Here is a 70,640-nt window from a genome sequence, read left to right as displayed (position 1 = left end):
GTTTATTTTCACTTCTTTTCAGCTTTTCTTTGATGGCAAGGAAGAGCTCCAAAATTAGAATGAAGGGAAAAACCTGTTAAGATTCCAAGGTAGTGTATAGAACTCCTCACTCTAGGTGTCGTGACTAAAATATCTGAACCTCTCCCACCAGTGCCAGCCACTCTCTCGGCGGGTTGTGCTGTGCGCCAGACTGTGAGTGCAGTCCAAGAAACAAGCAACTAAAATTGCCACTGTTGCTGGAGAGGAGAAGATCACTTGCATTATGTCGTTGAACTGAAGAAATCAGAACAACTTCATCAAAATACAAATCTCTTAATAAATTTATTGAACAACGATTATGCTATAAGATCAGATGCAATTCAAACATTCGTAACCAGGTGGCACCAGTGTGGACAGGGCCACGACCAGAAACCAAAAGGTATTCCTTGAAGTACTGTGGCACAGGAAGGCCCAAGAAGAGAGAAAAGCCAAGGATGAACTTTGTTCTGAAGCTATTGAGTTGCAGAACTGGAGAAATCCCAGACCAGCAGAAGCTGCTTCTCCCACAAAAATATCAGAGTCAAAAGTCGATTAAAATGGTTTCCTTGAAGGGAAGTTGACAGTAGAACAATGGAGCATAACTAAGAGATATTACAAAACAAATTGATCCCTGTTGATCTTCATATACCATGTTCAAAAACTAGTATAGAACACATAGATTCTTGTTTGATCTTTATTTTCCATGTGAAACTTCTTAATAAGTCAACCCTTCCTCTTTGCACTACGAAGATACCACCCTATTTTGGCTCCAACCAGTGAGTTATTATGTGAGCTTGAAAAAAAGTGACAGCATGTATCAATCTTCCTAACCAACAGACAGAGAGATGAAAAATCTCATAGAAACTAAATTCATTTTCTCCTGTCGCTCACTATTTCATTTACCACAGCAATTCCTATCTGTTCAGTTTATGAAGTTGAGTCTTGAATTAGGAATGCCATATGGTTTCTACAAAAACAACTACAGAATAGAGGTATACACTGACTAGTAAGAACAGAGGGCCTAACTACCTATTGTGGTGACTCTGGACTTTTCTCTAGCATCTTCTTGTAGGATACGTTTGGGAACGCGGCTGCGACTGTGTTCCCAAAAAATTTGATTTTTTTTTTTGCTAAAATTTAATATGATTTGTGCGTTTTGGATCGTTTTGATGTGCTGATATAAAAAATGATTTTTAAAAAATGAAAAAACATCATTGGCATGCATTTTGACACGAAAAGTTATTTGAAAAGCAACCGCAACCACACTGCCAAACACGCTCATAATCAGCTGGCAGTAACATGTGTTAGTAACGTTAATTCACATACAAAACTTTAACTGAGTTATGTGACTTCCAGTAGTCTTTAGTGTTTTAATCTTCATCGTTAACATTTCTATTGTAGAATCAGGCAAACTGTCCCACTGAACATCATTTTGCTCTTGGTAAAATTGATTGATAATTTAGATCCAGCCATAAAAAACATAGAAAAGTAATACATACCCGCATAGGCAAAGAGGACACAGTAAAGAGCTGCCACAATTGGCAATGGTATGGGAAGCAAGAACAGTCCCGAATTTTCCTGTTAAAGATAAGTTGCAACAGTGTAAAAACAATTACTGGGTAAACAATGCAATGATGGTGCCAGATTTCTATTCGCAAAATTGATAAAGACTTCAAGTTGAAATGATAGGAAAAAGATAAGGAGCCTTTTTAAAAGGACAGTGGTCAATAATCATGACAGGACAAAAAGAGAATCTAAAACATTGATTGCCATGAGAAATGAAATTCAATTCATTCATAAAAAGAAAATAAAAAATTGCAATGTGGAATACTGCACTTAGCACAGAAAAGAAAAGCATGAAGCCCGCTGATATTTGAACAACTCTCCAACTTCCAACTCGTGTTAATCCCAAAAGACCTGCATTTTCACTGTAAGCATAACAGAGAAAAATTAGATCACTGAATTAGTTGGAGAGAATACTAGCATTAGGACTCCATCAATTCATCACACCCAACAACAACGATATTTTACGTCTATGCATAAATAGAGCATCTTAAACAAGCAACATAATAGTTTGCAAATCAACATATGTATTGTAAAATCAAGATCCTTAGCTCTAATTTATCCAACCAATGTCAGCTTTCCTTAAATTTTTTCTTTGATAGTACCAAACAACAAATTTTACAACAGCAACCATAGAATTCTACCATATGGGTCGTATACCTGAAAGTAGGTTAAGCATTTTGCTTATAGATTATGAATGTGGTAAACTATAGTCAAATGAAGGTCAGATTATCATCACATTCTCATTGAACAATCCACCCTTCAACAAAAGCAAAAAAAAAAACAACAAAAAGTTTATATTTTTTTACACTGAAGTAGTGGATCCATTTCCGAGGTATGAGTTAAGTTAGAAAAGAGTTTTGTGTCCAGAAACAACAAATAGAACGCAAAAGGTCTGAAAAAATATATAATGAGACACCAATTGGTTATGTCCTACCAGCCATCCAATACCACGGCTAAGTACAGAAGGAGGCAGAGGAGTGGCACTCCCATATCTTGATACCTCAATAATTGTACCAGTAGACTGCAGAAAAGTAAAATAACATTAACAGCATTGATTGAATAAGTGGAGTGCTTGTTAGGGAACTTTCAACAAAAAGAATTATAAAAGAACAGGAGATGGGGACTCAGAATTCAAGCAATTCATGATAGGGTTCAACTATTCATCCACATAAATTCTCGCAAAAGAAAGTTTATTAAACCATCTTCTATCTGACAATATTCATACACCAAGCATTAAAGTTATTTAAAGAACAAGCATCCACAAATATGATTTAGAACTGGCAAAATCCTCACTGTCAGTGAACTTAAATTAGGCAAACCATTGTATTTGGCATCTATAAAAGGAGTTCAGATGGGAATTACCTTGATAAATTGTACCTCAACTATAGCAACAAAACAAGCAGCCATCATCGCAAGAACATCACCAGCGTCAAAAGTGGGACGTCCCCATTGAAATGGATATGGAACCTTTATCCTGAATATTAAGAATTCATCCTGTGAATTTATATGTTATGGTAAAAAATGAATTAAATGATTCAAGGTTTCTATAGTAGATCAAAGCTCACCAAGGAGCAGCACTAATGAGCCCAGCACGATCAACACGAGAGCTAAGTTGGGTGTCTGGATGCTTATTATTATATGCACCAGCCACAGTCAAAACTGCTAGCATATGCCCATACAACTGCAATGGCAAACAGAACTGCAAACCGACTGCATATGGTGCTCCTTGATTTCATCATGTGAGGACCAAACTGCAATATGTTTATAGTGTAAGAAAAGAAAAAAGAAACTCAATGATATTAGGTAAAATTATTCGAAAACTTGAAAAACCAAAAGTAGAAAAGAATAATAATAAAGAAAAGGTAACTCTCTCTAACTTGTATCCAGTTCGAGCACATAATTGGGAGGGAAAAAGGTCCTTGCATTCTCAAATTTAACATACTAGTTCAGGATATCCAAGGTACACCATCTAAAGAAGAGCAAATAGTGAGGACACAAGGCCATTGCCTAGGAACCGGAAACCAACCCTGCTCCTTTATTTACCTACTAAAACACTTGGCTACTGAATTATTTTTGGAGTCCACCCTCAATTTCTGTTAATAAGCCAATTGTACTAGATGAAGAAACCAAATTTATTGAAAGAAACGATGCCTCTTGCTAATGATCTCTTCTGTCAACTAGGAATATGAACATAAATATCAATTAAGTTCCTAGAGAGGCTCTGATCTTACAAGCACGTTTTCAATTAAAAAAAACAGTGAAATCTTTTAATCAACGATACAAGAAAACAATTGAGGATGTTGATCACCTGAGATATGAAGACCACAAAAAGGAGTGCCAGGATTCCAATTTCAACACATTTTGCCAGCTACAAGCATCAACAAAGAGCATATTAAACAAAACTTGATACCCAAATGGAAGAAAAAGCAGCACTAACACATGTAGTTTCATTGACAGCTGTTCCATCTATAACATCACTAGCTTAATAGATCAAGCCTACTAGGCTGCGCAAAGCTTAAACGGCCATCTATTCAAACTAAATTATCTTGAGGCAACCGACTAAAGACATGGAACACCAGTTTTTCTATGGACCTGCTAAACTCTCTCCAGTTGGCAATTGTAGGAACAGAAGCAAGAATGGTCAGGAAAGCTATTGGGAAATGCACAAAGGAAGAAAGACGTTTAAAACATGAATAAGGAAGATGTTATCCAAAAATAACGGGTAATTTTAAGCATTTCCTTGCATATTCTCCAAGAAACAAACACGGGCATAAAATTTGAGAATGGCATTTACAAAGTGAGGGAGGGAACTAAACTTAACCTGACGTGGAGTAAGAAATATGACATTAGTGCTATTGTTAGTAGATAAAGAAATGGTTATTGTGGGGATGCTAAAAGCATAGGATCCTCCAATGACCACAGGAAGCCGAGTGCCGAACCATGTCTGCAATAGAGAGTGTTTATACCCGCAACAAAGAGCAGCGTGTTAATCATCTCAGCCTTCTCCACCTACAAAAATAGAAATATCCAGCTAGAAGGAAATTATAGAAACACAAACTTGAAATCAAAATCAAAATCTGTTAATCACATATATGGTTTTTACATTGAAACGGCTAATCAAAAGAACGAATATGGAAGGAATGATCACAGTAGTCCCGAGCATCACTAGGTAATGCTGAAAACCTAGTAGTATTGCTTCAGCTGAATTCAATCGAACAAGTTTTTAGAAAAATTGATTTACTGCACTAAAATTATACCATAATCACAATCAGGTACTGAACTTTAAATAAATGTAAGTATTAAATCTTAATTTTGTCAGGTGGGGGGGGTCATCAACGGTGAAGTCAAGAGAATGTGGTAATCAAGAGCAAAAACAAGCATGAAAACGAAGAGTAGTCGAAGGAAGAAAAGGAAGGAGAAGCGAACAGAGTTTCCATAATGTAATGCATTCAAACTTAAAAACAAAGCAAAGGAGTAATTATTACGCCAAGAAGGAGAGCTGGAGACACAGAAATCAACGCCAGGGAGCTGGTCTTTGACAGGAAATGGTGCGAACACACCTACTTTAGCAGCGCCTCCAACTGCCATTGTTTCTTTCTCTGTTTTCCTTTATGTTAAATGGCAGAAACAAGCAGCAGGGAAGAGAATTGCAGGCAGTATTAGAGGAGGCAGTTAGGCAGTCATTGATCTGACTAAATGCATTAACTCTTTTTTTTTCTTACATATATCCTTTCTTTTGTTTCTAGGATTTTTGCTTGTTGGAATTTGAGAGATTTTATTCTTGTATGAAAGGAAAGCTATCAACTGCAGCAGATTGACAGTGACTGGCATCTACTGTCTGCCTGTTAAGAAAATGACAGTTTTACCTCTTGTGGGGTAGAAATGAATATACTGTTTATGGTTTGTTAATGGCGGATGGGTGGCCAAATTAATCGAGAGTTTTTATACCCGGTTGGGTAGTTGTTCGGGTCGTCCGGTTAATCTAATTTTTTTATAAATTGAAACAATATTATTTTAATTAAAAAAATAAATAATTAACTGGTTGTAACTAGGTTTTTGATCGGGTTTTATTGGATCAATCAGTCGAGTTAACCAAGTCAACCAGCCATATCACTCAGGTTTTTAACTTTCTTTATTTTTTTAAACTCAACTCAGTTTCTGCTCCGGATTCTGGATTAAACCACTTTGGGTGGGTCAGATTTTAAAACTATGATTAAACCAAGTATGGGTTTTTGTACACTTGTTTTTTTTATTTTCAAGACTTAAGATTTATTCTAGATTAAAAATATATTAAAATAATATTTTTTTTATTTTTTTAAATTTAATTTTAATATTAATAAATTAAAATAATTAAAATATATTAATTATTTTATAAAATAAATTTATTTTTATTTTAAATTAATATTTTTAAATTATTTAGATATGTTAATATTAAAAATAATTTTTAAAAAATAAAAAAATATATTATTTTAATATATTTTTAATTAAAAATATTTTGAAAAATAACTTATGACTCCAAACATCCCCTAAATTAAAAAAAAAATCATTATAAATTTGTTCGTTGACAAATACGCATACAAAAGCTTGCCAATGTAATGATTTATTATAAGAAACTCTAAAATTATTGGGATTTCTACTATAGTACATGTACATGTATTGTGAATTAAGAAACAATTAATTGTTGACTTGCATAGTGACTTTTCACGACTTTTAATTGTTGCTTTGCTTTTCCTTTAAGTTATTTATTATATATTATATTATATATATACACACACTATATTAAAACGCAAGGGAAAAATATTATGTATTTATTATGTACACAGACTTATTTATTATGGATGATACTGTAGACTTATTGTACTGTAGATGATTGTTGGGTATTGTTGATTTCAGGACCTAGCAGGACCCAGTAGCAATGGGCCTAGAGCTGCGAACAGGACCCACCATCAGTAGCCGGTAGCATTGGTTGGGTCTGTTTCATTTGAAATCCAGGACTACAATTGGGCTGGAAGAAACCAGTCGACCCACCGGGTCAACCTGGAACTCGGGCGACCCGGTAAAAACCTGGTAGAGTCCTTTTTTTTCAAAAAAAAAATTCTTCTATCTAAAGACCCCTCTTTTTTCATATTTTTCAACTAAAAGAGTGTTTTCTTTTTTTCAATGTGAGATTTGAAGTCCTTTAGTATATATGCTTTATGTTCACAAGAAAAAAAAAGTTTTTTTTTTCAATGTGTGATAAAAAAACCTTTTGAGGTAATCTTTTAAACTTAATTGTTTACAACATGTATAACCTATATATACATGAATTATTTTTTATTTTTTTCATATAAAATATGAAAACCTCAAAAAAAAATTTCAATTTTTCTGATTTGACACGAGTCAACCCATATAACCCAAGCCTGACCCTTTAGCCAGGTTAACCCTCATGTCGGGTTTGATAACTATGGTTGTCATGAAAATATATTTTTTGATTTGTTATATTTTTTAAACTATCAAAATGCGTTGAAAAAATCTACATAAATAACTTTTTATAAAAAATAAAAATATTTGACCCGCAGCGGAGCGCGGGCCCCATAGCTAGTCTCCTTCAAAATCCATCTCATGTTTAAATAGATGAGAAATGTGTGACTTAATGTTGTAGCAAGGTTCTTCCCTTTATAACTTATGGTGCCTAATATTGGGTTGCTATTAGTATTAATTAACAAAATCTTTATTGCATTACAAATTACAAAATCACAACATAAAACTAAAAGTCGTAAGTAAAAGATTGTGACTTCTGAGTGAATACATTGTGGACTCTAGCAGTCTTTCTCAGCAAGAAATTGAACTATCATGCATGTCAGACTTAATGCTATTAGGGTAATTACCCCGCAGACATTTATTTTATGGGCTATAAATACATTATGAGAGCTTCATGAGAAGTGCTCACGATATTAAATCCTCTACTACCATGATATTTTATAAGATACTGACTTTATCATTTGAGGATCTAAAAGTTCCCTCATTTGGGATTGTTTTTCTTACAGGTATTCAAGACCATCTTAATAGATTTGGAGTTCTTTAGATTGGGAAGAAATCCAAATACTTAATGTATAAATTAACACCTATCTCAAACACCAAATAACCTTTTATTTTTATGTTACTGAATTTTTAAACATCATCAGTGGTGTCATCTGTGAGAAACTCTACAAAAAGTCATAGATACAGTTTTCTTTAATTATAATTATTAATGGTAGAAAATTAGGACATTCCAGGAATAAGACGAGTTACCGATCTTCCTGCTACAATAGATATCTCAACTATCATACAAGTGATCCTTCAACAACTGGGGGAACAAAAATAACTCATTACCCAAGCAGTCCTAGCAAACCAACAAGTGAGAGAGAATCTACCACCACAACTTGCAGCTCCTCCTCAATAAATTGCCGCATCTCAATGCTCACCTCCACGATAAGAAGCCTCACCTAGTGTTTGTAGACGACTATTTTATCTAGAGGAGCGTGGGCAAAATGAATTTTTTAAAAAAATATTGTTCTAATACATTTTCAAGCAAAAAAAAATTTTAAAAACAAAAAACTGTTGCATTGACCTATTCGTTGTCCTAAAAAAGGATCGAATATGTTGACGTATGATTATTTTGAGGGGATTGGTCTGATTGTGAAAAGTAAAGCAATAAATATATTTAAGGAGGTCCTCGAATATTGTACTTTTACATATTCTTTTGGATAAGTGAGCATTCATGAAAAACTCACACATGATTTCACCACCTAAATGCCATAAACACTTGTAAACAAACATTATTTACAGAGATATATAACTAGTTTTCATATGCCATTGTTTTTAGAACATGGACTTGTTCATCACAAACGTCTCACTTTATGTCTAGATTTAACATATTGAAAATGAAATGTCATGGTGCAATATTGCATTCCAATCCTAGCAAGCTCTATATGTCTTCCTACAAACGACCAGTTTGATAGCCAATTTGTTAAGAGATTATCAAATACTCTCGTTGCATGCTTCTTTATTGTACATTTATGTTTAGATTTTTCATGCTTCAAGAGTCACGATTGTAGGTTTTTTTTCCTCTTTTTTTTCCCTTATATGTTAGAACGCCATTGGGTTTTAAGTTTCAAAATATACCATTAATTCTTCTCATCCCTTGAGCAAACAAGATTCAATTCCCAAGTTATTGGGTATTACCATGATTTTTCTTGGTATTGTTTATAATATGGATACAGATTAGCTGTTGTGATGCAATTCTATATTATACACACACAAGAGCCTGATTTAAGCCCACGAGTGCATGAATTAAAGAAACTAGGCCTAACTAAGCCCATCTAGCCCATGAAACCATAGACTCAGGAATAACTTGGGTCTCAAGTAGTTAACACCTAATAGAATAATAAAATTGTCACTATAGAAAGTGATGGTTAACGCCTTTGCCACAATCACTTTGGTTAATTGTATTTTGAGGCTGTTTTCACAGAAGTGTTTTGGTAATTTAACATAGTTTTAAAAAATTTAACTATGTAAAAAAATATTTAAGAATCTAATGTAATTAAAAGACTCAAGCTTTGTTATTTATAACTTAGTAAAACTATTATGTCAACTTTCCTGCTTGGTAATGGTGAAATAGAGCAATCAGCAATCGAGGGTAACACAATCACCTCATAGTTCATTTTACAAAAAATAAAAAACTGTAAACTATGCCAAATTTTTTTTTTCCAAAAATTATGAACCCCACCTTCATTCACCTTACTGTTAGATCAAACATGTACATGTTAATGTGAAGAGGATTGTTTCAAATGAAGTTTCTGTCATTTTAGATATTTTTTACATTGTGTTATTTTATTATTATTATTATTAATTTTGTTAAAAAACAAAAAAAAAACTTTTTTTTACGATGTTTTGGATCATTTTAGCTTTGGTAGTCGTGTATAAGCCATAATTTCCAGGAACATCAAATAAAAGTATCCAGTTAAGATTCAAAATGATGTTGTCTTTTAACATCCAGTTAGTGACAACGATTCAGCTGGATGCCCTCTTCTCCATAAATGTGGTTGGGTGTTGCTCAACGTTATATATATAAAAACCATTATGATGAATCAATATATTTTTAAATTTTATTTTTTAGTCTAAGTTTATTTTTATAAGGGTCAAAGGTAGAGTAATAACCCGATATACATGGACTTGACAAGATGTTAGACTCAGATAATATAGATTAGGCTTACTTCTAGGCCCAACATTCTTGCGTTCTGCTAAGTACTAAGGCTAGATAGACTTGAGCCTGACAAGTTGTCAAACCTAACATCATTGGGTTCAGCTATGCGCTGAGCCCAAATACATATGGGTATGGCGAGCTGTCAGATCCAACATCCTCAAGTTCAGCTATGCTCTGAGCCCAAACAGATATGGGTTTAGCAAGTTACCAGTCTTAACATCTTTTGGTAAACACGCTGAGCCCGAGTATATATAGGTTCGACGAGCTTCCAAACCCAACATCATTAGGTTTAGGTACGCGCTAAGCCCAAGTGGACATGGATATGACAAGTTGTTAAACCCAATGTCCTTGAGTTCAGCTATGCATTGAGCCCAAATGGATATGAGTCTAGCAAGCTGTCAGACCCATTGCCCGTGGGCTTTATATCATGCCAAGTCCAAATACATATGATTTTTAATTCTTATAATTTTTAACATAAAATGTTAATGTTAAGAATACTAATATCTCTACATCTCTAGGTATATAAAAGTTTTTTAAGAGCCTCTCATGTTTCTGTAAACATTAATATTATGTAAGAGATATTTGTTCCTTATTAATGTTATGTAAATAATATTTATCCCTCATTAATGATATCAAGAGAAAATAACTCTCTGGTCCCTTAATTTCATCAATATGACAAGGTTCAAGGGTTATAAATACCCTTTAGACCACCTAGGTAAAAGGTCCATAATCTCTTTATTCTTAATATTTTTAGCATATATATTTTCAGAGTTTATCTCTAAAATATCATTGCATGTTCTCTTTATAAAGATACTTATTTAAGCATTTGAGAGTCCCTAAATCTACCAAAAAAGACCTTTTTCAAGAATCAACCATTAGTCACCTTGGCTTACTAGGTAACAGTTACTAGCCATTTTAGCTAAGAAGAATGAATCAAATTATTAGAACCAAAAGATTAACTGATTTCTAACACATAAGCCTCATTCCTAACCTACTTAGATATTTTGAAACATCATCATTATCATCGTTTGTGGGAAAATGATAAAAAAAAATCATTAATTATTCTTCCAGAACTAGTTTATTGATATCCCTAATCATTATCAATGACAGATAATCAAAACACTAATATAACAGGACGTGTGACAAACCTCCATGTTATAATGGACATATCTACCCAACCTAACTTCTAACAACTCATCAAGTAAGTGCAACTCCTCAATGAGGTAGTACTTGACACTCTCAAGGGCAAAATCAAGCCCAACAAGCCTGGTATAACAACCTAGATCCTGGCTCTATCATGGATTTTAGCGATCTTTATGCTAAAATTATATCATGTTTTAGCACCAGTATATTAGTCAATAGAAGCTCCATAAATTGTTTTGGCATTACTCAATTAAAAAGAGAATGTTGTACTTTCTTGTGCTCTTTTTTATTGTACCGATGAAGTTACTTTAGTATAAAAGACTGCTTTAATGATTAAAAATGTTTCAAAACAGCTTGGAAGACATGATTTACTATGAATATTAGATGTTCATTATTTGGGAGAGAATCCAAAAGCTATGCAATAATTTGATCACTTTAAAGTCAGAATATAATTTCTTCTACTTGTCCATCTACAAGATATGGACGAGAAGAGTCTCTCTTGCGCTTGACACTCTGATTATTTAAAAATATACCACAGTTAATAACTAAGAATGTAAGTTTATATATATATATATATATATATATATATATATATATATATATATATATATATATATATATATATATATATATATATGAATGACTAATTCAAAATGGCTATGTTTTTATTTTTTCCATGTGATGCCTAAAGACCTCTCAACAACTTATCTTGGAAATGATTAATTAAGGATCTTAGTGTGATAGCATATTTCATTAAGGAAATAATTGACTCGGTCTCTCTATAATGATTGTATAATTCTCTAAGAGATTGTTGTGATCTCCTTAATACAATAACATAACTCAACTTTGAATAGATTGATCAAATATCTCTATGGTGAAATTGCATATTTCTTTAAGAAATGGATTAACTTGGTCTCCTTAGTGAGATTGCATAATTCCCCAAAGGATTGACATGGTCTTCTTAGTGTGATAGCATAACTCACATTAGAAGGTATTGATCAAGGATCTCTCTAGTGTAATTGTATATTTCTTCAAGGAAGGAATTAACCCTATCTCCGTAGTGCGATTGCATATTTATCTAGGGAAGGGATTGACTCAATCTCTTTAGTAAGATTACATAATATTCCAATGGATTGACATGGTCTTTCTAATAAGATAGCACAACTCCTTTTGAAAAGGATTGATAAATAATCTCCCTAGTACGATTGCACATTTATCCAAAGAAGGGATTGTCTCGATATCCCTAATGCGATTGCATAATTCTCCAAGAGATTGACTTAGTCTTCCTAGTATGATTGCATAACTCTCAAAGGGATGGGTCTAGGGCCTCTTTAATTTAACAACATCAACCTCTAGGTGATGCCCTCACTAATTTTCTAAGTGATGTCTAAGGGTTTATCACCAATTCACCAAGGATAAGTTCACATACAGCTAGAAGAAAAGAGTAGGAACTTTTGAATAAGAATATACTTGCAACCTAGATTTTCTATTGGTTCCAGGTAAGGGGCAAGTTCTACTAAGGTTAGGCAAAGTTCAAATATTGCAACATTTTAAAAATCTTTCTAAGTATGGGTGTTGGAACTATATAGACTACCTAAATGATTTTCTCCTGGATATTTTCTAAGTATGGGCATTCGACTCATACAAACTGCCTAAAGGATTTTCTCCTAAATTTTTTTAATATGTTTAAGTGTTGGACCCACAGACTATACAAATCTAACAAAATATTTCTTATTGAACATGAAAATGAAAAAAAATACCAAGTTTATAAAATGTAATGATTCATTATAAAGTGACAAACCTCATAAGATCGGGGTTATTTACAAAGCTAAGTGGAGTTAAGGGGGCTAAAGTTTAAATATTAAGGTCATACTTTTCAGTAAGGTATTTTTCATGTTGGGTAGCTGCAGCCCAAATAGGGAAAACTTCAATGAAGGACATAAGGATGGGATGTAAAGCAACATTGAAGTTCACTTGCATTTCTCTAAACATATTAAAGAAATACAAGTTGGATATGACAAGAAATATCGTGTCCCTAACTATCCAAGTTAGAGTCGTAGACCCTTCAAAAAACTTATAGAACTCCTCAAAAGAGTTCATCAGAGCCTCTAAAAGCGTACGAGAGCTCTAGGCTTCTTTCTTAACGGCAAAGAGCTTAACCTTCAGAGCATATTGGGATACCTTCATCTCAATTATCCCCTACTCCAAGGAGTCCATTTCATTATAGGCTAGACAAAACTCTTTTTTAATGGATCCCATATGAAGGACCTAATCTCTCGATTTCATCCTTCAACGTTGTATAAACTATATTGAGGTTCCTTCTTTAAAAGGTAATATGGTATGCTCTATACTCAGCAATGCCCTTCTTTACTTGGTTCCTCCTAGTTATTCAACACCTCTTAAAATGAGCGCACATCATCAAAATCTACCAAGAACAAATAATTATTAAAAATAATAGTGATAAGCTAAAATAGTTAGGTCAGACAAGAGAGTTTCCTACATTGAAGGCCATTTATCCAGTGAAAGTTAGATGGTAGTTGTAGCTCTCATTAGACATCATCAAGATGTATGAAGGTATGGTTTGGACCTTTTAGAGGTGTTTCACCATATTTAGGCCATTTTCTCTAAAGCTAGACCTCCCACTTAGAATAGCCTCCATGGACTATTTTTCCTCTTTGATCAAAGTAGGGAAAGCATAAAGGGCTTGACCAAAAATAAGGTTGGCAAAAGTATCCTCAAACCCAAATTATCTAACTCCTTGAAAAACATCATGGGTAGAAGTCTTAAAAATTAAAGAGGCCTTTACAACTAAAATCGAGGGTGAAGGCATTGGTTGTGCCACATAAAAGGTCTTTATAGTTAAGGTTACAATGTTAAACTCCACAGGGGTGAAGACCATTTTTCTTTTAAAACAGGTAGCAACACCCACAATCACTTTAATAGGGGTCAACTCCAGCTAACCCTCAACCAGAGGAGTGGTGGCTCCCCTCATTTCCACGAGAGTAGTGGCTCCAGCCATTGCTTTCTCATGAATAGTTTTCTTAGGAAAAGAAAGCTCATTTATGTATGAGATCATTTTTCATCTCTACTTCAGTCTTAGATCCACTTAATTTAAGAGATGAAGATCCTCTTCTTGATATAAACAAACTCTTATTCGCAGACTTTACTGAAAATTTTCATTTTCCTTTGGTTATTAACCCTACATAAAACCAAGGTCAGAAATGAATATTTTGAGCACAAAAGCAAGAGATAAAGAAGCTGCATACTTTGCAACAAGGCATGGTAATTCCCTTTGGTCATCTTCTTAATGTCGTGCTCGGTTGAAGTCGAAGCTAACACAATACTTGTTTTTATCATCATTCGAGCTCAAACAGGGCCTATTGTTTACCTCATAGGGGGTACTCTCAAATAGTGGGCTCAATCCTAGATTTCTTGCATCTTATCTCTAGGGCTGACGTCCCATTATATATCACTGTCATCCACGTCCATTTCCACTTCTTGACAACTTCAGGCTTGCTTTGCAAGGTCCCTTTAATGGATCTAGCGAGTTTGTTGGCAAAGGTAAAAAAACTAGCACATATCATTGTCGCTATCAGTACCGATAACCAAGTGGTAACAAATTCTAAAGATATTTATGGCAGGCTTGATTCCAACGAGCATGAGAAACTTGTCAAAAGCAAATAAAATTATCTATTTGTTAAGATACAACTGACCTAGACCCAATATATAATACCAAAAACCTTCTCTCACAAACCCTAGAGAGGAAAGTTATACCCCAACTTGTACATATATATTGGGGTAATAATTTCAAAGTGGCCCTAGATGGAGGCCAAGTTCATTTGGATAATTCTTTCATCTCTGAAAGGCAATTTAACCATGTAATCTCTTGGCTATTGATCATTTATAAAGGCTACCTCATCTATGTTTATGGTGCTAGGTGCATCATTTTTAGGGCTTGAGACAACTTCTTTCTTCCCAAGTGTCCCCTAAAAGTAACAAGGGAAGGACTTCTTCGATGTTAAGAACTACTTTCCCCCCTTTTCAGAGGTGGACATTGAAGTTTCACCCCTTTTAGTTTTGGAGCCCAGTCTAATAAACCCTTGTCCCTTATTGCTTCCTTTAATTTCTAGTTGGAACCTGAACTCATCACTAGAGGAAGCAACATCCAAACTTTTAGGGTCAGATATAACTCTTTTAGAGTTGATTTTTCTGATAAAAAAGGAAAAATAGAGAAATTTTAGGGGTTGGGAATACCTAGAATGACAATTTTTTCTTAACAAACAAAGCAAGTTTTGCTTAAGGCTTTTTCAACAATTTGTTTTTACAGAGAAATTACAAAGAGTGAAAGTAAAAGAAAAATGGAAGCGAGAGTGGCCAGGGTTGTTATAACCTAATTTTGGTCTATTGGCTTTTAATTTAATTTTACGAAGATTAAAATTTAAAATTAAAAGATCAGGGATTTATTTCGATGAAAAGTGTGATTTGTCAACTTGTGGAAAAACTAGGGACTGCAATGTGTTTTTGTCATTTTCTCCTTATCATTAAGATAATGGTAGTTATCCCTTTTGGAATTTGATTCTTAATCAAATTCAAATTTTAAAGAAAAGAATGAATTTGTTTAAAACTTAATTTTTCATATGCAGTGGGATTCCTGTACTATAAATATAGGGGGGACATTACAAAAAACCGAGAGGAGGACATTACAAAGAAGCAGAATAAAGCACATTACGCGGAAAAAACCTAGAACATCATTGTGTGCAGCCACCCCATAAAAAAAATCAAAAGAAAAAAAGCTTGGTGTTTCCTTCCAGTCGTCCCCCCACCCCCATCCTTCAGGATCGGGTCACACGCATGTTTTTTTTTCTTTTGGTTGCCATAAGACACCCTTGTTTTCTCCTCCCCCATAAAATGCGCAGTTGACAAAACTCAACCAATAAAAGCACCGTCCCTATCTTTAAATAATTCACGCATACATGCAACAATAACAATGTAATTAATTTATCAAAATAGGGAAAGAATAAGAACTTACCCGGGCATGACTATTGCTGGAGGTGACGCTGAGGGAGACGGTCGGGTGTTGCTCACAATTGTCAATCCAACCTGTTGTTCAAGATGGAGACGGGGTGCTGGCGTAAAGAAGATCTTCCAAACGTTGCTTCAATAGAGGCTGGAAGAATATTCGGTTGTCGTGCTGCTGTTGCTGCTATTTGATGCTCTGGGAGGAAGGATATGACTACTGTTACTGTTGTATTACAATATTGGTGTTACTTGAAGTGTTAGACCGAAGAGAAGAGGTTGTTGCTGTAGCTGAGTTCTGAGGAAAACTCTTCACTATTTCGAAGCTGCTTGTGGTTGTAGCCATAAGGTCTTCAAGTGCTGCTTCTCCATTGTTGTTGGTAGTCGGCTGAAGGAGAATGAGAGCTGTTGATAAGGGAAGGAGATAATGTGTGGTTGGTCTGAGGGATCGGCCACAGAAAAGGAAGTGAGGGGAAATTTGTGTGTGTGTTTCTTTAGATTTCCCCACGGTTGAGAGTTGATGGGGGGAGACTTAGTCACTAGTTTCCTTTGTTGGTGGCCGGTAACTAAGAGAGAAAAAAATGGGTGGGGGGAGGCTTGGTCATTAGTTTCCTTTGCTAGTGCCCGATGACTAGAAGAGAAAAAGATGAGCTTTAATTTTTTTTTGTTTTTTCCCGATGATAAGGGGTTGTAGCTTTGAGGAGGGGGAGATTTGGTGCTCGCTGGTTGTGGTGATTTCCAGCCAAGAAAAAAACGGTGAAGATGAGGGAGAGTGGCAGCACCATAAAAAAAATTAGGTTTTTGTTTTTTTATATATATTTATGTGCTCTCTTAGGTTTTTTTAGTAATGGCCTCTCCAAAATCTTTGATTTGTCCTTTTTTTTTATGCACTGAGATATATATTTATAATACAAAAGCCTCATAACATATGAAAAATAAAATTTCAAACAAACTCATTCCTTTCTTGAAATTTGAATTTGATTAAGACTCAAATTTGAAAAAGTATAACTATCATTATCTTAATCTTAATATAAGAAGAGAATGACAAAAACACAATGTAGTCCGTAGTTTTTCACAAGTTGACAAATCATACCTTTAATTAAAATCAATCCCTGATATTTTAATTTCAAATTTTAACCCCTTTAAAATTAAATTAAAAGCAAATGGGTCAATTTTGGGTTATAACAAAGGTTATAAAGGCAATAATTCCTCATCATCATTGTTGGATGAATAACTTTTCATGACACCACAAAATCTTTAGAAATCTACTCAATTACTGCATTAAATGCACATTGTTCTATTTTGTTTCCCAGAGATTCTTTTTCAATAAAGACAAGTCATTTGGCTATGAGAATCCCAACAATCCTACTTGGGATAACCTATCTCATGGAAGAGATAAAAAGTCAAATTAAAGATGACAACCTTTCAAATCTTTACATATTCAATACATAAAGAATTGGGGAGCTATTGATGGATCAATATATTTTTAAAATTTATTTTTTAGTTGAAGTTCATTTTTAAAATGGTCAAAGACAGGGTGATAATCTAAGTACACATATTGGTCTAGCGAGCTGTTAGGCCCAACATCCTTGAGCTCAACTATGCACTAAGTCCAGGTACATATGGGTCGAGTAAGCTGCTAGACCCACCATTCTTGAATTCAGCTATACATTAAGCCTAAGTAAGTATTGACCAGACGATCATTATAGGTCCCATATGGGGCAATGATGCTTCATTTGTGTTATTCTTATGAATTTTAACATAAAATATTAATGTTAAAAATACTCATATCTCTACATGCATAGGGTGTATAAAAGTCTTCTAAGGGCTTGCTATATTTTCATAAACGTTAATTTTGCATAAGGAATATCTATTTCTTATTAATGTTGTGTAAGAAATATTTATACCTTATTAATGCTATAAGGAGGAAATGACACTTTGACCCCTCCATTCTATCAACATGACAAGATTTAAGGATTCTAAATACTCCTGAATCATCTAGGTAAAGAGTTTATAATTTTTTTATTCTCATTATTTTTAGAATATAAATTTTTCAAAGTTTATTTATCAAAAAGAACTTTTTATAGTTATGAACTATTAGTCATTTTAATTTACTAAATACCAGGTACTACTCACCTCGACTAAAAATTTAAATTAAATTATTATAATTAAAAAATTTACTAATTATCTAACTCGTAAATATTGTTTCTAAACTACTTAGATATTTTATACGTCATGATTAATATTTATGTGATAGCCAACTATTAGTTTTAGAAGCATAGTTTTTAAACCTGACCCGGTCTCATGATCGGGTCACGGGTCAGATGGGTTGACCCGGATTAACCCGGGTCAACCCAAAAAAATCCCAATAAAGTAACCCTTCTCCTTAGTCTCTTCGCTTCCAAGGTTGCCTATTGGAAACCATCCCTAAGATCTATAAGCTATAGGAGCCAGAAGGAAGAGATGATACGCTGGATCAAGGTCAGCCCTTGAAATTCCTAAATGTGTACAGGTTCCTTTATTGAATGGAAAAGGTGGAATTTTGATGAAGGATAAGCCCACTATGAGTAAAGATTATTTGGTAAAGAAAGAGATGTAAGCCAAAATGATCCTTGGCTCGCCTGGTTTTCATGTTTTTAACTGTGAATGGAGATCAGTATACATGTCAACACATGAAAACCCAGGCGAGCCAAGGACGAGTTGGGCTGCAGTGTACGCAACCGAGTTAACAACCAGGGTGACTCAAAGACTCACCCCACATGGAATTGCTGATTTTAGCCCTGCAATCTCTCCTTCTTGCATTTACACAGTTGTCGCTTCTTATGGAGAGAGATGATGGAGCAGTGAAGTGGAGGAACTCAGCACAGACATCTATATATTTTTTACTCGTGATGGGACTAACCGAGTTAAGGTGGTTGAACACGGAGGTTGACTGAGCTGGGTCGACGAGTCCACCTTGTACTTCCACAGAAAAAGCGTAGAAGATAACTGGATAAGTGTTTATAAGGCGACTTTACCAAATCATGGACCGATCTCGATTGAGTCAGTGATCGTCGAGCGAGTTACACCACCTGATCTTCACGCGTTCACCCCAGCTACTTCTCCAGGTAACAAGAAGTTTATAGCAGTAGCCACGAGAAGATGAAAAGCAAGACAGTTGCCAAACAAAATAAGGCTGGGTCTCAGCCGGGTTTACCCGGGTCGGCCGGGTTTCGGGTCAACCTGCTGAGCCGATCAGGTTTCACTGAGCCAAATCCCCGACTGCTTTTTATTTAGACCCGGCCTGGCTCCAGGCCCGGGTCAGCCGGGTTCTAGATCGACTTGTTGGGCCGGGCCGGGTTTCAAAACTATGTTTAGAAGCAATAATAGATTTGGTTGGAAGTCATTGACCGAAGAAGCTACAGAATGTTTTGATAAAAAACATAGAAAAACTCTCTTCTATTCAGCAAGGATATTTCAGTCATTTAAAAAATCTTCCAACCGGTTTAGGGTTCGTTAGATGATAGCATCGATTCGTGGTCATTAATTCTCTACTATTTCAATACCGTCGCTCTGTTTTCGGAATCCGATTTCAATTCTCATTTCTGTGATGCTGTTAAGCGGCGATTTTCAATAAGAATTGAGAATCTGTGTTCCTTTTCGGGTTTCTTTTGGAGAATTATATTTTTGCTAGACTTCAATGATTTCTGTTGGTAATTTTGGTGAGCAAGTGAAATTGAATAAAAATTGAGCTAGAAAAACTTGGTTTGTATGTGAATTATGGAAATTCGATATTTTTTGTATATATAATTTTTTCTGATCAGATCAATAGCATGCTTGTTCAATTAGTTAAGATATGCATGGAAATTCCATTTCGTATGCTTTGAGCTAAAAAAATGTTAGGAGTAGCTGTACATGTCATGGACGAGGATTGTTTGATTTCTAGAATCAATTTTATTTTTTTGCGGGTTTTGATTGTGTTGTCTGTTGATGGTTTAATTTGTCTCTCCTGATTTTTTTTATTTTGCATTTGCTTATATGACGTACTGGTAATTGATAGGTGTGTCTGAGGAGTTTATTTGTTGGTACGCTTGATGGGTGCACCGAAACAGAAATGGACAGCAGAAGAAGAAGCAGCGCTAAAAGCTGGAGTTATTAAGCATGGAGCTGGAAAATGGCGCACGATTCTTAAAGATCCAGAATTTAGTGGCGTCTTGTATCTGCGTTCGAATGTGGATCTTAAGGTTAGCTTGCTTAAGCATATCTTTTAAAGGAGGGCGTTCATGTTTGTAGAATTTGCTGTAAGCTTTAGATGTTCCGCTATTTGATTGATCAATTTAGTGAATTTGTGGGATCAGAAGTTTGTCTTATGTTTTTATGATGCAATTCAGGGTGATAGATTTGTTTGGTGTTTTGTGTGGGTAGGACAAATGGAGAAACATAAGTGTAATGGTAAATGGCTATGGATCAAGAGAGAAGCCTAAGTTAGCACCTAAGATGGTGCACCATGTCCTAAGACAGGATGAGAACCCTATGGCTGTTGGTCAAACCGATGAAGATATTTCAGATGCCAAGCCTTTTGCAGTTAGCAGTGGTGCATTGCTGGTTGCTAATCCAAAGAGAACTACTGTAAGGTTGGACATTTTTTTATCAGCAAAAAAAGAAAAAGAAAAAAAGAAGAAACCAAGCACTTATCACTGAATTCGTACTTTCTCTTGTATTCGTTGGCCACCCATTAGCTATCATTCTTGTGTCACATTTTATTAGCTTCTTTTAACTGTTTGTTTAGTGTGTTTGAGACTTCAGATTTTTTTTCCTGTTATAATTTCATTATCTGACCTTGAAGAATTTTTAGTGCATGTGGCCATTGTTGGTTATATGAAGCACAATCAGTAACTGTTAGATATTATTCACCTTTTTTATGACTTTTGATAAACAGTAGCCATTGTTGCAGGCTGGATAATCTTATAATGGAGGCAATAACTAGCTTGAAGGAGCCTGGGGGCTCACATAAGACAGCAATTGCTTCATACATTGAGGTACTCTTCCATTTGTAAATGCTGCTGTAGTAGATCCAACTTAAAAGTAGCATGAGCCTTTATTAATGCAACTGCTAATTTAAGAATTAGACACAAAATCTGCAAATTTAAGTTTTAAAAGAGGCAATACAAAAATGGCAATACCACTATTGCTTCAACAATTTAGACAGAAGGTTGAGGTGCTTTTTTCTTTTTTATTATTATTGTTCAATCATTTCAGAGTTGGATTTTGTTCAAATTTGATTGATCCACATGACTTGATGGTTTTCAGACAATTCTCTGTTATTTATCTCATACAGAGATAAACAATTATTGGTTATTTTAAGAAGGTTCTATCATATAGCTTGTCTGAAGCCAAACAATACCAAGGGTCCTACTTTAACTTTTCTGCTTCAAGGAATATATATATATCACTGTTTTATAATAATTTTAGAGCAATTTACACCAGATTGCCCTTGCCCGACTTGATAATGCAATAAAAATAAATGTAAAACCTACTGCCCTTTTATATTGCAATTACTCACTCATCACGACTAATAATATGGTGAGCCAACAAATTCCAGCCAGGATGATATCCAGGACAGGTGCTAATAACAATTTGTTGGGCAATGTAATATTTTTGTTGACATTTTCTGCTGTTGTCATTCCCTTTTTTTGGCCATATCATGTTGAAGGTATCATTCTGCAGCAAATATTGTGTCTTTTATATAATTTCACGTTAAGAAGTTTATTTTTTAATTAGCTTACCTTCCTGTATTATTTTTTAGGAACAATATTGGCCACCAAATGACTTTAAGAGGATATTATCAGCGAAATTGAAGTATTTGGCAGCTAATGGTAAACTGATTAAGGTAATTATGTTCCAAGATTGTGGTGTAATGGTAACTTATTCGACACTAGTAATTGCTATGCTTGCAATTAAATGGCGTAGAATATTAAATGCTGTTAATTCAAATGTCTCCTGTATAATTTTATTTGTTACAAGTAAAGCTATTTTTGGATCAGAATTGAACATTTAGTGATGCATTTAGACACATGGATTATGACCGACTATTATTGATAACCAGCTGGACACATTAGATGATGTTAAAGATCTAGAGGTTTGCTTTTGTTAGTTGCTAGTTATTTTTTATGCTCAGTAATTTCCTGAAGTTTGGGGGTATAAGGAAGTCAGTGAGAGGATCTGTATCATCCACAACATTATATATTGTCTTTCTTCAATTATGTTTTCATCTCCCATTAAAATTCAAGTCCGAAAAAAGATTTTAAGCTGAGTTGAATGTCTAGTTTGTGTAAATCCTGCTTCAGCTAGAAAAATAAATACTCTGTCACCATGTTGGTATACTTTCTCGTTAATTGTACTTTGATTGTCTTAATGTTGGATCTCACCCAGCTGCTTTGTATTTTTGCAGGTTAAACGGAAGTATAGAATTGCACCTACTTCAGTGTTTGCAGAGAGAAGAAGGGTTCCTCCCTTACTATTGGAAGGAAGACAGAGGATCTCTCCTAAAATTGAAAGGGATGGTTTCAATATGTTTACAATGTCTCAGATTGATTTGGATCTGGGCAGGATGAGGACTATGACTGCAGAACAGGCTGCTGAGGTAGCAGCTCGAGCAGTTGCGGAGGCAGAAGCTGCCATAGCAGTAGCTGAAGAGGCAACAAGGGAGGCCGAGACAGCAGAAGCTGACGCAGAGGCAGCACAAGCATTTGCTGAAACAGCTAGGAAGACACTGAAAGGGAGGACCACCCCCAAGATGGTAGACTTTATCACTGCATCTTTTCTGAATGATTTGTTTTGAAATGTTTGAGAAGCCAGCCCTTTATAAGTGGTTCTGTAACAAAATAATTAGCTGATTTGCTTTTGAAATTTAAAGTAAAAAAAAAAATCACACGTATTAGTCACTTCCAGAATTGTTTTTAGAATTGCTTATTACTTGACTGGCTGGTTTGCATGGATCTACTCTGGGCAATCTTTCAGTGTAATGATGCATTATTAATTCCCCGTGCTTCTTTTGCAGCTAAATGCTTCAGTGCATCTTTAAGAATTTACCCCTTTTTTTTTTTTTTGATATTCTGAATGAAGTTGCTCTGCAAATATGTGCAGACGATTCGATCTTGATGGAAATCTTTGAAAAGGTCAACGGAGAGCTTGATGGACACTGAGATCCACACTAGTCTGCTGACACTGTTTTCTGTAAATATTTAAAGGCCGATTTGGAGGATCTATGCTGCTTTGACCTGTACTGGATCCTGGTAGTTTGTTAGATTGCAAAGGCAGCTCACTCTGGGGAAAATTTTGAATCAGAATTTGTCAATTTCATTTCCTCAGTTTCTACTTTTTTGTCAATATCTACTACCAGTAGGATTGTTGAAAAATACATAACAGGAGCATTTACAGTGTATGAAAATGAGGCAGTGGGATTTGGACCAGGAGAGATTGTTTTTTTACTTTAGTCCTCTCCATGCTTGTATTAAATTGATCAATGATGTGAGTAAATAATGTAGATGTTTTTGGCCATTGTGTTCGAATTATTTCACTCATCATTTTACACATTAGCCATTTCTTGTCATGTGCTTCTTATCTTGCTGCTTCAATTGTCCCAGTGCAAAATAATTAAGAAAACAAAAAACTAAAAGAGGTGGAGAAATCACTACGCCTCAGGGGGTGTGAACTAATCAGTTATTATTATTTTATTATAGTCTAGGATGTCTTTCTCTTTTTAATTGTATAGTATAATGACCGAGATGTTCTTGAAATTAAAAAAAAAATTGCTTTGATACTGGGGTGATTTTGTTTTTTTGTTTAGAAAAACTCATTAAATTTACTTTGCTGCCAAATATATGTTAACTAGGATACGAGGGCTCATTCATCTTTTGCAAAATGAATAGTAAATTTACTCAGTTACTTTTTTAATCAAAAAAATTTAAACTAGGATTTAAAAGCTTGTTCATCCTTTTATTTTGGTTTTTTTTAGCAATGGAATCACGACAAGGATAATTTGGTATTTTTCAAAAAATATTTAAAGAAGAAAGTTTGTTGGTGCATTTTGTTCACGCGCCATTGTGTTAAGCCTGGAAACTGCCCATCCAAGATGACGTTAGAAAGATCAATATGTCCTTTTCCAAATGAGATGGTGCATGTGGTGATTTAATAGGCGGTTCGACTCTGGTAACGTTTTCCTTCTTTCCTCTTTTTTTCCTCTCTTTACCTTGAAAAACATGTCTATTGTCCTCTTATTTTGTCTTGCTACCATGTTGTCCTCTTATTTTATCTTGCTATTTGACTCAGTCCTTTTACTTTTGATTATATGATTTCTGTCTTACTTTATTTTGTGAACTTTAAATTTTTTTTATTTCATCTTTAATTGAAATGTTATTTTTCCTTTTATTTTGTTTTGGTTTCATGTTTCATCCTCTTTCTTTTGATTTTAGATTTTTGTTTGATTTCTTTTGTCAAATGTTTGATTTTTTTTCATTTTTACCCTTGAATCAATTAATGTTATTTTCCTATTTATTTTTTTGTGTAGCATTTGATCCTCATTTTTTTTCAATCCCATCCTCTAATATTGAAATATTAGTTTTTCTCTTATTTTGTTTTGATTTTCAGATTTGCTTCTCTTTTTATCATGGTCCCAAACAGAGACAAGAAGTTTTGTTTTCATGAGTAATGGCCTCGTAATTAACTGGAGGCATTTAATAGATGATTCAGTAAGACCATTCTAAGTGTCGCAGCGTGCACGGCGGATTTGCCTCTCGAGTGATGGTGAAAAGAGGTTTTGGATTTAATCATAAAATTATGATTATAAGATTCATGAGTCACCATCTAGTATTATGATTACTAGAAAATCTATGATCTGCGAGAATCCGGGTAAGGGACTGGTTGTGTAAGAGGAAGACACATCACTCTAGTGCACCCTATCTAAAGTAAGTTGCATTGTTGTTGGATTGTTATTATAAGTCGCATTTTTGTCATTCAATCTTGTCTAAGGTTCAAGGTAGATCTCCCTTCGAGAGGAAGTTTCTACCTTATCAGGTTAAATCCTAACCATTATAATGGCCAAACTTATTTATTTCTTGGATATAGTTAAGTCCTGGCATTCCAAGTAACAAAATAATTGTTATGGGGTTTTTTGTATTTTAGCCAAACCCTAATGGATAATCATAAATTGATTATAATATCCATTTTGCATTAAAAAATAATAAAAATATGATTTTATCTTTAGAAAATATGCATGAAAAACCTTTAGGATTTGGCCACACGAAAATAAAATATTTTTTTTTGTTTTTGGAAAGAGGAAATCAATTTAATTTTTTTTGAATTTTGATTTTTTTAAAAGAAAAGTTTCGGAGAAAATCGGGTATTTTTAATACCGGATTTATAACTTATAGTGTAAATCTACTACCTGATATTATGCAAAATAGTTGGAAAAACATGCGAGGGACCATAAATATTTTTGAAATACCCTTTTGAAAATTTGAAATTTTTTTCTCTTTTTTAAATATTTAAATATTATTATTATTAAATATATGTTGGGCTGGACTCGGCCCAGCCCTCCGGGCTGAGCTGAAACAAGTCCAGCCCGACTCAGTCAGGATGGGCCGAATAGCGGCTCAACAACCTTTTTTTGTTTAGGCTAGACTCGGCCCAGCCATATAGGCTGGGCTACAACAGGTCTAGCCCAGGCCCATATGGTTGTTGGCCCAACCCAACGACCATGTTAATTAATTTGTCGTTGCATGCAGAATGAATTCTACATGCAACGACTACAATGGGGGTGGATGAGAAGAAGGAGAAGAAGAGGAAGGAGAAGGCTTACCTAGCCAGAGAAAGAGAGCTGGTGGTGGATTGAAGGTCCGACTGGTGGCTCATGGTGGCATAAAGGTGACGCTAGTGGAAGAATTAAGTTGGTGAGATTATTGGAGGAAAAGATTGTGGCAGAGAGAAAGGAGCTAGAAGTGGCTATTCTAGACGTGGGGGTGGCCGACTGGTAGTCATGCTAGTGGCTCATGGTGGAGGAGCCGATGATGAGGTCATCGTGGTTAAGCACATGGTGAAGGAGAAGAGGAATGTAATGGCAGAAAAGAGAATAAAGAGGAGGCTGATTTTTGGCCAACTTTGTCCTCCAATTTCTTCATCCTCAATACATGGAATCCACCTCTATTTAAAGAGAATGAAAGAAGGACATTTTGTCTTTATTGGAAACAAATCCTGACTCTTGATTTAGCCCAAAAGGATCTCAAAGTGGCCATCATGGTGGTGTATGTTTTGTCAAATTTGGTGAAAAAACGAAGCATTAAATACACCTGAAAAGTAGCCACCTAAGAAGGTTTTTCGGGCGAAAAAAGAAGAAGATGAACAGTGACCAGAAGACTTGTCATCTGGTTGTTTTTTTTTAATCAAAACGACGCAATTTTGGCTTAGGGTTTTGATTTATGGATTTAGCTCAAGTTCAATTTGGTCGTCCGACTTTTGATTCCTTCCAATTACACACTTGATTGGCCTAGAACTTTTAATTTTATACAATTTTACCCTTGTCAAACTTCAACATTAACCCCAAATTTTAACATCTTTTCAATTTGGTCATTAGTTTTGGATTTATGCAAATTGAGCTTCAATTGACCATTAAACTTTCATATCTCTTCAATTTCACCCTTAATTTCAATTACTTGAATCCTTAGAGTTCGACGCCCTTTTTAAAAAGGTCATTGTTTGCAAAAAAATTTAATTTAGCCTTTAATTGACCATAAACTTTAATTTTCTTGTGATTTTTACCCCTAATTTCAACCAATTAACTTTGTAAAAATTAAGTTTAGTCCTCTGAAATTCCAATTTTCTTAATTAAGCCCAAATTAGGCTTTCAAACTTAGTTTTTCACCAATTAAGTTCCTAATAAAATTAATTTGACCCATTTAAAGTATAATTAAGTCTTTGCACTTAATTAAATCCTTTAATTTGATCCAAATTAATTCTTAAACATAATTAAACTTTTAATTTGGCCTACGATTAAATCAAATTAGCCTATTAAAAATATAATTATATCCTTAGACTTAATTTTTATGCATATTCATCCAATAATGATTTAATTTGATCTTGAATCTATAATGTCTCTCTAATTTTAGGCACAATGAGGTATAATTAAGCTCTCAATTCCTTCAAAATTATAGTTTGATTTTCCTCTATATTTGAAATCTTTCAAGCTTGCTTTTTGCTAAAATATCAGTCTTTTTGCTATTATTATTTTTATTTTTATTTTTATTTTTTATTTTGGGGAATAACCTAAAAATAGGTGGTGGCACTAAGTATGGACATGGGCAACAAGATGTTCAATGTTTATTCCAAGTGACATGCAAAAATCATTAAATGCTTGGGAAGAGAATTTATCAACGTTGTCAAGATGAACTCTCTTGATTATATAATCTGGAATTATGCTTGTAATCTAATAATTTGAGCAAGTAATCTCGCAAATGTTAGGTAGCGAGTTGATAATAAACACACATATGACCATATAGTAAATGCATCTATTAAAACCACAAAATATCTAGATGGTCCACATGGTAGGTGAATAGGCCCATAAATATCACATTAAATAAATTATAGAAATCTTGGGGATTCAATCACAACTTTAGCTAGTGATGGTCTAATAATAAGTTTGCTTTGAGAATAAGTAGCACACGAGTATTCTTTAAATTGAAGAATCTTCTAGTTCTTTAATGGATGAACATAAGAATTCTCAATAACTCTTTGCATCATAATTGATCTAGGATGGTCTAACCAAGCATGCCACATAGTAAAATTATTTGGTTTATTGAACTTCTGGTTTATTATTGCATTGACTTTAATTGTACTAATACTTGTTTAGTACAAACCAGAAGATAAAACAGATAATTTGTCTAATATTTAATTTTTAGTAGAGATATTTGATATAATATAAAGATATTATATGCCATTGTCATTGGCAGTCTCAATATGATATCTGTTATGATATATATCCTTGAAACTTAACAGATTTCTCATGCAGAGAATAAAGTGTTATCAATTATAAATCTTGTTCCTCTATAAAGCATTTATTGGCTCTTCCAAAGCCTTCAATCAACTTTGTTAAATTTGCTATTGTATTCACTTTGCTTTTATCATTCTTAGATTTGAAAAATATTGTTTATGTGTGAGAATGGTGTGTGTCGTTGCATCTACTGAACATATATCTTCGCCACTGATATTGGACTCATTTACAATATGATGCAAATCCATGTTTTCTTCATAAAAAGGAATAAATATATAATAAATTCATGAAACGACATAGATCTTAAAGTTGCACATGAAAATTATTATAACACAATCCTTTACATTAAATAAGCTATCATAAAAGGAACAAACCAAAATATATTGAAATATACTAGCATAAAAGAAACACACCCAAAATATTAACATAATTTTAAATTCTAACATTGTTATATTTAACTAACTAATTATTATCATTACAAGAAATATTAACTTTCTCATCAATTTGCTCAAAGAAATCAGCAACATCAAGGCATGTCATATCTAAGTGGTCAAAATAAATATCATTATTATCTTGATGTGGGCGAGCAAAATTTATTTCTATGTCCTTCTCCTTTCCTTTCAATGAGGACTAATATAAACCAACAAGATGTTTTGTCGTATGATAGGTACGTGACTAATGTCCATTTATTCCACACCTATAACAAATATTTTATATCTTCTTAGTATCCATGCTATTTATATTCTTCATTTTTTTTCTTGTTTCTCCTTATTATGAGAAGGTTTGTTAGAATTATGACCATTATAGTTGTGGAAATTAATTCGTCTTCGCCCAAGGTCACGTCTATAACCTCTAATATGACCATGATCATAATTATTATTATATCTCATGGCATTCACTTCAGGGAATGAAGACGAACCAGTTAGTCATGCTTCATGATTTTCAATCAAAAGCTCATTATTTTGTTCACCTATAAGGAGACATGAAATCAGTTCAAAGTATTTCTTTAAACCTCGTTCTCTATATTGATGTTATATGAGCACATTCGAGGCATGAAAAGTAGAGAATGTTTTTCTAACATATCTCCATCGATGATATTATCTCCATATAATTTTATTTTAGAATTGATATTAAACATTACAAAATTATATTCTCTTACCGATTTAAATCTCGTAATCATAAATATGTCCAATCATAACAGTCTTTTGGGAGAATAACTATCATTTGATAGTCATGTCTTTATTTCAAGTTTTGTCAAAGAATAAGGGGATCTTTGATTGTGAGATACTCAATTTTTCAGCTCCTTGTGAAGATGATGACGTAAAAAAATCATGGCTTTTGCCTTATTTTAACTAGATGCTCCATATCTATTTTTAATGGTGTCTCCAAACCCATGACATCCAGATGGATTTTGACATCAAGGAACCATGATAAATAATTTTTACCCGTATTATAAAGTGCCACAAACTCAATTTTGGCAAGATTTGTCATGGTTCATTCATGAAAAAATATCAAAATTGCTAGAAATTTGGTTTAAACATTATAATAAATATTGAACAAACATTAGGTAAGATATTGAATAAATTTGTTATGAATTGAAAAAAATTCATTTAAATAACCAGAAGGAAAACAATTAAGTAGATATTAAGTAGATAAACATACCTTCTACTTTTTATTCACAAATCAAATATGCTTATCCGTTTCAAGATGAGGAACAAGGAGCAATCGTGTTGATAACATATTATAAAACAATATATTTAGAAGCAAGCAATATACTCAATAAAGAGTAAACATAATAAATAAAAACAATAGATATTAGAGAAACAAAGAAAGAGCATTATTATTTCATATCATCTTGTAAATATAGTTGTACATAATATCATCTCAACACTGCTCCTAATTATAGTCTAATATACATTAATACTTGTAAGCCTAAAAATAATAAGAAGATGTAGAGTTCATATGATTTTGGAGATGATGAATGAACATGAAGATGCAAAAGAAGGAAGATAAATAGACATTCATGTACAATATATGATTTCATAACATTTTTTTTTTACAAAACTCTGAAAGCATGCTTATTTTTTAATTTTAGCCTTGGGCGAGTCTATTTTTCATGTGGTATTTTCATTTTCAATTAGGTTTTGTTATGTGTTTTGAATATTTTAAAAATTTAAAAGTTACAATAGAATTTATTTTACATTAACTAAATTTATTTTTTCTTTAGTTAATATTCTATATGATTTTGCAATTTATTATATAATTTATTAAGTGGTTAATACAAATAATTTTAGATATCCAAAAATTAAGAGATATTATTTTGCTTTTATAATTCGTCTATAAAACCTTTGACATGTAACTGATTTATTCATTTCAATTACCCTTCAAATATGTTATGCATTTTAAGTTTTATTTTGCTTTCTTTTTTGAATAAAAAAAATATAAAACAATTTTAAAAAATAAAATATAACTCAATAAATGAAACATCATTATGCGTAGCATATGACAAACAAATAAGAAGGTTTGATTTACAAGCATATGTACTAAGATTATTTTTAACATTTTTTTTTTAAAAAGTGATAACATGTATTGGCTTTTTATAGGTACTTTTTTCAATTTCAAATAAAGAAATATACTGGAGTGGCAATATAAACAAAAGGAACTAAGTTAGCCGCACCCTAAATGTCTATTTGGCATAGTATTAACTTATGTTTTTTTAGAGAACTCTTTGTTTCAAAAAGCATTAAATTAATTTTTTAAAAAATATTATTTTATAATTTGATGTATTGATATCAAAAAAAAATTCTAAAAAAATAAAATTTTAAAACATTTTTAATCAAAAAATACTTTTAAAAAGTATTTTGCATCACATTACCAAAAAGGCACAAGCGTAGTGAATGTTTCCTTGTTCCTGTCTTTTCTTTTGTGTGTCTATTTTTTCATGACCAATGTTTCTCATCAAACTCTATTAAGGAATCTAATGGTAATGATTAGGTGGTGGTCATAAACAATACTCATAACAAACATCACAATCATTCGGGTTTAGGCGATGTTTATTTTTGTTGTTCAACCATGTTTTTAAATTATTATTTTTAATTTTTTCTTTACTTTAAATTATTTTTTTGGTGTTTTTGGATTATTTTGATATACTGATATCAAAATTTAAATTTTGTAAAAAATAAAAAAAATAGTTTAATTCATTTCTAAGAAAAAAAAATATTTTGAAAAGCAATCTTTATAAAATTGATATTAAAGAAAAGAAATAAGAAAAGCTTCTATTTATTTCCTTGTTTTTGTACAACTCATTTAATGTGTTTATAAAGGAATAACATCTAGTCTAAAAAGTAAATTGTGAAACAAATATCTAAAGTCTAGGACCTAATTACTGTAATTACAATCTCTGATTTCTAACATGCCTTCTCAAGCTAAAATGTGGATGTCTAAAGTTCCTAGTTTGAGAATGAGAGTATGAAACAATGAGCTGTTAAGTGGCTTAATGAATATGTCTATTATCTATTGAGCTGAAGAAACATGAGTTGTCTTGAGTAAGTCTGATTATGTTCTCTCATGCACAGTGTGATAGTTTATTTAATGTGTTTCTTGCATTTATGGAACACGAGGTTGGTTGTATTATGTAGGGCAGCCTGGTTATCACAATATAAGAAGACCGATAGTAAATGTATTACTCACAAGTCTTGCAAAAGGTGTTTGAGCCACAATAATTCAAAAGTAAAAGAGGCCATGAATCTGTATTCTAATTCTGCTGAGGAATGTGACACGATTGATTGTTTCTTGCTTTTCCAAGATATGGGTGCCCCTTCAAGAAAGACACAAAAACTTGTAACAGATCGTTTGGTTGTTAGGCAACTTACTTAGTTAATGTCACAATATCCTTTCAATTACAACTTACCATGTGATAGGAATAAGACACCTGACCTAGTGCTTTCTTAAAGTAATGTAGGACACAATATGCTGTCTCGAAATGGGGTTTCCTTGGTTGTTACATAAATTGGATGGGAACATAAACCAAGAAGGTGATGTTTGGGCTTGTGATGGTGAGGTATATGAGGTGACTAATAAGGTGTTTATATTGTGATGGGTCTTTGAGTATTTCTCCATTTGAAGGTACGAGCCTTTAATTTTATCTTATTAGAAATTTAGTTGGTTTTGCTCCAATCATACATGCATCGTCAAATATATCCAGAGCGTATTTACATTAAGAAATAGCAATGCCTTGCTTTAAGTATGCAATTTTAATTTTAAAGTGCTTGAGATGGCCTAATTCTTTGATCCAAAACTTATTATATAAAAATCTCTTAAGTTCTTTAATTGTGTTGTTATTTCATGTGATGATCATATCATCGATATAAAGTAATACTATTGTAAAAGAAACACCTCATACCTTATCCAACATGAAATAGTTTGCCTTATATTTTTGAAAGCTAGCTCGTATGATGGTTGTTGAAAACTTTGAAAACCAACTGTGTGGTGTTTGCTTTAAACTGTCTAACGACTTTTAAAGTTGATATACCATATTCGCCCCCTATTTAAGAAGTCCAAAAGAAGATAGCATGTAAACTTCTTCATCCAAATCCTCGTGAAAGCATCTTAGATGTCGAGTTAATGTAAGGACTAATATCGCACAACAACAAGTAAGCATTACTCATTGGTAAGGGGTATAAAGTCCATGTATTATTTTGATTATGAGATGTCGATTCAGCTTGCATAGCCTTCTTATATCTTGAGTCAAAATCAGTTTGTGCAAAGGATTTGGGTTCACTATGGGCAAAAAAACTAGTGGCGAAACAACGATGAGATATAGATAAATGATCATAAGAAAAAAAAAGATAAAAGATTATGAGTACCTAGACAAAAAGACAATGACCTAGGGGGAAGCCTGATAGCATTGTAACAATGGTAATGTTGAAGGTGTAATGGTGGATGATGTTCATGTTAACTATATCAGAGAACAACATGTGGTGTGGTTATTGGCATGGGCATGTAGAGTGCATGGGGTATTGATTCAGAAAGTTGCAGTTGCAGATAGTTTGGTGCTAGTATAGTGTTATCATATGAACATAAAGCAATAAGGTTAGGCCGGGTGTTGTTATGGAATATGTAGGGCTAAGTATTAGATGATGTTGTAATATTTGATGATGAAGGTATTGTTGTTAGTTCAGTTGGTGCATATGGCATGAGTGAAGGGCCGATGAGTATGGGTTAATATGTGTCAAAGGTAGGATTGAGGGGTTTGGGTAGCCTGTTTGTGTATCTTTGGGTTGAGTAAAAAATAAAAATATTGTTTCATGAAAGTCCACATCACAACTGGAAAAAAAAGGTTTTAGTAGAAAGATCATATTGGTGATATGCATTTTGGCTAAATGGGTACCCTATAAAAATACACTTGTATGACTTGTAATCAAACTTGTATAAGAGTTTAGTGTTGGTGGTATAACATAGATAACAAAATACTTTCATATGTTTATAATGAGGTTGTGGTGTTGTAAAGCTTATTATATGGTGTGCTTTTGGAGAGAATATATATAAGTAACTTGTTTATTATATATGCAGCAGTATGAATGTTTTCCCTTCTAAAATGTAGGTGGTTGATGAGCTTGGAATTATTAAGCACAAGCAATGTTCAAGAGATGATGATGTTTACACTCTACGACTTCATTTTGTTGTGGCGCTGTTGAACAAGAATGTTGAAAAAAAATTCCTATGTCAATAAATAAAAAAGGTCACATTGAAATGAACTCATTCCTGTTGTCTACCCTAACTTGTTTAATAGTACATTGGAACTTTGTTTTGACAAATATGATGAAGGATTTTAGTAAACCTTGTGTTTTTAATTTAAACGTCATGAAATGTATCAAAGTGTAGCGTAAGAAATTGTCTATAATAGTTAAAAATATGGGTACTAAAATGTGAATGAATGCGTTGGGGACCTTAACTGTCATAATGTATGAGATCAAAAGGTGCATGTGATGAAATTAAACTTAAATTGAAAGGCAATCTAGTTTGTTTGTTTTTTTTTACCATAGGACAAGTCTCAAAATGTTTATTAAGATGGAAAAAATATTAGAAATTGTCTTAGATAAAAATTATAATAATATAATTGAGGGATGCTCTAGGCGACAATGCTATAAATTTAGAATGGTAGAGATGGTGTTGGCTTTAATTTCTGATGGTGAATGGCTATGTGTTTGGACAGGTAGTAGATATCATTATGCTCCTTCCCTAGGATAACCATCTTCATCATTTTTAGGTCCTATAAGACATAAAATCTAGGATAAAAAATGATGACACAATGCAAATCACGAGTAAGTTTACTAACCAGTAGTAAATTAACTCGATAGGAAGGTACATGAAGGACATTTTTAAGGAATAAGTTTGAATTGTACTAAGCTAATAGACAAAGTGTCTATTTGTGAGCCATTAGGCAAACAAATAATGTTATGGTAAGGTGTTAATTTGATGTAAATAATGAGAGAATGGGGATATATGGTAACTTGCACCACCATCAATAACCTAAGCCGTATAATATTTGGGATTGTGGTTACCTGTCACATTGCCACAAAATTGGTTTTTACTAATTAAAGTCCTTATTTGATTGTATTCCTCTTCTGTGATTTCATGAAAGTACTGATTTGCATTCTTTGCCTTGATAGGTTTGGTCATTTCGCGAGCATTATTAGCTGTGAAATGTTTGTTCCTGTTTGGTAGCTAAATTGTTTTGCCATGGAACTTATACCTTGGTGGAAAACCAATGAAGTAATAACAATGGTCAATTGTATGCGTGTATCCCCCTTACAGTGTGTGCAATACAAGTATTTTCCTTTGTTGTTTATAAGCTACCTATTCTTTGTGTTCTTTATGCTTCACTTCACATGCATGGCGTGAATAGTGTTGTCATGAGCATCAACAAGTTATCACTATTTTTCTTCTTAGAGTAGGAGTGAGTAAATTTTTCTGATATTGGGAAAAGGTTGCATCAAAAGAATTTATCCATGATGGAAGAGTATGTGTCATTCAACCCTATGAGGAATTTGAGGATTTGTTCTTGCTCATTCAACCCTATGAGGAATTTGAGGATTTGTTCTTGCTCTTCCATTTCCTCATTCTGCTTCAAACTTGCACAATTACATGTACGATCCTAACACATCCCAAAAAGGACTTGAGTGTTGTATAGTGGACTGCTATAGATTGTTGTTGTTGTCGATGCTCAGCGATCCCTTGTTGTTTGAGTTCAAAAATACGAGAAAGATTTTCTTGTGAGAATTGTTCATTAAGATTTGACTATACTTCAGCAGTTGTGTTAGAGAAAATTATAGTATTGATCAGGGTTTGATTGATTGAATTGAGGATCCATGACTTCATGATCTGATTGCATCTTCTCCAAACTACATGCTTAGGATCCTTCTCTAATGGTTCCATGATTACCCTATCAACAAAGCCAAGTTTGTTCTAGGCTTTCAGAGACATCATCATAACATCATCAAAATATCAAAAACTAGCTCAGTTTTAGACCAAAGAGCTTGCTTGGTTACGAGGCTTCTTGAATTGTTTATCTTTGATGGAATCATAAACGTGAAACCATCTGTCCAATACAAGTAAATTTTATTTGAGATATCAACTTCCAGTCCTGCTATTGGCAGAATCGGGTCTCCTCAATTAATTTCTTGACCAAGTATTTATTTACATCAATTTTATATACAAATTTGTAAGGAAAACTTCAATATCTTTAAACGGGGAAATATCTATTTGTCATTTTATAATTCATTTATTCAATTGACACAGCTAATCCTCGTGGAGTCGTGAGTCCTGACAATTTTATTCTATAGTTAATATGTTTTGAATATCTATAAAATAAAATAAAATAAAAAATATGTAAAAATAAAAATAAAAATTATATAAACTTTAAAATATGTATAAATTAATATATATTACTTAATATAAATAATTATTAGATAGATGACCTATGCTAAATCGCAGGCTATACTAATGTTATAAAAGGATGCTTAAATAATGATAACGTTTTTAAATAAGTAAGAAAATTTGGAACCGAGTCATTGATTCGAATGGATTCAATAACTTGATTAATTTAATAATATAATTAAAAAAACCAATTACACATTAAAAAAAACCTAAAAAGAAAACATTAATGACTAATAAAAAAATAAACACTTACCATTATTATGAAAATTCACCCTCTATATATATACTTAAAACATCTCAATAATTTTATTTGATAATAAAACAAAAAAATAAAAGAAAGTAAGATAATCTCATAGGAAATAAAATTAAAGATATTCAAACTCAATTACCAGTAAAGTAAATGTTGAAGGATGAATTGAAAAAAATTAAAATTTAAAAATGAATAAAAAAAAAAACTAACTCGAGTCTGCATGGCAAATTTACATCTCAGTCATGAGATTGAAATAATTCTGTATAAAATAAATTGAATAAAACAAAAGAGATCACTCTCAAGCAAACTAAATGATGAAAGATGAATATTAAAAAAAAATCAATTTTCAAGGTCTCACTCGACTAATTTGTGACCAGGAATATAAAATTGGAATAACCCCACAGAAAGAAAAGTAGAAAAAAATCATGAGCTCAAAGTCTAATAACCTAATGTTAAATAATGAAATTAAAAAATAAATAATAAAAAATTTAAAAAAAAAAGTTAAGTTGGGTTAATATTTGAAATCTGTGACAAAGGATCATGAGATCGATATTACTATACAAAAGACAAACACAAAAAAATTCATGAAACAAAACTTCTAATCATCCAATTTTTTTTAAAAAATAGTAATAAAAATAACAATGATCAGATCTGATATAAAAACAAAATGAAAAAAATAATGAGAGACTAAATTGAAAAATAAAATAAAGTAATAAAGGATAAAAAAATAGAAAAATTGAGAACCAAATTCGATACAAAAATTAAATGAAATATAATGTTAAGGGAAAAAATTGAAAAAATAAATTAGAAAATGATAAAAATAAATAAATAAAATAGAAATAAAAAGAATGTGAATTGAATTAAATAAAAAATTAAATGAAATAGATGGTGAGGAATGAAATTGAAAAAAAATCAACTTAAAAAATATTAAAAATAAAATAAATATCAATCAAAAGAATAAAAACCAAAATTAATATCGATATAACCTGAGATGATAAAAAAATTTATTTATTTTTGAAAATAATAGATAAAAAAGATGAAATAACGAAATAAAAAACAATAAAAAATAAGGATTAAATTAAATAGAAAAATAAAAAAACAACAAGAAATAAAATAAAAAAACAACTTAAAAATATTAAACACAAAATAAATAATAATAAAATATATATATTAAAATTGATATCAAAACAACCTGAAAAAAAGTGGGAAAAAAATGTTCATTGAAACCCAACTGCTCCTATATCGAACCGTTTGGAAACGCGGTGCAAACCGTGTTTCTAAAAAATTTAAATTTTTGTTGCTAAAATTTAATATGATTTGTATGTTTTGGATCGTTTTGATGTGTTGATGTCAAAAATAATTTTTAAAAAATGAAAAAAAATCATTGGCATGCATTTCAGCACGAAAAGTTATTTGAAAAGCAACTGCTACCACAATGCCAAACATACTCGTTATTCACACGCTTCTGACTGCCATGCAAAGGATGATGGTGGAATGCTTTCAACATTATTAACATTGGTTTTGTTTATTTTTACATTTCAAAATTATTTTTAAAAAAATTATTTTTTTTACTTTGAATTAATATTTTTTAGTGTTTTCAGATTATTTTGATGCGCTGATATTAAAAATAATTTTTTTAAAAATAAAAATATATATTATTTTAATATATTTCCAAATAAAAAACTTTTTAAAAAATAACCACAACCATAATCCATAACACACCCATCATCATAAAAGATAATGTTTAACCGCAGAGAAACGCTACACACTGTATCTAAAAAGCGTGATTGCCTCTCACCAATTCATACATCATTAAGGGGGTGTTCGAGAGTGTGGTTGTAGTTGCTTTTCAAAGTATTTTTTATTCAAAAAAACATTAAAATAATATTTTTTTAAAAAAAATTATTTTTAATATTAACATATCAAAATGATATGAAAACATTAAAAAATTAATTTGAAATAAATAAAATTAAATTTTTTAAAAAATATTTTTTTAAAAGAAAAATATTAGAGAAAGGCATTATTGCACAAACCCAATCATAAGGTTGTTGTTGCTTTGGGAGATTATTATATTCCTGTCTTGCCCTTGACTTCTTCAGGTCTTCCTTCCTTCCTTCCTTCTTCTGCAGTTGTTCATCTCCCTCCTTCTCTTCTGGTCACCTGTAATAATCAAATCCATTTAATTTAAAAATATTCGTAATCAATTTAATTTCTTTTCTCCCTTTCCAAGTTCTGTTTTGCTGTATAATTTCTCCTATTTCACAAACAGAGATGGATACAAATTTAAACGACAAGGAGTCCATGATTGCTCGAATCCAACAATTGGAACATGGTAATATCTTTCTTCTCTCTTACATTTTCTTTCCTCTCTGTCCAAAAGGATGCTCTTTTCTTGTTTAAAACTGCAGTGATGTTGTGCTCTTACACTATACTGCTTTCTCTTTAGAATTCCCTGTTCAATTATTTAAACCCTAATTCAAGAATTCTTATTTGTTCTTAGACATGGAGACCACACTGAATCTAAAATACAGCACTTTATTAGATAGTTAAAGAAACCCAATTCTGCAGATAGCCTCCTTTTCCATTGTGATTGAATGACTTTCCATGATATGATTGAATTATATTTGTTTTGTAGAGCGTGGTGAATTGCATAAAGATATAGAACAATTGTGTATGCAGCAAGCTGGACCTGGCTATCTTGCTGCCGCTACTCGAATGCATTTTCAAAGGTATAGTTATTTATGTTTTTTTTTTTTCTGTTTATAGGATCAGGGTTTTATCATTTTATGATTCTGCGAGGTTGCTACTAGTGAAAAGGGACGTAAGGACTGTACTATTAATTATTGCTCTATTAGGACAGCTGGATTGGAGCAGGAGATTGAGAATTTGAAAAAGCAGTTGGCTGCTTGTTCAAGAGATAATCTTAATCTTCAAGAGGAGCTTTCTGAGGCTTACCGAATCAAAGTGAGATAAATTTTGTATTCATTTTCCGTTATGTCACTTTTATTGAGGCCTTCTATCATAGGCTTATGCGTTTACTATGTTGTCATCAGACCCAATTGGCCAAACTACACCAAGCAGAGGCTGCAAAGGTTGGTCTATCACTCTCTCTGTGCCGGTTTATCTGGGCATGCCCTCTTATGTGGTGTCAATCATTCTTTTCTTGAGATTATTTTCATCAAACATCTACCAGAGGGAATTAATGAATCAAACACTACCAAATGGCAACATTGACCAAGTAGGAGAGAATAGACAATACTTCAGCATCATTAAAAGCAACATTTGATCAAATGAAAGACTCATGATTCTTTTGTCTTTCAATTGTCATTTATTGTGTTAGCTTTATTGAGGATCTATCATGATTGATTACCATATTTTCTTTTGGAGGAGATACTAACTTGATGACAACAAAGTTATGACATAGGTTTCACCTACAAGCAATTTGTGCTGGTGACAGGATTAGTTGTTTTTGCAAGCTATGATGTTTTTGGAATGCTTCTATTCCCTTTGTTGTTTTCTTTTCCAAAATATTTCACGTGTTTAGATTGCAGTGGATGGAATTTTGCTTTCATCATTAGTCCTGACTTGTTTCATTTCCTTTTTTCCAGAACATGGAGGCAGAGAAACAGGTTAAGTTTTTCCAAGGCTGTGTAGCTGCTGCTTTTGCTGAGCGTGATAATTCGATAATGGAGGTTATGAAAAATCTTTTTGACATTTGTTGATTATATGTTTGTCTTTGGTTTCTTACCCATAACCTTTCATAAGTGTATTCCTGAGTGTATATTCTTAAGGTTTTGAGTCTCCATAATGGTTGATGGCAGGCTGAAAAGGCAAAGGAGAAGGAGGAGTCAATGTCCCAGAAATTTAATGAAATTCAGAAGAGGTACTTGTTATGTTTATGCTCTATTTTTCTTGTGTTAAGAGGCGCAAAATTAAAAGGTTATTCTCTACTGACTGCTTATTATGTTGCATTATGTAATCTGGAGATTATGGTGCATATCTTCTTAGTGTTTGAGTGTTACACTTCCTACGGATCCGAACATTGTCATGTTCCACTTTCTCATCAAAAGTTAAATGTAAGAACGCAATAAATAGTTTATAGTGATGTCTTGTTCCTTCCAAAGTCTTCCCTAATCGTTGAAAAAGATTGTGGCATTGCGTGGTCATGATTTCATGACTATCATGACTTTTCATTTGTGAAACTTTTTGACAGATAGTGTATCTTTTATCATGTGTGACCTTTTCTTTTTTTTCAAAGGGATTTTATGGTTTGTAGTTATGTGATGCATCGTTAGGATGCTGGTGGTTGAATGAATACCTTTTCATGATTAAAGAATTTTTTGTGCAGGTTAGAAGTGCTTAGTTCAGATTTTCTTGAACAGAAGAGAGTAAATGATACACTGCAGAGTGATTTATCAAAGCAAGATGAGCAGATTGAGACTTTCAAGAAGGTAATTGTTTCATGTTCTTGGGTAATAGCAAGAGTGTACTTGAAACCTTTACACTTCTGGCATATAGATTACCGGAAATAGTGCCAAGAACTACTTGAAACATGGAAATTGTTTGTGCGGTGAACTTCAGATTTCGTTGTACTTTTGAAGTTTAGGATGCATCTTCTAGTCCCTATTTACCTTTCATTTACAGGTTGTCAACAAGTTTTACGAGATCAGGCAGCATTCTCTTGAGGGATTTGAGGATACTAGTTGGGACAATAAATGTGCATGTCTGTTACATGACTCAGAAGAGTTGTGGAGTTATAATGATTCCTCGACTTCTAAATACATTGTAAGTTCTCAAGACCTCATTTTTTGCTTGTTCCTTGAGTATCCATCATACACATTAGTGTTAATACATGATGTACCTATGTTTAGGATTGCTGTCCCACTATTTTAGAAGCCACAAATACTTGTTATTCAAAGCATGTTACCAGATCCATAAGCAAGTATGCTAGGTGAAAGAAATTGACAGTGTCTAATTAATTTCCTAGATCCACACAGAGCAGAAATTAAATCAGCTTTTACAAGAATTTGAATAGTCACTAGAGTTACTTCATAGTTTCTGCATGCAACTTGAATAACTTCTCATCAGACAGAGTGCGTTAGAAGAAGAGGTGGAGACACTGAGGAACTCTCTGGATAAGCTTCAAAGCAAAATACAAGTGGTATGAAATTATCTGGTTAATGTCTGTTTTATTTAATTGTATTATTATGTTGTGTGTTTGCTTAATACGGATTTTGTTGTGGCTTATAGGGTTTGGAAATTGAAAATCACTTAAAGAAGAAAGTTCTTGAACTTGAAAACAAGCAAGTGGGTAGACTAATGTCTTGATGTTTGAACTTCTAAATTTGATCATCAAATCCCTTTGCTAATAACTGAACTTGTTGACGTTTTCTGCAGGTTCTTTGGGACAAAATGGTTATGGAGGGGATAACAGAATTACACCATTACCATTCTCACCATAGAGTTCAGATCACGAGTTTACTTAGCAAGGAAAGATCTCATATCAAATCAATTATTGCTATGGTAGAAGAAAAGATCAAGCAATTTGATGTGATCAGCGAACAGGATTTGGTGCCTTGTAGAGTTGTAAGACTACAAGAAAATGAATTTCGAGATGTGCATATGAGTACTGATGATGATCCGGACTTGGCTCCCAAGGTAGGTTAGCTACTATCATTGTACTTCATCTTCTCTCTCTTTATCTGCAGTGCATATAGAAATAGTTTGCTTCACCCATCACAAGTAAATTCTTAAGGCTCATGAAGAATCACTTCCTGTGTACTTGCCATAGTAAATGGTTCGTTTATGGTGCCTCAGCCCTCCTGCCAGGGCCCCCAATAAGCCACTAGCTAGGTAGTGGGGGGATAATAAGCTGGGAGGAAGAGTCATCAAATGCTTCCTGACCAAGATAAATAGTTCTTGATAAACATATTAGTCTGCTAACTTTTTTAAAAAATAGTTATAGGCATAATCCTGCTCATGGAATGCTGCAATTGCAGTATTTTGGTGCAACAAAATTCCAATTCGACTCCATTAGAAGCTCTCTTATAAGTATAAAACAGTGGCACAGGGAGAAATTAGCAAATAGAAACTGAGAAGCACTCTGCTAAAGCTGACCTTGTCTCCAATGATCTTTTGCAATTTGATGCGAGACCCAACTCCAAAATTTGCAATTAATAATCTGAGAAGAAAAATGGGTCAATAGAGTGATTAAACGTCCTTGCGATCAGCTTTTATTATCTATTTTTCAGTCAGGCATCCACCTCTCAAGAATATTTTCATACCTCAGTCCTTTGATATCCAGTACTTTCTACCAACTTTTTGAACTGAGAGTTTTGTTCATAGACAAGAGATTACTAGTGCTCCAATCTTTTTTTTGAAGTACTGGATGGTTTTTTAGTATGCACTTAATACAATACAGGATTGCACTGAACCTCTCCTAGTTTTTTCACTTAACACAGAACAAAGATTCAGTAAAAGATTGCACTGAACCTCCATCAATCTGAGCATGAAGAGAAAATACATAGGTGTTTGTGTCAAAGATTGAGGATTGCTAACCCTACCTATTTTTACCAACAAGCCCTTCACTCTGCCTTCTGTTTTGGTTTGATTTGATAATTCTTCTTGTCCCTGTACTTGTTATGAGATTTTAAAACATTAAGGAAAATACTTCAACAGAATCAGAAGGTCAAAAATAATTTTTGTCCTACTGTATCTCATATAAGCAATTTCTATTTCTTGTTTATTGATTTATACATTTTTACATTCATCACCTGCTGTAGAGAATTGACCAAAGCGCACTAGATACTGTGGCTCATAAAGAAGGCAACACATCTGAAGCCCTTGCACAGGCCATGCAAGAAAAGGTTCTGTGATATATTTCATGCCCTATGATTTACTTTCTATATCCCTGTTCTCTGTAAATATTTGGTCGGTTGGATGTTCAATTTATGCAGCTGATTTGAAATAATTATTCTTCTTTCTGCTCAATTTTGTTTTCCTCATTAGGTTGCAGCATTATTGCTTTTATCTCAGCAGGAAGAAAGACATTTACTGGAGAGAAATGTCAATGCAGCTCTTCAGAAAAAGATGGAGGAGCTTCAAAGAAACTTTCTACAAGTAATTCCTGTAGATTCTTTTTTACTTGCACGTCTTGAATGTTTGCCTCTTGTTTACTTGAATATTATACATAACTCGGCAAAAGTTTTGCAAATTTACATATGGACTTTGAGAATTATGCTTCACTAAAGTAATTATCTTATCATATATGGAGGAGACATTATAAAAATGTTGGTAGGCAGGATGAAAGACCTTTCTCCTTGGTATGTGTCACATGGAGCTCTTTCCTCACTGAGTCTGGATATCTTGTAATATGAAGTTTTGATAAAGAATTTATCAAATTTAAAATTTCATATCCTTCCTGAACCTCATAATGAGTGCACAGATGTTGTGATGATTTAGGTCACCAATGAAAAGGTTAAAGCTCTTATGGAGTTGGCGCAGTTAAAGCTCGAATATCAACAACTACAAAAGTATGATCTCTTCTTTTCCCTAAAGCATAGCATGCAATTATGCTTTGTTAAAATCATTGTTTTTCTATACTTTTGTTTTCTGCTGGCAATTCTTTTATTGGAACTTGAATGCTTCCAATGACTTTGATAAGGACCTTTCCCCAAAGCTATGGAGCTTTGATGCATTATCCTTTGTTATATTATTATTTTAGAGGTGTTTGCTAGTATTCACAAGGTTAATTTCTCAGAATAAACCAAAGCTAATCATAGTTCAGAAGTTCATGCAGCTTGTATGCATTTGACGTACAAGTCTAAGTCAAATTAAAAAACTTTATTAATACAGGTTATTTGTGAGCAATACTGATTATTGTGAATTTTGATATCCACTAGAGGTTATTCCAGATCGAATCAAAGGTTTGCAGTTTTATTTTTCAGAGTATATTGAACTTTCCTTCAAATTGATGTTCACTCCTTAAATGCAATAGTGTTCTCCTGTCACTTCTCTAGTTGTCTGTCTTGTTTTTGCTCTGATGTGGCTTTCTCTTGATATGTCATTAAAGTAACTGGTAACTCTTGTTAAAAAAAAGTATTAAAGTATGCATGAATTCCTTTTCCGTTGCAACATATGCACACTTTGATCTGATGACTAAAACTACCTGCATGAATGTAACTCGTGCAGAAAAGTTGGCAGTGAAATAAAACGAGATTTTTCAGCTGACACTGGGGAGATAAGACTTTCTAATATAGAAAGAGATGGAAAGATAAGAAACCTGTTGAAGAGGACATATCTAAGACGTTGGATGGGCACAATGGATTTTCGTGGAAATGAAGCTCAAACTTGCCTGAGTAGTGAAGGGAATTTCTCTGGGAAAAGAGCAAATGACATGGATTTTGCCAGGTTAGTAAAAACTAATTGGATTCCATAACAGAAGACTAGATTGGTGAAGCCTGCATGTCAGATCATACCCTCTGATGCCCCCCCATCTATCTATCAGCAGAAAGGAAGGGAAGAAAAACTCTTCTTCTACAAAATAACTGTTAATGAAATGGATGTTTATGGTTGTATGTTCTCAGAATGAAGATTGAAAATGCCACGCTCAAGGAAAGCATGGAATGTATGGACCACCTAATTTCTTCAATTCACAGACTTCACCTTGCACTTCTAAAGGTAAATGTTTCTTCATCACATGTACAGCATGGATGTGCTTCTTTTTTGGCCCAGGAATGGATCAGCTATGTAGGATGCTACAGTAATATAAATACTGTTAGGAATGATGATACAGTTGAAATTTTGCTTTTTCTTTTCTTTTTTCCCTTCTCTTTAGGTCATGCAATATCATAATAATATTAATATGATGCTGATTTCGTTACCTGCTCCGTAAAGGTTCTTGTCATAATGTTTGGTTAGATAATCTGTCCATATTTTGAAGCTAATAGGTTTTCTGTTGCTGATGCTGCATAATCTATAGGTCAAAGAGTCAGATACTCGTGAAGGTAATAGTACTGGCTTGCTAGAAGCTCTTAATGATATCATTTCTGAGGCTAGACTTGTGAAGACTGCCCTTGGAAGCTCCTTACCTATTAGTTGGTCTGCTGAGGTAGATGATGCATCAATTGGTGAAAGTGTCTGCGATGAGCAAAGTGATATTTATGGGAACCCCATTAGAGAGAAGATAGATTCTGTTTCTGCTGCAGGTTTTGAGATGGTGGAGCTTCTGATACTTGCAGCTCAGATACTAAAGGACAATAAAACCATAAAGGGTTGCTGAGATTGGAGTTTGTTTAATTCTGGTCTGTGTGGGCTTTGTTCTGTGATGAAAAGCATAAAGTAATTAATAGGGGTTTAGGGCATACTAAAGGGGCTTTTTGGCAAAGAGAAGATAGATGGCGAACTTTTGGAACAACTTAATCAGTGCAGAATGAAAGCCAATGCTTATATTGTCATTGTAGAGCCTTTTATTGTATTTATGGTGTTTTGAAAGGAAAGGAGGGAATAGAGTTCAATTCCTTTGTATATACATGGTTAGACATAGGCCAGTTGCATAAAGTACAGTTATATGAACTGGGTTATTAGATTATTTCAATGACGAAGTTTCTGAGCTTTTGTGTATGTTTCCTTTCAGTACTGCCTGTTGTATTTTAATTGTCAAAGTTTATGTTGAGCGATTGAGGGATGATGCATTTTCTGTTGGCTTTAAACTCAATGGGAAAATTTGCGGTCTGTAGATGCCACCTGGCAGAAACTGCTTATGCCATGAAGAAGTTATGAAGCTTTTTTATGCCTCATTACGTGTAGAATTCCTTGTTTATCTTGAATGTTTCTGCTTTAAAATGTTTACCGTAGGGTGGGACGGCATCTTTCTTTTTCTGAACAACGCAGTTTCTTTCTTGGTCGATGCAACTTTTTCCCTGCTGAATTGTTCACAACTAAATAGAACACGGTGATAATCATCCAGGATACCGAAATCTTTACGTATTTTGAGGAAACAAAGGATACAAACTGTGCCACGTAGTATCTCAGGTTACTCAATCTTGGCAGAAATTTCAACTGACACATCACACTCAGAGTTCCCACAAAATTACAGCAATGGGACACTAACACATCCAATCTTGCAAGCGAAAACCAATCCTTGACATGTAGAAGAGAAGAAAATCCAAGAAGATCCTGCGATGCCATTTATGGTAGGAAGGACTAAAAAGCGCTAAGGAGGGGGACAAGTAGTCTTTAGTTGATTATGATTCAGCGGCAATTTCCACAGCGGTGATATTCACAGTGACTGGATTTTTCTCGCGTTCATTCTCAAGCTGGCTGTAGTTCCCTTTCTCCTTGAAAAGTTGGATATGGTGATGCTTGCAGTAGAGTTTTCCCTCATGTGCAATGTAGTTGGATAGGCTAATAGTACAACCTCCATGGGTACACTTAAAACAGCTCCGATGGTATGGAGTCCCATTTACTGTAACCTGGAAGAAGATCAAAGACCACTCTTCAGAAAATGTTGGTCATCTTTGAAGAGGATGATCCTCTGTTTCTATGAATAAAGTCTTCATTTCTTACCTTCTCGATAGGATAGACAGTCTTGTTGCACCCAACACATTTTTCTCTGGTGCCAGCAAACAAATTCGAGACTTTGCTTGCGTTCTGTGAGATATATCAAGTTCAGTTTAATTATTTGTGGATAGAAATTGAATAAAATAAATAGCAAGAAACAACATGCTATCATTTTCCAATCAATTACTTAAGGGATCACCTCATTATCAACAGGTTTTTCTGGTCTCACAATTTTTGGTGTTCCTGGCAGAAATTAATTATAGAAAGTGAGAGGGCAAATTGAATTTAAGTTAAAAGAATTTAACTGGCTATGATAATAATCATAAGATTTGAAGTGTGTAAATTTTGATAATGGCTTAACTGTGCTTTTACCTTCGAAACTCTTGTCTAGACTGCCAGTTCTCTTGAAGAGTTGGTCATAGTGAGGTCTGCAGTACAGAACCCCTTCAAAAGAACTGTAGTTGCTTAGCTGCTAGCACAAAACAGTATGCCGATGAGTGCTCATCAAGAAATGCAATGAGTAGTTAATTGGCTTTGAGGACAGCAATTTGACATTCCTTTCCATCAACAGAAAACGGAAAGCAATTTCATAAGAACCAAGAAAATGAAAGATGATTCTCAGAAATCCCAGCTCTTAGATTAGCCTGAAAATATGTTTTATGCTGCTGGCCGTATGTATATATATAAAAAAGTTTTAATGTGCCTTGAAAATTTGGAACTAGATTAATATAAAGAAGAATATGGTGTGATCTGATCAGAAAGAAAATTGATGGAAAGGGTTTTAGCAAAAAAAAAAAAACATAAAAAAGGCAATTCTGAGAAGAAAAAGGTTTTCCCGAGACATTACAGTTCAAAGAAGATGGATAAAACATGAACAAGGATATTACAGTACCGATATGCTGTTACCTTAAGGGTACCCCTGCAATGGTGGCATCTAAAGCAGGCCTTGTGATAAATCCTGTTATCAGCCGTTAACTTATCAACAAGATACACTGTCTTGTCACAAGCCATACATTTTTGCTGGGTTCCTGCAAAGGCTGCCATACTGTTTTTCTCCCTCAAAGATGAATAGCAAGATGAAGAGCAAGAAACCTTAACACTTGTGCACCGATTGTGATATTTCTCGTTTGTGTTGTGTCTTTAGCCTTTGCCTTACTGTCCTGCCTCTCTTCAAGCTGCATCTTGGCTATATTATACTGAAGATAGGGGAGCTTAAAGGAGGAGATAAAAAGCAATGGGTTGCAGATAATCGCGGGTGACATGAAAGCAAATCTGTACATGATTGACAGGGATGGCCTGGCGCCACCTAGCTATCATTTTGTCCGATTTCTAAGTAATTCATATCAGATAGGATAATCCTTCTGTTGTAATCATTCTACTTTCTTTCTCTATTTCTGGGAGGTACAATTATAAAACACATGCCATGAAAAGGAAGTTGACAATTCAAGCTTTTGGCTCCCAAATTTATCTTTTTTCCTGTTTCTTAGAAATGTTCTCGGTTTAGCTAATATTCGAGGAAATAAAACAGAGAAGTTATTATTGATATAAAGTTGATTTTCTAGGTAGATCACAAGGGAACATGATGAGTAAATCCTTTTTCACAAAGGTGGTGGGTCTTGAATTAGATTGAGTGCTAGAATATCATCATGAAGTTCCTGGCTGGATGCCTTGCCAGACGTTTCTTTTTCGTTGTCATGTTTTTTCTTTGATCACTTTTTCCATGAGTCATAATCGGCCAGTGCAAATGATTCATCAGATGGATAATCTTTTTTTAAATTAGGTAATTGGCATCAATCAAAGCCTTTCAATGATGCTCCCTCCATGTAACTAGTGACCGAGTGAGCTCTTGCGTTAATGCAAATTTGTCTTCAACCACACTCAACATTATAATTGGAAATTGTGGTTTATCATATCAGATCAGATTGTAAATCTGTCATCATTGTATCTCAGATTTGCTGGCTAAAGCTAAAAATCATGTCGATTTCATATTTTCACCTCAAATTTATTCATGGCAAAACGACGAAGAGCATTTTGCCTAAAAATACCTTTTTCTATTAAATCAGGTGAAGTCGCAAACCTCACGAATAAGGATGTAAGATTGGGATGATCTCGTGTAAAGAAAGAAAAACAGGAGAAAAATATTTGAGTTATAAAATTGAAATTGAAATAAATAAATAAATGTTAAAAAAAAGATAAAAAAAAATAAACTCACGTTAACTTTTAAAACCGGTTATCCTAGTCATGAACCTAAAAGTAAACTCATAGAAAGTAAATAGTAAAAAATAACAAAATAAAACTAAATAAAAAAGAATAAAAAATAAGAAAACATTAGTTTAAAAAGAGAGGAAAAACTAAGCAAATACAAGCAAACCTTCTAAACCTGATCTAATCTCTAAAACTCGCACCTCATGAAATCATGAACCCGAGTTCAATCAAGAAGTTTAATTCCTAACTAATTTAATTTTGAAGGAAAATCAAGAAAAAATATTAATAAAAAAACTCAAAAGCAAAAAGGATAGCAAAAAAAAAAGAATGAGGATAAGATTTGATAGAAAAAAATCTATGGATGATGAAATTGTTAAAAAAAACAATTTAAAAAATAATCTCAAACAAAACAAATAGCAATAAAAATAAATAATGATCAAATTTGAAAGATTAAAAAATCATAAAGGGTGAAGTTGAAAAATATTTGTAATTTGTTAAACTATTTATAAATTAAAAATATTTGTAATTTATAGATAATTCAAAAATAAAAACAATAATAATCATAGAGACAAGGACAAAATGTGAAGGAAAAATAAATTGCAGAGGCTAGTCTGAATTTTTGTCAACGATTGTTGATGCCAAACTCGAGAAGCTTTTGAGGTACGCGCCACCCTTCTCGTTAGGGGCGTTGTTACCTTTCAAACCCAGCCCTGAAATGTTGTGTTTGATTGTTAGACAACTCCATACACGTCGTTTGAACGACATGGGGGTCTTTCACACACTGACACATGTTACTCACGCGCCAATAATTTTTTATAATAATATTTAATATATATCAATTACAAAAATGATCTTGAATAACCTTCAAATCTATAATAAAATCAATGAAAAATGATGAAAAATAAAAAATAAAAGCTAATGTGGGAGAGTTATGTTGATTTTGTCTTTAAGAACATCTTAAAGAAATAAAAAGACCATAACACCCCTTAGTAATAGACATTATATTTTTTTATTCAGGGTTAAATTAGTAATTTCCTATACAATAAAAAATAAAATGTTCAATCTAACTCCATATAATTTATAAAAGACAATTGTATTATGGTAAAAAAAATCACCCCACTCCAAATACCTAGTTCAAAGGTTATATGACTCAAGAGCAATTTCATCATTACAATATTATAATAAATAGTGTTCTGTTCCTTATGATACACTATTAAAATAATGGCACATTAAATTCCTTTCCCTTTATAGGGTTTTTTAATCTTTAGATCATTACCCGAGTTACGTTGCAAATCAAATTAAATTTTTTATGAACATAAAAAAATATTTAGATATTATTAATATGTTTTTTAGCAATAAAGAAATAAATTATATAATGATTGATCTTATGTGACATAATTAACTTGATAGGTTAAAAACAACTCGAACAACCAATAAAAATATAGTTTGAGTCAAAAAAATCATGAAATTTAATTCTTAATATTTGACGATGGTTCTTTTAAAATAAAACAACCAAATAGTAGACTTCACATGAATAATTACTTAGTTCTCATGTGTTTGAAAAGGTAGTGTCAAGATTGATAATGGAATCAACATTTAACATCACACCAATCAATAATTACTTTTCTAATGAATATTTATTCTTTATTATTACAATGTCTTGGTTTGCTAATATTATCAATTTTCTTGCTACATGAAATTTGACAGCTCATTAAAGTATCCAAGATAAAAGTAAGTTTTTAAGTGAAATGAAGAACTTTTATTGGGATGATCCTTACTTACTCAAGTATTGTCCTGATCAAATATTTCAAAGATGCATTCCCGACAATGAGGTAAGTAATGTCATTAAATCTTGTTATTTCGAGGCATATGGGATCATTTTTTATAAAAAAAAAAACGACTGCAAAAATGTTATAGTGTGGATTTTATTAGCCCACCATATTCCAGGATCATGATAACCTTATAGAACACAAACCAAAATAAATTATAAAGTCTAATCCCTAATGAATTTAATATTGAATGATAAAATTTTAAAAAATCAACTACAAAAAAACAAAAAAAAAAACTTTAATCAACTGTACTAACTCATAAGTTATGAGTAACTCAAAATAATGTAACGGTGGTTGCTTATTACCATTTAAATTCTTGGACAAAACTGGCCTCCTCATCAAAGCACATTGAAACACCGCAACCCATTTCTCTAATTTTTTTGTTGCATCGTCTTCTCTAACCTTGTATAAGCCACTACTTTCCCTGCAGATTTGATGTAGATTTGAATTAATTTCTCTAATGAGGACGCCAACTTGTATTTCAGTTTCCTATGCTTTCAGTAAAAAGTCGTGGCTGATGCCATTCTTTTGTATCAACTATCAACTATGTTTGGAAGACCTAGAGTAATTAAATTCGTAATCCTTAGCTCTCATGAATCAAGGTGAGAAATATTAATTGCAAGATTTCTGGTGTTGATAGCAACCAATAAATTAGAAATAACAAATGCATTTATTACTATACAATGTGATTGACAGTGTCATGGGAGTTGAGTTTGGAAACAAAGATGAAAAATTATACAGATTAATTGAATTAGTCGGGTGAATTTTGTACACAAGGAAAACGTTACGTGCACATAATTTAAAAGTAGATGATAAACACTCACAAATTGGGCATTTGGTCTAGTGGTATGATTCTCGCTTTGGGTGCGAGAGGTCCCGAGTTCGATTCTCGGAATGCCCCACTGTCATCCTGTTTTTTGGTTTTAAGAACTCAGTATCGACACGCTTATCATTTTTTACGCAGTTTGGCGTTGGTCCCGTGATCTTTCCCAAAGTCAACCGCACTACAATAGGAAAGTTCCAAGACCGTACATAATTTTTTTTTTTGGAAAAGATTGTGGAATAGGTAAGCAAATAAGCATTTGGTCAAGAAATCAAGATAGAAAGTCTAGAAACACACCTTCGGACACGGCAATCAATGCAAGACCATTAGCCTCTGACCCTGCCAGAATGGACAAAAACACATTTCAAGCGGAAGTTCAATTCCTCAATAAAAATGATTGTGCATTTTCCCTTATAATTCTGGCAGTAAGACTGACACCAGGACAAACTGAGATCTAAACCTTCAAGCTTGCAAATGCATTAGTAGCAGAAATTTCGCATGATGAGTATCACCAACTGGGCATTTGGTCTAGCCGCATGATTCTCCCTTTGGATGCGAGAGGTCCCAAGTTATTATTTCTAACCATATGACAATTTTTTTTATCCATCCTGAAATGTAGCAAGACAACAACATGAAAACAATGATATAATATTTTGATCTGCAGATATATTAGTTTCCTGACAAGATAGTTTTAAAAATAGATTAGCTGTGGATGTTAATGACAAGGTGGTCAAACCAGAAATATCCCTGCATCAAACATGACAAGTATTCAGTATAATTACCACATGTAGATCTGAGTTCCAGTTCATCTAAACGGTGGAAATTACCTTTAAAAAGCCTTTACACCCAAACCGACCAGGAAAGTGACAATAAAGATTAAAAAAATGCATTGAATAAAAGACCAAGAGACCAGAGACTTTTGAACCACTACCCATATTTCACATGAACGTAACACAGTAAATAATTAGACAAACACCCAGAGAGAACATCAGCAAACGGGCATTTGGTCTAGTGGTATGATTCTCGCTTAGGGTGCGAGAGGTCCCGAGTTCAATTCTCGGAATGCCCCATGTTTTTTGCAAATTTTGCTAATTAATTCTTTAGTTCCCATGATACATTCCAGTTTGAAATATTTTAGCCAAGGAAACTAACCTAAAATCAATTCTCATGGTAACTATCAAAGGACAGGAAAAACAAAAAAAAACTGTAATGGCACAATCTCACCTCATTTATCAGGAAAAAGAAGCCCATTTGGCAGGGTTAAGTAAACACTAAACCCAACCAAATGGCAGCACTAACACACACAATCAAATGTATAGACATTGTAGTGATGCATAGCCATTTCATCCCTACCCCATATTTAAAACATGTTGCATTGCATCAACAGCAAGCCATCTAATGAGAAACTTCATTCACACAGATTCAACTTCATTCAAGAAAGAAAAAAAAGACTGATGACACTTGGCATCCCTCTAAAAGAATTTTAGTTGCTTAGCATGATTTTTCCTTGGTCTAGTTGATTAACAGATTAATTACAAATTAAAGAAAAGAAAGTCAGGAAATGGGCATTTGGTCTAGTGGTATGATTCTCGCTTTGGGTGCGAGAGGTCCCGAGTTCGATTCTCGGAATGCCCCAGTTTCATACTGTTTTTTGGCCTTAAGAACTCATGTGAAACCTGATTTGTTATTGCCAGCATATTATTTTTCAGGGGTAGGTTTCCAATATTAATTTAAATAATTTGACTCCATGATCTTTCTCAAAGTCAACTGCACTGCAATGTGAAAATTCCAAAACTCTCTCCAAGGAATTGACTTTGTACATATAAAAGCATTCGATCATTAAATCAAGTAGTAAAATCAAGAAATATACCTGTAGCCTCGTCAATCAATGCAGAACGACCAGTCTCAACCCTTCAAGATGGTACGAAAATGCATGTCAACAAACAACCCAGCAAGGTTTAGAAGCTAGAGTTATGCCTGCATCATGCGTGATGAGCTAAAGAACAATATTTAATGATTAATGTAAATCTTTGGTTCCCAGGAAGTTAAAAGTCCATATAGTTTTTGGTCCCATGCAGGTTCAGATATTTTAGCAAAGAACCTAAAGTCCACTCTAATAGTAGAACATAATATTTTAAAGAAATCTAGATGCATATTTTTTTCTGGTAAGATTGATTACCAATAAAATGATCAATAAATAAGTAGACTCCGCTGAAATCAAGGAATGCAAGCTAGGTTCACAACTGTCACTAGCTTCAGACATTGGAGAGAAGTCATTTACCTGAACCTGCCAAATGGTGTAAGCATCAATTTGATGCAATGCGTTCAGTAACTCAATTGACATGACAAAATAAGAGAACAGAAACATACCCAAAGCTACAATTAATGCAAGAGGACATGCTAGACCACGGGAAAGAATTTGAAAGTCAGCATGTATATCTACACATCAAAAGGTTCAGTCTGTTGGGCAAGAAATCTCAGTGATTGGCTTTCTGCCAAATTTACAGTCAGCTCAGTCTTGCCAAATAACTAAAACGTTAGGATATATAGTTTGATGTCAACGATCTATATGCTTTCCATCAACACATTGTATAACATAAGTTTTTCTGTTTTGGCAACATTCTACTCAATGCAGTAGACCCTGTTAATGTGCAGAAGGAAAAGAAAATCATATGAGGAACCTTCATTGATATAAATCATAGTTTAAGAATCAAGAAAGTGTCTGATTCAGTTAGTGAATAAGAAAATATGTGGTTAGATGATCCAAAGTGAATCGAGTAAATTCTCAGGTCGGGTGCAAAGCAACCAATCCCAGCATATAACGGCCCATTTTCCTGTTTCAGGAATTAAAGGGCCATATAGGTTTTGCTTTCCTGGATCATAGATGGCATTTGGTCTAGTGGTATGCTTCTTGCTTTGGGTGCAAGAGGTTCCAGAGTTTAATTTTCGGAATGCCCCATTGGAATCATGCTATTCATGACAGGATGAGACCAGAATTTTTTGGTTACCTCAATATTTACAGAATAATTAAAGAAACACAGAGAATTAAATCCCAACTCAGCCCACAAAGAATAAATAGATAGAGATGACTGCTGAGATGGGCATGCAAGAAGAAACCAGAGACATTATTTTACAGCACACTATTCATGTTCAGGTGCAAAAATCATTTTAGAAGAGAAGCTCCACTGCAGATTTGATTGGTTAATGATTCCAGAAAAATAACAACATTGACAAGTGTCTGATTTACTACAGCACCAAAATATGACATGGAATGGACTGCAAGGGTGACAAAAATGAACTGGACACTGTCTTGAAACAACACGATAAAATTTAGGCTTCGTAAAAGAACATAACCTGTAGCCTGATTAGGTCCAAAAGGCCCTCTATTTTGCCCAACCCGTCTGCCAAAACACAGACAGTAATGAAGTTGATGGAACTTCACAGAGCATGCCAACGAACTTTTAGTTTGCTGACCCTGATTTGATGTTCTATTAAAAAGAAATGGTCGAGTATAAATGGCAAGACAACCATCAGTCACAAAGTCAGGTAAACTACGACATCCAGCATGAAACATAAAACAACAAATTCACAACAGCCACAACATGAGGGAAAAAATACATGGGAAAAAAAGAACATAAAAGAATATGCAGCCAGGCATCTAATCCAACATTACAACTGACACCAAACAAAAAAAAAAAAAAGGTTTTTCAATTAAAAATTACACAAAAACAAAACCCAGAAAAAAGAGTCGTGCAGCTTAACATGGAAAAGGCTGCAACCCAGAAGCTTCAAAGAGTTGCCCAGTATTATCTTTATAAACAGAACAATCTTTGACGACAGTAAACCTACATAGCTACATAGCTAACGAAAACCCACAAATTATCACTACAAGGTTTCGCTTGTCATACCTTTAATTTGCCTACTCAATGATCATACTCTACAATTATTAAGCCAGGGGGAGAGAGTGTGAGGGTAAAGAGTTTGTAATTACTATACAGGCATAGCTTGAATACGTTCCATGGGAGATGTCAGCGTTGGTTCAACGTATTAAGAAAGAGGGAGAGGAGATCAGATGATATAATAGGAGAGAGAAAGGAGGAAGAAAAAAAACGTATCCGATGATGCACCGAGAATCTGTTCTCGACAGGTATTCAGACAGAACTCAATAAGATAATTTTAATTATATTTTAGAAGATTATCAAACAAAATTGTAAGATAGGATTATAATCGTCTCATCTTTTTAATAATATCAAGTGTGTCGAGAACAAATTCCTAACATATCTTCAATGACTCATTTATTTATCATTTCTCTCTTACGTCGTATTATTTTATTTTTTCTTATATATATATATATATATATATATATATATATATATATATATATATATATATATTGAACCTCTTCATTATTAAATCTTTATAAAATTTTAAATTAATTTTTGTTCAAATTAATTAATTTAAATAAAAAATGTATTTTGAGACAATTACAATAGTTGTTCGTGGTTGTGTTTAAACTTCCCTAATACTTTTCTAGCCAATGTTATTTTACCAAAACTAACTAAAATACTAAAACACGTGGACTAAACACGGATGAGTCAATATTGTTTATACACTTATAAAACACTGTGTATACATCATGTATTTTTTAATAATTTATTTTGATTTTTAAAATTTTATTTTAAATAATTTAATCCTAATTGCATGCCAATTACTTTTGATCTCTTAGATAATTGTGGAATTGAAATGAGAGGGATCAAAATAAAAAAGAACGTCAAACATAGATAGTGTGTCAAAAAGTTTTTTTAATACACTTAGGTTCTCAAACTTTAAAAACAATGCAAATTATATAATTTATATCCCTTTAGATTTCACAAAAATCAATTTTTGTATAAAAGTTTATTTATAGTATTTTTCAGTCCCTAGTTAGAAAGACAAGAGAGAGAGAGAGAGGAGTTGCTAGATTTCGATGATGAGAGAGAAAGTCGTCATTCAAGCCATTTCCAACTACTAAAACGGGTTTTTTTAGTGTTCACCGATTTCATAAGATGAGAGGAGCATGATGGTGGTTATTTAAAACCTCAATGCTGTCTAAAAAATAGATCTAGACCGAGAAAGATAAATCTAACTCGATTTAATTTTGTATTTTTGAACTATTTTTTTATGTATTTTAAGTTGATTGACTAATTTATGGATATTTCAAAGGAATACGTGAGGTTTTATTTTTTGTTGAAATGGCTTAAAAATTAGATGTTTTGGACAAAAAAAGCATTGCCACCACTAGGTGGCCGGAATCTGGCCTCGCGGATGACATGTCATCCATATATATATATAACATTCTTTTAAAATATAAAAAAATAAAACCAAACCTGAGAGCCTGAGAGCTTGAAGGCTCGCCTACGCGCCTCGACTTTTCCTTACAATGAACCAGGCTCATTGCACCATGAGTCCGGGATGTTTTTTTGTCCTCTTTTTTTTTAAAAAAGGTTTAATATAAATTTTAAAAAATTATTAAAGCTGGTTGAGTCTATGATTAAGAGCATAAGTATGACGAGTTAAGCCAAAACATACATATTGTTTTTTTATCTAATATTACTTTTTTAATTAATATGTTTTTTAATGTTTTTTTCTTAAATAATCTTTAAAATTATATTTGAATTAATATCTCACCTCAATGATTTGTTTTTCTTTTTATTTAACAATTTTTAGATAGAGATTTTTTTAATGATGTTATGTGTATTTAGTTTTTTAAAAGATTATGCTGATTCATCTATAATTTTTTTTAATCTCTTATATAGATTAATTTTATTTTTGAAAATAAAAAATATTTACTTTTAGATAATATTTTTAATATATGAAGTCTTGCATAATATTTATTTTATCCAATCAATTTAATTTGTGTATTTATTTCTATATTCATTTAACTGAATAAAAAAATAATTTTAATAAATAAATTCAGCAAGCATATTTAAATAGATATCTCATCTTACGAGATTAAATATCTTAATTTATATCTGTTTTATTTTTATTTTTTTAGTTATTGTTAATGACTTTTCCGCCATATATTAACCCACATAATTTTTTATTTTTTTGATTATATATATGTATGAGTTTTTTTATTTATATATTTTTTTATTTATAAAAACACATAAAAAAAATTAATATATATACTATTTTTTTAAAAAAAATATTTGATCTACGATGTTCAAATAACTAGTTTTTCCATTTTAGAATGGTAAAAGACACCACTTTCGAATGCTACAGTTTTTATAGTACTAGGTTAATTTGTACTTATAAAGCAATAGTTAAATAAAAGGTAGGCCCAGTACCATGCTTTATAATCAAGAGGGTACCAGCTTTAAAGGAAACATGATAAAAATTATTCATTCAAGTATTTTTTGTTTAAAAATATATTAAAATAATATATTTTTTATTTTTTAAAATTTATTTTTAATATTAATATATTAAAATAATTTAGAAACACTAAAAAATTAATTTCAAATAAAAAACCTAGGTTAAACTAGATAATGAGGACACAAGGGCCAAGCAAAGCCACTCTAACATTGGCTTCTAATGCAAACTAGGATCATTTAAGGGTTTGTTTGGCAGTGTGGTTGTGATTGCTTTTTAAATAACTTTTCGTGCTAAAATACATGCCAATGATATTTTTTTATTTTTTAAAAATTATTTTTGACATCAGCACATTAAAATGATTTGAAAACACTAAAAACATATTAATTTGAAGTTAATAAAAAAAATAAAAAAAATTTAAATTTTATCAAAAACGCTTTTGAAACGCAGAAACAAACATGCCCTAAATATAATAATTAAACCCAACGTAAACGATCTCTAGGAAGTCATAATTACCGCCCCACTCACATAAAAATCCTTGCCGCTGAACAAGAAAGCTACTTCTTTCAATCGAGAAAGACACCAGTTAAGATAGTAGATGTTGTTTGGCGAAAATCAACTGCCCTCAAAATAGATTTGTTATATTTGTGGCATGATTTCTTTACAATCAAACCTTTTTACGAGTCCTTCAACTTGCATGAGGCCGTGGGTGTTCAGAGTTTAGACCGCAGCCAAAAATAGGTGAAGACAGCGACTATTCCACAGGGAATATACAACCATCAGCTCAAGGCAAGTACCAGCACCTCAAAGAAATACAAAACTGACGACATTAGCAAAATCCATTATTCCATTCAAAACCACTATGGAGTAGCAAGTTTGCATTCGGAAATCACACCAATTGATTAATATTCACATATAAAAATCAAACCAGTATGCAACCAAACAGCACGCTGGCGAGTCAATAAAACTTGGATGTGAACTCAAATGATACGTGCAATGACTAGGCCACAAGGAGAAATTAAAGACAATGGTCAGACATCGATAGCCCAGTTACACATAGCGGACAATTTTAAAAAATAAAATGAAAATGAGCAACTCAAAATCATAACTGCGACAGTGAAAAGTACAGGAACTGATGCTCAAGTCTTCGATTTTGAATGTTTTACAAGCCAGTCAATAACTGTGTCGATGTTGGTTGAGTTCTTGCATGAGATCACGTAGCAGCATACTTCTCTGTCGGTGATGGACTTAAGCCCCCTGCACAGAATAACATTATTCTTACCATCATAAAATGCTCTGAAAACTGATAATACAAAAGCGTTTGACAAGCCTCCTAAATGGATCTTAAGATATTTAGTTGAAGCTTACATTTGTTCCATGAAATCTTCCTTGGACAAGGCTCCTGGTTTGTCAATCTTATTTCCCAGTACCAGCAAAGGGATACCACTCAGAGAGGGTTTACTTAAAAGATCGTGAAGTTCACTTCTCGAGACAGATAAATTATCAAAATCAGCGGCATCCACGACATATCTGCAAGAAAATAAGAGAAAACAAGTAAATAAATTACTAAGCTCATTTACCAGACAGTTGAATGCAGAAGACATCTTATCCACAAACAAATCTTCACCATGTGCAACAACATTCACTAATTTAACTAGTTTGCAGCCCCCACACAACTAAAATGGTACATTGTAATCCACATGCTTAGCTTTGAAATACAGAGGTGCAGATGCAACAGAAAGAGTGGGATAAACATAAACCATGAAGTAAATGAAAGGCCAACGTGAAATTGCAACTCTTTTATTTAGGGCACTGTATGAATAGGATCTTCTATAAGTCCAAAATCCCTTCCAATGACACTATAAAAGCACTTAAAAAATGACCAGCAAATTCTATGGGAGATTAATATCCACTAAAAGACCAACAAAACACATGTTTTATTTCACATAGGGAAACAAACAAAAGAACAAAATAAAATACAAAATGTCCTCTGTAATTAATAATAAGCAATGGCCATTTTTAAAACTAGTATAATAAGATTTCCCAAGTTCGAAGACAGTTTTATAAGAATATTAAAAAGTGTGAGACATACACAATGGCTGAAACTGCGCGACAATATCTCTCCCACATACTGCGGAACCTTGGTTGACCTCCAAGATCCCACAACTTTATTGTGACATTGCCTTTTGTAACCTTCCTCATGTTAAATCCAACCTGTAGGAAAAAAGAGGTGACTAAAATGTCAATAGGATTAACATCATCATGATATAAAAAAAAAATTGCAATTTGATTGAAAGCTTCTCAAGTATAATTTTCCTCATAATGGAATGACAATTTTTGAGATAATGGCATACTGTTGGGATCATGTCTTCGCTATATCCACCAGTCTAGAATCAACAAGCCAGAAACAAAAATACAGCCATCAGCATCAAAACCAAAGTAGAAGAGAAGCATATAAAATATATATCACAACTCTCACAAGAACTTTTACTTACAGCGATAACATTTACAAGAGAAGTTTTCCCAGCATTCTGAAGTCCTATAAGAGACAGCTCCATTTCTTGCTTGAAAAAGAGACTATAAACACATTAGAGAAAACAGGTTAGATAGAAAGATTCAATTATGTGTAAAAGTCTCTCCAGGTTAGAAACCAACGGAAAAGATGAGCAGCAAAGATAACTGTGTTCATTTCAACCCAGACAGCCTGGCAATAAATATAGAGAAACTCTCAATCCAAGAATGAACGTTCATGCCATCCATCTCAATATTGGAGATACAGACAATCAAATACAAATGAACAATCTGCCTTAAAGCAGAAGGCTTCACAAAAGTCAACTTTCCGTACAGAAAAAAATCTTTAAAGCCCATCCAAAAAGAATAAGAGCGAAAAGGCCAGCAGAAACAGCATGGTTTAAAGTTCTCACAGAATATTTTTTTCATAGGAGCAGCTGTAAAAATAAATGAAATTCAAGCAGAAGGGTACATGACTTGAGTATCAAAATCTTTTCGATTATCTTAAGAATCAGTAATCTGTTCAATACAAGTGGAACTTTTTCTGATTGTCTCTCCACATGAAAAATCAGATAGAAGAATAAACAAGACTTGAAAGCAAGGAAAAAAACAGTGTGGAACAACGAGACACTACAAGTGTGTACTGTTGTAGCTTTTGCGGTTACGGTTTGAATAAATAGGTTTAAAAAAGCTATAAAATGACAGCTTTTTCTTAACCAAGTTTTAAAGAGAGTTTTCAGTGAAATTATGCAAAACTGTGGTGTGTGTTAATTAACCAAACACTTTCAAAACTGTGATTGGAACAAGTAGTTTCAACCACACCTCACCATGCTACCAAACAGACCCAAATGACAAGGCTGCCAACATGCTACCTAACACCATCTTTCCTTTTTTCACACTAATGAAATTTTTTCTATAATTCAGTACAGCCATAACATTACAGCTTCAAATTTTCTAAAATTTTTTAACAACAATGGCAATTGATGCTGTCGGTTTTCTTCCTTCACAAATCAATGCTGCTCCAGTTCAAAAATTCATGGTATCAGGTTCATGGAGCTTTAGAGAAGCTAAACTGAAGACTTTTAAGCTCATAATAATCCAATCATCATATGGTGTGCATTCATACTATATCATTGCCCTTATTCTCATCATCATCACAGCCGTCTTTATCACCATAATTACCATAATTAACACACCTCATACTAATGAATTGATGGCATGACAATTACATTAAAAACACCACCTTTCTACCCTCCCAATCGCAACAACCACTGCCACAACAGCAATACCACAAAAGCCTCGCAATTCCTCCATAGTTCCACTCTTGCAGCCAAGGTTACCCAGAAAAACAACTAAAACTAATTCCAGGTGTTGAAAATCAAGTATTCCATCCTATGATTCGTATAACCGAATAACCCGTAAAACAAATTCCACAGACTCCCTCCAAATAAATTAGACAAGAAATCCAAAGTTCATATAAATCCCATTAGATTTCCCAATTAAATTATATAAACAACAATTTGAGCTTTGTCATTAATGGTTTAATTTGACAGTAAGCCTATCAATTAATATCAAAACCCAAATAGCCATTGAAACCAATTTTTAATTCACAATTCCCCAAATAATCAATCTTTACAAATAAACCAAACAGCAAAAAAAAAAAAATTCCAAACTTTCTCAGCATCCAAACAAGCACAAAGATAAAAGGATTATACCTTCGTAGCCAATTGAGAAAAGCTTCCCATAACCCCATCTTTTTAGGTCACCAATTCGAAAAATTAGGGTTTGAAATCGAAGCTATAAGAAGAAGGAAAAAAGGGATGATTTGTAATTTGCTGAGAGAGGAGAGAGAAGATTAGAATTAGAGGGACAGACAGACAGTATGTTTTGGCTGGTTTTTTTTTTACTTTCTTTTATTGAAATCTATTTCCCTCCCTGTTTCTTTTAAAAATAGAAACGCCAGATAATAATAATGTCCCCACGCGCTGTCAAAGAGAGTGGTCGGTTTGAACCGATCGTCTTGGGTTTGTACAGCTTTAGCTCGTGTGAGAACCTCATTGGTGAAGTATATGCACGCGCATAGGTGAGATGGGGAGAGAGGGTGTGGAATGTAGTGATACGATCACTTTCGCGTAAGGGATTTTCGCCATTTTTAAATCCACGCGATTTGAAAGAGATTGGTCAGTTTGAACCAATTATATAGTGGTGGCGGAAGGTGTACTGTTGGAGAAGTACGTACACGCGCTAGTGATGAAAATGGGGGGTTTGGTAAAACCATGACGTGGAGTAATGGAAGAAAGGATTTGGCTTTCTTCCACTTCTGCATAGGCTGGCTAACTGCCAGGTTCTTAGTTCGTAGTTGCGATCTCCAGGTTGTCCGATTTGCGGACCCACCAAGACTACTGATTGGACCGACATTTATTTGCTCTCTGCCATTTATTTTTTCGAACCGAAAATTAAAAAAATGAGCTTCGTTTGAGCACATGACAGTTGTATAACATGTTCCTATGATCACAAAATTGTATGTTCTTATAGCATTTTAACTAGATGTGAGGCCCCACGGCTAACAGTGGTTATAATAGCTTTCTGATTCAATGATTTGAGAATATAAAGCCAAAAATGGTAGGAACCTTTCTCCAATCATTGTTCATTGTCCCAAGGCATGAGAATGAATAATTCCATATTTAATACCTCTAAAACGTTTAGGTTTTTTTAGTTTAAAATAATTTTTTATATATTTTTTCATTTTAATATATTAATATCTAAAATAAATTTTATTTATTTTAATAAAAATTACTTTAATCCTCGTCTTATAATGCATTTGCAATACTGATCATTGTTGAAATTTGTTGGCAAAGAAAACAATTTCTAACACCTTTTCTTCTTCTCGACACTCACAGGTTATTTAGAATTGCAGCGCAATTTGTGTTCTATAATTTTTTAAATTAATTTTTTTATATTTTTAAAATATTTATTTTAATATATTAATATCAAAAATATTTTTTAAAAAAAAAACTATTATTTTAATACATAAAAAATACTTTAAAAAATAATCGCTACCTCACGCACCATCATCAATATAACATACTTAATTATTAACACTATATATACTTAACATTTTCTTTTATTACGTACAAATGTCCTGAAGAAACTGAAAAAGGCCAGGCATATATCATATTCCAAAGTTGTTAAAGCCTTGTATAACATTAAAGTCACCTGGGAGAAGAAGGATGGTCGAAGTAGGGTTCCCTATTTCCAGAGGAAATTATTTGTTCCAAGCAAAGAAGGATTGAAAGTCTTTGTTGAATGCATGGGCATGCCTCACCAGAAAAGGGGTGTAGGTGCATTTAAGATCATAGATCACAATCCTAGTTGAAAAATTTAATCAAGTCTCATATTGAACAATCTAGATTTAACACTACATAGTAAATAGAAGATTCAACCACAAAGCAACCCCTCACCATCACTTCTAGCAATGTGTATATATGTGTGTGTGTGTGTGTAGTTATTTATGTCAATACTTGTTATACCTGTTCAATCAGACAACGAAGATGTAGAGAGACTACTGTAAGAATCAATGTTAAGCACAACATGGGTCAAGTTGTATCATGTATGTAATGAATCACAATTAACATTTCATGGCGATTTTAGCTCTAAAATATTAGGTTGGCTTTTTATCCATTTAATGATATTAAATGGGAGATGATAAACTGTCACGGTTACTACAGCAAGAGGAACAATTGGATACATAACACCAGAATTGTTCTACAAAAACTTCAGTGGTGTTTCATACAAAGTAGATGTTTATAATAAGGTGAACTTGTGTATACAAAACCATAAATAAACTGATGCAAGAGTTTCTGTTAGTATATAAACATGAAAGGAGTTTCAAAGCAAAAAGGCATATTGCAGTTGAAGCAAGCAAAAAGAAGCTGAAATCTGTACATAAAGGAGAGATCCAAAGTAATGCTGATGTAATTTTATGTCTACTTTAGAGGTCCTGCAAAGAGAAAGGGAAAGTAATCTGATTAGAAGTGGAATAATTGTGAAAAATTGATGTGAAAGATAAGTTATTTAGTAGTTTGATCTTGTAACCAAAATTGTCTAAAAATACACGCATACATGAGTACATGATTCGCAATGAATTCATATTGGGCAACTTATGTCCACTTTCAATAAGAAAAAAAGGGTTTTATACACGTCTATCCTACCAAACCTAGCCAGGCCTAGTTATTTCCTTAAAATTACCAATGGTTCAAAAGGTTTAACAAAAGGTCTCGAGTTCAAAAACAGAGGTCAAAGATTCTATCCTCACTTCTTGATTGCTTTCGAATCAGGTCGAGTGGATGCTTTCCAGCAAAAATGAACATGACATAGACCGTCATCATGCTTAACAGATGTCTATTTCTCTACAGGGAAAGGGGAAAACCAATAGAGATAAAGGTGAATGATGTTTTTGAACAAATGGATATGATAATTATTATCATCCCAATTGTAGTTGTAGTGTCTAAGGCAATATGTAAAAAAACTACGAGACAGATGATAGAATTACAGAAAAATATGTTTAGAATGTGGTAAGTATTTGTGGAATAAGACCTTTGTGAAGGGCGATGCAGACTGCCTGTGTTTCTCAGCGCTTGAAAGGGAAGCATCATTTAGTAGAAATTCCAGAGGTTGTTGTGATGTCTTCAAGTGCTGTCCGAGAAGCTGCAAGGCTGGAGAAAACAATGTGTCGGTTGAATAGCTGATTGATTAAAAGAAGGCGCTATAGAAGTGTAAAGTGGGTGTGTTAGTTTTTTCAAAGCAACTTTAACGGAAATCAAAGTTAAATGTTACTGATTTTTAGAGAAATGCTGTCAGCGAAACTTGAATTGACAATTTCTACTCCACCCAACATATGGATCTCCACCAAATTAATTTCAACTTGATACACCAATGAAACAACAATAGAATGGAGCAAAATTCTTACTTCTGTTCTCCATCAATCTGCCTAACACTTGTTGCATCTCGAAGGGCTGGTAGAGGAACTGAAATCACAATGTTTCATAGATCAAGCATTGATGAAGCTTCATACTCAATGCTGACATATGTTTCATTTCCAGAATCAGATGGCCAGCAATCGACTGCAATATGCACGAATTAAACATAGCATTAAAACATACAACAGAAAGTGTAAAGTGATCAGATAAGCTATTGCTTTAGATTTGTATCCACGTGTCAGGGGCACCATCGACTCATCGACTCTTTGCATTCTCCACTTCAAAGTCCAACACCTGGATCCCTGTTTTGACCAGTGGGGAAAGGTCTGTTGGGATCCCTCAAGCCTAAAATGCTTTCATTAGCGAATAATTCTTCGTTCATGTTAGGATGTGTCTTGAAAATGACGCATGGATTCCCCTAGTTTCATTCTGCAAAACAAAATAGACATCATAATGTTTATAAGACCAAGCATAGAAGCTACTGCAGTAACTTCAAAATCAAAGCCACACACACACACACACATATATATGCTACTAAATGTTTGAAAGTCTCGCCAAAGGGTATGAAATTCTAGTTATCTGTAAATGTTAAGTAGCCATTATAAGACATAGAAACAATTTATTTCAAAAGCATTTCATTCATGAGAGAGGATGGTGTGATTTACTCTAAATGGTCCAACCCTTCAGCAATATCCCACTATGGCTGCAGATGATATAGACCAAATTAAGAAGCGAACTTTATTAAATTAAGTGTATGCATTTCACATGTTCATGTAAATTCTAGTTAGTTAGAAAAGAGCAGTAATAAATTAGAGGCTGATTTGGAAAGATGCGCATTCTGCTCATAAACAATAGTAAACCTAGGAAGATGGTAGAAACCCTTTTGCTCACAAATAAAAGATGATGGTCAAGATAATTCCCAGTGCAAACTTAAAAGTTCTCACAATTTAAAGTCATGGATGCCAAGTCATCTCTTAATTACCTGATAATACATAAAATATTTCTTTTAATAATCACGTAAATGTTTTTTTTGTTACCTCAATCAGGCATGCACAACAGAGACAAAGAGTGTGAGAGAGAGATTGATGGTAGACCTGAACTTGGATGAACCCATCTTCTTGGTTAAGAATTTGAAGTGATAATTTCCCTTGACCATCGAAGTTACTCATTCCACCAAGCATCCCGTTTTAGAGTGACATTGAGTTTCTTCTCAGCTGTCAAAGTGACAGGATCAGTTAGATTTTGAGCAGTTGATGTATATTGGGCTAACATTGATGGCTGCATGTCTTCAACAATCATTTCATCTTCTGATTTCAAGGATTCCAGAAACTGGTTTGTCCTTTGGGCTTTGCCGTGCTCCATGCCAAGGCCTTCAGGAAGAGCAGTAGCAGATGAAGGTTAATGACCTGGTAATGCCAGATATATTCAAGCAAAAGTTAACTCCCTAATATCTGGAACCATATTTTTCAGACATTCCAGAAACCCATGTTTTCCTCACTGAAAAATCAAACAAAATCATTGAAATAGAAATATCACACCTCAAAACAAATCAAAATCTCATGCTTATTTTTTTCTCACCAACCAAATCAAGCAAAATAAGAATCCCCAAATTCAGGAGGTGAAAGGAAGAGAGAAACCTGGAGAGATCAGCATGGTGCATGACATATGTGATATAATATCAGCTTCCTTATCAATCATGGATTTAAGCCCTTTAACGCCAATTAATTGCATTGGATCTTCCTATCTCCTGATAAGCTTTCATGCCAAGATAGAATTTTTTTTCACACTAATAATGATGTGAGAGAGGAGAGAGTTTTGATTTGCTCGTCGATGTGTTAGTCCAAATCTGCAAATTTTATATGGCAGAACTTGTTTGGGAGGGTGGTCGTGGATGGTTTTCACATAATTTTTTATATTAAAATATATATTAATAATATTTTTTTATTTTTTAAAAGTTATTTTTAACATTAGCACATCAAAACGATTCAAAACATATAAATTATATTAAATTTTAACAAAAAAAAATTTCAAACTTTTTGAAAACACAGGTTAAACCCTGTTTCCAAACATTATTTAGTAGACAGGTGTGACATGACACCAGTTTAAGTTTTGGATTCCTGATTTTAATTAGATCATCAAGTTTTAATCGAATCATTAGATCATTTTTGTTAATGTTTTTAAATTTAAATGATATTATTTTAATAAAAAACTAAAAATTAATAGGTTGTAATCAAGTTTTTCAATCAAATTTTTTATTTATTTTTTTAACCCAACCTGATTTCAAGCTTAAACCAACTAAGTTCTGAGTCAATTTATCAAATCGGTTTCAAAATTATACACAATACAATAAAAAAAACATTTCCCTGCAAAAACCCGACCCGTTTCTGAACCCATGGCAAGTGGGGGTGATAGCATAGGAGAAGAAGCCAACGCAAAAACTCCATGACACCCTCCCAAAACAACGGATAAATTAGGAATTTAGCATGTAAAATTAAAATAAATAGCAAAATGATATAGAAGCAAAAAATTTAGTGGAACAATATATTTTTAGATGTTATGGTTGGAATGGCAATATCAATTAAATTTTCATGAGAAACATAGAATTATATACTTAATTTCCAGTCCCGTTGATTTCTTGATTCCAGTTCTAGAGCAAAAACCCTTTTTTTTGTGATATTAGTGTAGTAAAAGAATAGTATAATCTAACATGAAAACATAAGTTAATTATTTTTGCTCTTTTTTAATCATTAAAAAAATAAAATCAGAAGAAAATAAAATTTTTTGTGGAAAATTAAAAGATATTGCAGTTAAAAACTGTGACATTAATTAAAATTATATTAATATTTGTAATCATAACACTAATTAAATATCACAGTTTCTAATTGCTACATTTAAAAATATGTTATTTCGTGAAAAAAATTTGTTCTAGTTGAAGGTGCATGGGGTTGGCAATATAATGATAGCTCTAGTTGAAGAAGCATCATTTGTCTCCGCGACCCAACCGTCCATGATTTTCACAAAATTTGATTTTTTTAAAAATAAATTTTAAAAAAATATATATTATTTTATATATATTTTAAAAAAATATATTTTAAAAAAAACCAGTAATCCAATATTAAATACCACAGAAGCAGAAAATTCAGCAAAATATTGTAGCTGGTGAAAATAATAGACTGAACCATATAGTTAAAGATAATTTAATTTGGTAGTTAAAAAAAAAAAGGCAATTGCGTATCTATTTTACCTTTCCATTTAAGGTAGTAGAGGTCATACAGGTACACTAGATAGTAACATGCATTGATGATTTATTTATTTTTCCTACATAAAAAACATCAAGATATTATAAATGTTTTTTTTTTAATCTAAGATTCTAGTTGTTGACTCGGAAAAATTTAGTAAGCTTTGCTAATTTAATAATATGACTACAAAATAAAATATTGACAACAAATCAAGAGGGGAAAAATCAACAACGATTCAATACAAAATATAAATTCTTTCTGATATTATAGAAATATATCTTTATAATATTTTTAAAATATCTCAATGATCTTATGTATTAACAAAGTAAAAATTAAATGATAAAAAAAAATATGAATCACAATTCCCAACAAATAACAAATGATAAAATTGAAAAGAAAATAATTAAAAACAAAAAACAAAAGAAATTGACTTGTGTTTGTCCGAGACTCGAGTCTATCCGAGCCAGCACATAAATGAATTCTTAAAAATACATCATATGAAGGAATGAGAAATGATAATTTTTTTATCATCTAGCTCGAGCAACCACGTCTATAACCTAGTTGTGAGATCGAGATAATCCAATAAAAAACATACTTAATAAAATTATAAAACTCAATTATCAACCTAACCTATTATTTAAAGTTGAAATTAAAAAAATCAAAAACTATATAAAAAGGGTCTCAGTCAACCATAGTGAACATGTTGAACTCATAATTCAAGATATAATACTAGGATAACTCAATGGAAAAGAAAGTTGAAAAAATAATGAATATCAATTTCAAATGAACCTAATGATGATGGATGAAATGAAAAATAAAAATAAAAATAAAAATGATCCAAATACAACTAAAGCCAACTCGATCTAATCTTGAAAACTTGTAACATAGATCATGATGCTAGATTATAGCATAAAAGGCAAGCTTGAAAAAAAAAATAATGTCAAATTCCAAACTAACCAAAATAATTAGGGATAAAATTGAAAAAATAATTTCAACAAAAAAAGATAAAAAAAAAAGGATAGATTTAAAAAGAATGAGGACCAATTTTGACACAAAAAAAATAAAATTAAATTATGAGGGATGAAATTGAAAAGCAATTTTAATTAAAAGAAGAATAAGAAAAAATCAAAATAAAAAAAATTGAGACCAAATTTGATATAAAAATCAAATGTCAAGAGATGAAATTAAAAAAAATCAATAAAGAATTCAAGACCAAATACATTGCAACTAAAAGAATGGAAATCTAATTTGATTCAATAAACAGATACCAAACTTCTTTTTTTTTCAATGCCCAATATGTTTTTCTAGAAAGGGAGGGAGGGAAGAAAAAATATGCAATCGAAGCTCAATAGTTGACTAGTTGATAAAGAAATACAAAAGACTTAGAAGAAAATGATGAAAATACCCTTATACCTAAAGCCAAGAAATTTTAATTTCAAGAGTAATTTAAGCCATTGTACTGTGCGAAATAAAGTGAAAAGTCCAAAAAGCCCAATAATCCAAGTTTAATGGTGTTTTACTTTTAAAGGTAATTTAGTAATTACATTGTGCAATAAAAATATAAAAAAACTAATTAACCTTGTTCATTCTTGAAATGACTAATAAGTCATATAGAAAAAACATTATCACTCCTAAGACCAAGTTAAATGAACTTGTCCTCCAAGGGCAAAGTAGTAATTTAACTACATGAATCCACAGTTAAATGTGAATGTGTACATAGTAAAATGTTTACCCCTCTTAGTTTTTTTTATATATAATTATAACCAATAGCAAAAACATATTTACAATGTTATAATTCATAGTGTTGATGTGCCTATAACCACAACATTTTCACCTCACCTCTTAGCTTTTGTTAATTCTTTAATATATACTACATCATGAGTTAAATCAATTTTTTTTATAAAGTCAAAAAATATTCAGGCATTGCTAACATGTTTTTAAGAAGGAAAAAAAATTAAACCATATAGAA

General features: G+C 32.9%; 5 protein-coding genes, 2 long non-coding RNA genes and 3 other non-coding genes across 31 annotated transcripts in view; 5 read left to right on the top strand and 5 right to left on the bottom strand.

Moving 5' to 3' along the window:
- LOC133694414 (nucleobase-ascorbate transporter 4) overlaps positions 1 to 5,401 on the bottom strand; it is a 6,292-nt gene extending 891 nt beyond the window's left edge. Inside the window, 10 exon segments of the mRNA XM_062115915.1 lie at positions 1 to 1,946; positions 2,519 to 2,605; positions 2,947 to 3,058; positions 3,150 to 3,247; positions 3,249 to 3,335; positions 3,893 to 3,952; positions 4,406 to 4,537; positions 4,540 to 4,593; positions 4,688 to 4,785; positions 5,070 to 5,401. The exon segment at positions 1 to 1,946 is cut by the window's left edge and continues 891 nt beyond it. Coding sequence (XP_061971899.1) covers positions 1,944 to 1,946; positions 2,519 to 2,605; positions 2,947 to 3,058; positions 3,150 to 3,247; positions 3,249 to 3,335; positions 3,893 to 3,952; positions 4,406 to 4,537; positions 4,540 to 4,593; positions 4,688 to 4,785; positions 5,070 to 5,172 — 834 coding nt within the window. The 5' untranslated portion in view covers positions 5,173 to 5,401 and the 3' untranslated portion in view covers positions 1 to 1,943.
- Positions 5,402 to 19,357: 13,956 nt separating this feature from the next.
- LOC133680994 (telomere repeat-binding factor 1) lies at positions 19,358 to 23,506 on the top strand. 4 transcript variants are annotated; one of them, XM_062104073.1, is made up of 7 exons: positions 19,361 to 19,668; positions 20,007 to 20,190; positions 20,372 to 20,580; positions 20,901 to 20,985; positions 21,753 to 21,836; positions 22,398 to 22,745; positions 23,093 to 23,506. In XM_062104073.1, exons 2-7 carry the CDS (start codon positions 20,041 to 20,043, stop codon positions 23,105 to 23,107), a joined length of 891 nt encoding a protein of 296 aa, XP_061960057.1. In that variant the 5' UTR covers positions 19,361 to 19,668; positions 20,007 to 20,040; the 3' UTR covers positions 23,108 to 23,506. The 4 variants fall into 4 exon arrangements, with proteins under 4 accessions (XP_061960056.1, XP_061960055.1, XP_061960058.1 ...); XM_062104072.1 differs by lacking the exon at positions 23,093 to 23,506 and having other exon boundaries at positions 19,358 to 19,659; positions 22,398 to 22,890; XM_062104071.1 differs by lacking the exon at positions 23,093 to 23,506 and having other exon boundaries at positions 19,359 to 19,668; positions 22,398 to 22,890.
- A 14,726-nt stretch (positions 23,507 to 38,232) lies between these two features.
- Positions 38,233 to 45,798, top strand: LOC133703906 (uncharacterized). 3 transcript variants are annotated; one of them, XM_062128654.1, is made up of 18 exons: positions 38,233 to 38,276; positions 38,447 to 38,509; positions 38,813 to 38,906; positions 39,033 to 39,141; positions 39,231 to 39,269; positions 39,786 to 39,869; positions 39,999 to 40,060; positions 40,526 to 40,628; positions 40,822 to 40,962; positions 41,270 to 41,338; positions 41,428 to 41,484; positions 41,575 to 41,835; positions 42,960 to 43,043; positions 43,186 to 43,296; positions 43,639 to 43,709; positions 44,368 to 44,586; positions 44,763 to 44,856; positions 45,158 to 45,798. In XM_062128654.1, exons 2-18 carry the CDS (start codon positions 38,449 to 38,451, stop codon positions 45,455 to 45,457), a joined length of 1,959 nt encoding a protein of 652 aa, XP_061984638.1. In that variant the 5' UTR covers positions 38,233 to 38,276; positions 38,447 to 38,448; the 3' UTR covers positions 45,458 to 45,798. The 3 variants fall into 3 exon arrangements, with proteins under 3 accessions (XP_061984638.1, XP_061984631.1, XP_061984648.1); XM_062128647.1 differs by having other exon boundaries at positions 38,253 to 38,339; XM_062128664.1 differs by lacking the exon at positions 38,233 to 38,276 and having other exon boundaries at positions 38,487 to 38,509; positions 39,038 to 39,141.
- Positions 45,799 to 46,146: 348 nt separating this feature from the next.
- Positions 46,147 to 47,966, bottom strand: LOC133703925 (LIM domain-containing protein WLIM1-like). Its single transcript, XM_062128675.1, has 5 exons — positions 47,644 to 47,966; positions 47,110 to 47,206; positions 46,937 to 46,980; positions 46,744 to 46,827; positions 46,147 to 46,649 (listed from the first exon to the last, which is right to left on the bottom strand). Exons 1-5 carry the CDS (start codon positions 47,779 to 47,781, stop codon positions 46,422 to 46,424), a joined length of 591 nt encoding a protein of 196 aa, XP_061984659.1. The 5' UTR covers positions 47,782 to 47,966; the 3' UTR covers positions 46,147 to 46,421.
- Positions 47,967 to 50,869: 2,903 nt separating this feature from the next.
- LOC133695246 (uncharacterized) lies at positions 50,870 to 55,851 on the bottom strand. 15 transcript variants are annotated; one of them, XR_009842413.1, is made up of 5 exons: positions 53,465 to 55,850; positions 52,031 to 52,202; positions 51,892 to 51,933; positions 51,596 to 51,775; positions 50,870 to 51,195 (listed from the first exon to the last, which is right to left on the bottom strand). It is a non-coding gene; the product is annotated as an uncharacterized LOC133695246 (long non-coding RNA). The 15 variants fall into 15 exon arrangements; XR_009842422.1 differs by having other exon boundaries at positions 50,872 to 51,195; positions 51,596 to 52,202; positions 53,465 to 53,505; positions 53,774 to 53,881; positions 53,965 to 55,850; XR_009842404.1 differs by having other exon boundaries at positions 50,873 to 51,195; positions 52,055 to 52,202; positions 53,465 to 55,849.
- Positions 51,601 to 51,672, top strand: TRNAP-UGG (transfer RNA proline (anticodon UGG)). Its single transcript has one exon. It is a non-coding gene; the product is annotated as a tRNA-Pro (tRNA).
- Positions 52,592 to 52,663, top strand: TRNAP-AGG (transfer RNA proline (anticodon AGG)). The gene has a single exon. It is a non-coding gene; the product is annotated as a tRNA-Pro (tRNA).
- TRNAP-UGG (transfer RNA proline (anticodon UGG)) lies at positions 53,158 to 53,229 on the top strand. Its single transcript has one exon. It is a non-coding gene; the product is annotated as a tRNA-Pro (tRNA).
- Positions 55,852 to 58,771: 2,920 nt separating the features above from the next.
- Positions 58,772 to 62,364, bottom strand: LOC133688567 (ADP-ribosylation factor-like protein 8a). The gene is made up of 6 exons (XM_062108090.1): positions 62,169 to 62,364; positions 60,438 to 60,519; positions 60,297 to 60,329; positions 60,035 to 60,156; positions 59,311 to 59,472; positions 58,772 to 59,199 (listed from the first exon to the last, which is right to left on the bottom strand). Exons 1-6 carry the CDS (start codon positions 62,204 to 62,206, stop codon positions 59,082 to 59,084), a joined length of 555 nt encoding a protein of 184 aa, XP_061964074.1. The 5' UTR covers positions 62,207 to 62,364; the 3' UTR covers positions 58,772 to 59,081.
- Positions 62,365 to 64,213: 1,849 nt separating this feature from the next.
- Positions 64,214 to 67,283, bottom strand: LOC133701711 (uncharacterized). 3 transcript variants are annotated; one of them, XR_009843609.1, is made up of 5 exons: positions 67,070 to 67,283; positions 66,527 to 66,929; positions 65,423 to 65,861; positions 65,050 to 65,168; positions 64,214 to 64,453 (listed from the first exon to the last, which is right to left on the bottom strand). It is a non-coding gene; the product is annotated as an uncharacterized LOC133701711 (long non-coding RNA). The 3 variants fall into 3 exon arrangements; XR_009843607.1 differs by having other exon boundaries at positions 66,527 to 66,838; XR_009843608.1 differs by having other exon boundaries at positions 66,527 to 66,802.
- Positions 67,284 to 70,640: the final 3,357 nt, after the last annotated feature.

This window comes from Populus nigra, chromosome 1 (genome assembly GCF_951802175.1).
Source record: "Populus nigra chromosome 1, ddPopNigr1.1, whole genome shotgun sequence".
NCBI lineage: Eukaryota > Viridiplantae > Streptophyta > Magnoliopsida > Malpighiales > Salicaceae > Populus > Populus nigra.
This window is presented reverse-complemented; position numbering and strand designations above follow the sequence as displayed.

Excerpts from the sequence above, each read along its gene's own strand:
- LOC133680994 (XM_062104072.1), top strand. The coding sequence starts at position 20,041 with ATGGGTGCACCGAAACAGAAATGGACAGCAGAAGAAGAAGCAGCGCTA. Across the intron at positions 20,581-20,900 it reads CCAAAGAGAACTACTGTAAG|GCTGGATAATCTTATAATGG; the intron begins GTTGGACATTTT and ends CCATTGTTGCAG. Across the intron at positions 20,986-21,752 it reads CAATTGCTTCATACATTGAG|GAACAATATTGGCCACCAAA; the intron begins GTACTCTTCCAT and ends ATTATTTTTTAG.
- LOC133703906 (XM_062128654.1), top strand. The coding sequence starts at position 38,449 with ATGGATACAAATTTAAACGACAAGGAGTCCATGATTGCTCGAATCCAA. Across the intron at positions 39,870-39,998 it reads GTGATAATTCGATAATGGAG|GCTGAAAAGGCAAAGGAGAA; the intron begins GTTATGAAAAAT and ends GGTTGATGGCAG. Across the intron at positions 43,710-44,367 it reads GAATATCAACAACTACAAAA|AAAAGTTGGCAGTGAAATAA; the intron begins GTATGATCTCTT and ends TAACTCGTGCAG.
- LOC133703925 (XM_062128675.1), bottom strand. The coding sequence starts at position 47,781 with ATGGCAGCCTTTGCAGGAACCCAGCAAAAATGTATGGCTTGTGACAAG. Across the intron at positions 47,207-47,643 it reads ATTGCAGGGGTACCCTTAAG|CTAAGCAACTACAGTTCTTT; the intron begins GTAACAGCATAT and ends TTGTGCTAGCAG. Across the intron at positions 46,828-46,936 it reads AAAAACCTGTTGATAATGAG|AACGCAAGCAAAGTCTCGAA; the intron begins GTGATCCCTTAA and ends TATATCTCACAG.
- LOC133688567 (XM_062108090.1), bottom strand. The coding sequence starts at position 62,206 with ATGGGGTTATGGGAAGCTTTTCTCAATTGGCTACGAAG. Across the intron at positions 59,473-60,034 it reads CGCGCAGTTTCAGCCATTGT|ATATGTCGTGGATGCCGCTG; the intron begins GTATGTCTCACA and ends ATTTTCTTGCAG. Across the intron at positions 59,200-59,310 it reads GAAGATTTCATGGAACAAAT|GGGGCTTAAGTCCATCACCG; the intron begins GTAAGCTTCAAC and ends TATTCTGTGCAG.